General features: G+C 38.3%; 2 protein-coding genes across 2 annotated transcripts in view; one reads left to right on the forward strand and one right to left on the reverse strand.

Annotated features, from left to right (window-relative positions):
• Positions 1-26490: 26490 nt before the first annotated feature.
• On the reverse strand, positions 26491-47901 carry kcnk12 (potassium channel, subfamily K, member 12). Its single transcript, XM_053679525.1, has 2 exons — positions 47417-47901; positions 26491-28135 (listed from the first exon to the last, which is right to left on the reverse strand). Exons 1-2 carry the CDS (start codon positions 47763-47765, stop codon positions 27243-27245), a joined length of 1242 nt encoding a protein of 413 aa, XP_053535500.1. The 5' UTR covers positions 47766-47901; the 3' UTR covers positions 26491-27242.
• Positions 47902-66276: 18375 nt separating this feature from the next.
• The window catches only part of msh6 (mutS homolog 6 (E. coli)), a 12966-nt gene continuing 9816 nt past the window's right edge, over positions 66277-69426 (forward strand). Inside the window, exons 1-4 of the mRNA XM_017464253.3 lie at positions 66277-66660; positions 67308-67510; positions 67601-67773; positions 68329-69426. The exon at positions 68329-69426 is cut by the window's right edge and continues 1453 nt beyond it. Of these exons, the coding sequence (XP_017319742.2) occupies positions 66278-66660; positions 67308-67510; positions 67601-67773; positions 68329-69426 (1857 nt within the window). The 5' untranslated portion in view covers position 66277. The remainder of the gene's footprint in view (positions 66661-67307; positions 67511-67600; positions 67774-68328) is intronic.

The following is a 69426-nucleotide window of genomic DNA, read 5'->3' on the forward strand; positions in this document are numbered from 1 at the left end:
CAATGAACCTTTCTCAAAGAAATTCCTAAATCCTCTGATCAAGTATATGGCTGTACCATCTGTCTATTAAATAAATGCCAGTCCTTCATGCTGAAAAAGAAGGATCCAAATATAATACCAGTAGTTTGGCACTGTGACTCAAAAAGTTGTTTTATATCTGACATCTGAAAGCTAACTACTGTCCCCAAGTGCTGTACAATACTGATAATGCTCTCACAGTTAAGAGGGCTGAACGGCAGACCTTGTTAAATAATATTTTATGTTTCTTCCCCATAATGTTTTATATTTTATAAATATATTCTTATACATCTTATATTACTTTTTGTCTTTTCTTATACGTTGAAATGGGATAAGAGGGGATCAATGCTGGTGTGAAGGTGATCCTGCACAAGGACATGTCTTTGTAACTGTAAGGGACGAGTCAACTTAATCCTTCACATGGTATTCATAAGGTGCCATAAGTTTCTGCTTCTCTATGGGTCATGCTGAAGTTTGAACAAAATGGTTTGACTTAATATCCGCAGCAGTAGTGCACAAGTCATTTCTTCCTAATTTTTTATTAACTTTTATTGTATGCCTAAATGCAATAAAAGTTATTTGTCAGATTCAGATGCTCCTAAACAAATTATTATAAAGTATGAGTTGGTAACTGATCAACAAAGACTGCACTATCATTTCTAATATAATGCATTAAATATGGACCACTATTTTCACTGAAATATTTCAGAGATTTTTTTTTTTACACTAGTTTACACTAAATGTCTATTAGAACCTTTTAAAATAACTCGACTGCTTCTATAACTTTGGCTTGTAGTGTATATGACTGCTCCCGGTCATAAACCCCTACAAGGAAATAAACGTTAATCATTTTGACTGCAGATCAGGAGTGGGTAAAGACAGACTGGTGATCTGATCTATATTATATATACGTGTACCTTAGATAATGCCTCTCTGAACGCCATGGTGGGACGTTCCCGAGTTGAAGTACTGTACAAGTCCTAAGCATTAGATCACCCCAATTACTCTTGTATGCTCTTTCCATACCATCGCGATCTTTGCCTGACGAAGCTATACACAAAACATATTTGACATTTGGGGCCTAATTCTAAAATCACCAGATACCAAATGCACAACCGTTTTGTCTTGCTGCCATCACAAAATAAAAATGTTTAAACCTTAAGTAACGTAGTCACGGAGGGTGTATATATTTTTCCACACTACATGAAGTTTTGGGATCCTTATAGACTGTGGAACAGAAATGTACTCAGTGTGTCTCCGCTGTTTTATTTCATATTGGAGTACAAACACTTTTCTTTTTTACCATTAAGGATGAAACACTTGTTTCTTTTAAAACACCGTCTTTAAATGTTTTTCTACCTCCTAACTAAACCCTCGGACTTAAGACACGATCTTTGGAGTTGTTGACGCCCTGCTCAGGGTTAAACAACAACGTCTTTACATTACCTTCATTAATCAATGGCAAACTAACCTCTTGGTTTTTTTTTTTTAATTTTGGAGCAAAAGTCAGGTCCTCTCTCATTTCAACAGGTCCTCTTGTTGGTGAATACACAGCAATCTTCTAAGGGTATTAGGATTTCTCAGAGCAGACACTGTAAGAGATAGTTGCAGAGTTTCTTCTGTGTTTTAACTACAACGTCTTAACCATTATTTTAACACTGAGACACACGACTCCCTTTAATTCGTTAACAAACACATTTGTAAGAATTCTGGTCAGCAAAACCCCCAAAAGAACACCTGTGTCTCTCTCTCTCTCTCTCTCACACCCACCCCCACACACCCACATGGTCATCAGAGGTCCTAAATGTACTGCTGGGACATGGGATGTCAAAGCATAGACAAAAGCTTATGTATTTAGCGATAGTTCTGTGTAAGTATCCTCGTTGGCGAACCATTTTCTGAAATCTTGTTTATAGTTTAAACAAAATGCACGACTCTTTTAAAACACCGTCTTTAAAAAAGGTTTTTTCACCCTTAAATTAACCTGGTTAGAAGGTAGGATATGTAATACATATTTTCATTTTCTTCAGACATATTGTCACTTCAGTCTCCACAACGAATAACACCGATGGTTTTGACCTTTCTTTCAGTAAAAGAGAACAACGACATCATACAGCGTTGAAGGACTGTAGAAATGTTTTACACATCACAGTGTTTTTCTCAACAACGTAGCCAATAAATAGTTCAATTATTTCACAAACCTCAGTCTGTTCATTTCTTGACAGAAGGATTACACATAGATCATACACATAGGGAGCTACACATGTCCAAAATTCTAATACATCTACCACATTCAGTCACCAGGTCTAGTATTTTCTGATAGATTAGTTACACAAACTGATAATTACCACAGAAGTAATTTCAGAAACAAAGATTCACTTAAACCACAAATGTACACATTGGTAGGGATCGTTAAACCCTGAAACACACGACTCGTCCCTTAATTCATTAACATAAACATACTGTAAGCATTCTGGTCAGCAAACCCCCAGGAAACACATGACACTCTCTCTCTCTCTCTCTCTCTCTCTCTCTCTCTCTCTCTCTCTCTCTCTCTCTCTCTCTCTCTAACACACACACACACACGCACGCACACCCCCACACCCACATACACACACACTTCAGATGTGTAGGACACTGTGTATAGGCCTACAAGACATTGCCCGGAAAATGTGTCTTCTAGTTTAAACAAAACTCTCGATTCTTTTAAGCAGCACTTTAAACATTTTACATCCTAAAGGGTTAGGTTTAGAAGGCATGTAATACGCGCGTTTCTTATAAAACACCGTCTTTAAAACGGTTACCTCCTAAAGGGACCTATTTAGACGGTATGTAAAAACTTTTTTTTCTTTTTTTTTTTTTTTTTTTTACATTTCTTCGGGTATATCAATGATTTAGAGTATTTATTTCTGTAAATTTTTATTCAAAGTCATGCCATTTTCACAAAAAGTGCAATCAATAAAGTTTCATTTATTTCACAAGCTTACATTCTGCTCATTTATGTTCACATTCAACCATCATGTATTTTCTAACAGCGGAGCTATACAAAACAAACCCCCACAATCTAAATTTAATGTGGGGTTGCAAGATAAAAATTCTTATTTATTGAATTAATTAAATATTTAAAGTCGTACACATTATTTTGATGAGTTGTGTTGACATAATAATCTTGATAATTACATCAACTTAACATTGTGTGTAATTTCTGAATTAATTGATTTAAAACTAAATTTTACGTTGTAGTACATTTACATTTATTCATTTAACAGAGTGTTAGAGGACCTGTAGACTGAATAAATACTAAGGACATTACAATGTGAATATCATTTCACTTACAATTAAATTCTACTAAAGCAATGAATTTGGGGCATGTTCTCAATAGTGATATGACCAATAGTGGACTCGTGTATAGGCTACACCTTCTAATACATTTCATGGACTATTTTGCAATACTACACGTAGCTGATGCTAGTCATACTTAGCTGTGTAATTTGAATATCTACCCTTTAGTTTACCGTAGCAGTGGATAAGAAGGAAAAAGTTTCATTTGACAAATCTGCTCATCTAGAGAGGGCTTTTCATTTGTGCTATAGGAAAGATAAGCATGATTACATTTCTACTTATTCATGTAAACCTCAACTACATTGTGTAATCTAATTTCATGTATTGATACATTTTTTATTTTATTTTTTAAAAATTTTTGTCATTCGCACACGTAGCCTTCTAGCTCCACAGCCTTTGGACTGTGGATAGTTCTATGAGAGAGATAAAAGTAGTAGACACAGAGTGTTTATTTTTTGTCTATATTGCTCATTTCATTCAGTGCTTTAACGTCTATAAATCCTGCAGAGATGTTACGTATGAGATTTGTAATGTAAATCACACTGGATTTTACTTACTATTGTTATAAAACTTAAAGGCAGTCATTTTTCCTGTTTTAAAAGACTGCATTCTACTGCAGACAATCTAAATGGAAAAATGTAATTTTAAAAATGATTGTCAACTTAACAACTTGTGTTCATAATTATGTTAATTTAGTACATAACACTTAAATTCCTTTTAAATAATGTGAAAATAAAGTGTGTTTGTGTGTGTCATATTTTTGTTTGGATGTGTAATACACATGGCCGTACCATGTATAGTAACATTTGTGTCAGGAATGGATCGGAACCCGATTTAACATAACTAGTAACGTTTGTGTCAGGAATAGATGGGAACCCGATTTAACATAACTATATATATTTTTATGACCTACCTCAGAGTGTTAGAAAGAACATGTGCAACGTGTGTGGGGTGGAAAACATATGGCCGTAACAGGTATGGTAACGTTTGTGTCAGGAATAGATGGGAACCCGATTTAACATAACTATATACATTTTTATGACCTACCACAGAGTGTTACAAAGACCATGTTTGCAACTTGTGTGGGTGGAAAACACATGGCCGTACCATGTATGGTCACGAATGGATGTGATCCAGATTTAACATAACTATATATATTTTTATGATCATGACCTTTGATCTACATATAGAGAGTTAGAATGTGTATCTTTTTGACCTTTGACCTATACCTGTCAAAACTAAGGTTACAATATATACAAAGTATCTCTCTCTGCTGGTTTCTGCCTGCTCAGCTGGATTGTTGCTGTATGTACTTTTTCATTACTCTAGATGTCACTGTGATATATCTGTGCAATCCTGGGCAACAAACGGTTTCCTCTGGCTGCAAATTAAGTCAGTAGCATCACTCAGAACAGTTTTACTGCATTCAGGAGTTTAGTAGACATGAATGTACATGTTTGTATCAAAAGCATTTACACAGCCCCATGTAAAATTAGGTGTAAGAAATATATATATATATATATTATATATATATATATATATATATTATATTACACACCACACACACACACACACACACACACACACACACACATATATATATATATATATATATATATATATATATATATATATATATATATATATATAAATCATAGTCTCACTTAGATGAAGGCTGCTGGGGCAGGGGAGGCTCACGCTGATGTATCTGATGCTGACATAGTTCAAATCCTTCAGCAGACTCACCATTGATTGTTGGTCTTGTGGGCATCACATGTCTGTCAGGTTGCAAGGCATTATCTATCCATCATTCACGCCGTTTTTTTTTTTTGCTCTTTTTTTCCAGTCACTCTCAGAGGTTACTATGGTCAATTCCTTCACTGTGAAAGTCTATATGCTAATATATCTATTTCTTTTATTATCAATATCGTGCAATTTCTACAGTGTAACTGAAACAGCGAATCAAGCATATACAGTCAATTCCAGAATTATTAGAACCACTCTTTCAAAAATAAACAATCATATGTCTTGTGTGTGTGTGTGTGTGTGTGTGTGTGTGTGTGTGTGTGTGTGTGTGTGTGTGTTTTGTTTAGAAAACAGTGTGTTGTATTCTTTAGGGTTGTCAGTTTTGCCATGTTTTTTGAGAGAAAATACTATATTTCTTTTTTTGCCCCATTTTGTGACCCCATTTGGTCACCTGCCAAATTCCACCTACCAGCAATTTCTCCACATCATACAACAGCTAACAACCAGGGAGGGTGAAGGCGCATGATCCAAAACACATGAAGCTAGCCAGCTGCATAATTTTTTTCAAACTGCTGCTCATTCAGCATAACACATTCAGAAGAATCACATACATACATGAGCATACAGAAGCCAGACAGGGGAGATAGTAACACCATCCCTCCCACCCAGAGAGCATGGCCATTTCTGCACTCTTGACTCCCAGCCACAGATGGCTGTAACATCAGCAGGATTTGAACTTGTGATCTCTCGGCAATGGGGCAAAACACCACTTGGGAGCCCAAAATACTGTTCTTCTACTGTACGTGTGACAGTAATTTTATTGATCGAGAAAAGGTACATTGTTTCTCCATTTTTCTATGTGAAAATTTGTACCACTGTGTGTAATGTTGACATCATTTCTCCCAAAGGGTGTCAATAACTGACTTTATGTAAATATCATCCTCTGTTAAAAATGACAGCAACCTTCCTGAAAAAGAATTTCACATTAAGCATGGGGGGTCTACAATGGCCTCTAAATGGCCTTCTTTTTCCTCCAAAATATCCTTACACACCCACACAGCATTCTCAGTCTTCGTATGAGGCAGCCTTATGGAGGAAATTAGCATATTTTCCTCATTGAAACCCCAATGTGTAAAACAGATCGTGGATGTGATCAATTGGAAGCAGCAAGAATGCAAAACAATGAATCATTTCTGTTTATAAAACTAGGAAGAAAAATTACTACACAAATCTCTCCTTGTCCATGGTATTCATACTGGCACCTTACTTAAGCAAACTTGTCTGTCATGTTTGCCTTAAAGGCTTTTCATCTAGATTTGAACTGGACTATGCTTAGAATTACTGTTAAAAGTAATTTTTGTGATAAACAACAACCATATGCAAATATCATTCCAATGCTGGAAACAGCGTTACTTCCCAGATCATGTAAAACAGAGGGCCAACAATTTCTGCCACCAAGGACCACCAAATGCAGAGTTTCCTCCCTTTGTCAGCCCTTTACTGCAGCCTTCAGTTGCTGCTTGGTTGTGGGTCTTTCTCCCTACAGTTTTGACTTCAGAAAATGAAAAGCATGCTCAGTTGATGTCACATCATCAATAAACACCAGTGACCCAGTTCCATTGGCAGCCACACAGCCACACAGCCCCTGCCACAACACTTCCACCACATATTTGACAGACGGTGTGGCAAGCTTTGGATCATGAGCCCTTCCTTTCATTTCCCATACTCTTCTCTTCCCATCATGCTGGTACAAGTTAATCTTACATCAGAACTGATCAGCCTTTTTTTTTTTTTTTTTTTTTTTTTTTAAATATCTATATAGCAAAGTCTAATCTGGCCTTTCATACTTGAATGTTACCAGTGGTTTGCATCTTGAGGTAAACCGTACCAAATTGTTGATTTGGCCACTCGTAAAGTTTCTGCAATCTCTCTGGTAGGACTGTTTAATTTTTTTCAGTCTAATAATGCCTTCATTCTCTTGCATTGACACCTCTTTTGACCGCATATTATTCCCATTAAGAGCTACCAAATGCAAATTCAACACATGAAATTATCTCCAGACCTTTTATCTCCTTAATTTGTCATGAAATAATAAGGAAACAGGACAATACCTGACCCCTTAAATTAAGGCTGAAGGTTTACACTTCAATTAAATCTTGATTTCTTCATTTCAAATCCATTGTGGTGGTGTACAGAGGCAAAATTACAAAAATGTTGTTGCTGTCCAAATACTTATGGACCAGACTGTGCATGATTATAAATAATTTTTGTTTTATACACAAAATAAAAGTGTGTTTACTCTGGCACCTTATTTACTAGAAAGAAATAAGTGATATTTCCCAGACATATAGACAGTTTAATACACAACATTTTAGGCACAGTATGTCTTGCATTTTAAGGAAATCGTCAAGATTGGAATTAAAAACTATTTTGTCAGATGTTGTTTACCTCTGTAGGCATCTAAAAGCAATTGTTTTCAATATAACTTTTAATACAGAGTAGATCAATCTTGTTTGGCTTTAAAGTATTAACAAGAATACTATCATTCTTAAATTGTATACCTCCCATGTTTGTAGTGTCTCTGATCAGGCTGCCTTGGCCAGTTCTGAGGATCAAATCCATGCAGTACATCATCATTATTCGCATCGTATCCTGTTATGTCTCCGGTCACCATTGACCCAGAACAGGAATGCTCTCAGTTCATTCAATCAGATTTGGCCAATTGTCCTGCTAATTAGGACCAGATACCAAATGGCTTTGTCAGATACGATTTAAAAAAATATTCAAAAGCTTTCAAAGATACATTGGCAATTCTACATGGCCATGTGAGTCTTCCATCCTCTTCTGTTGAATTTGTTCAATATTCACTTTATTTACTCTAGTATTCGAGAGTGAGCACAGAAAAACTATTGATGTGTCTAAACAAAAAGCATCCAATGCTGAAGTGAGGAAAACACAAATGATACCAGCAGCCTACCAGAAAGCCTTAATACCAATTAACTATAAACAAACATAATATTTTGTGAACATAAAAATCAGGGGAAGAAAAAAAGAAGAGCCATCTGTTTTCATTGTCATTGTTGCCTTGACCCTATTCCAGTTTCCCTAGTTAAAAGTCACTGTGACATTTAAAGCCACCACAATTTTTTCAGAAAAAGTTTTTATGATTACATGCCTTCAGCAGAATTAATCTGAGTGTGCAAACTGGTCAAAGTGCAAAAGCTGCCACTGTAGCTGTTCCAGACCAAAGTAACATTTGAACAGTTCATGACCACTGTAACATCTGAAGATTTTATTCACGTCAGTATCATGGAGTACTTTGCAAATGTCTTAGGCGCATGCAAAGAAATATTGTAAACCAAAGATGCATTCCAAAATAATGAAAATTACATTTCTACAAAAAAAAAAAGAAACTATAAAGAGCAGTAAACCATAATAAACTAGAGTTTGATTAATTTGATGTGATAACCTTTTGCTTTTTTTTTAGCAAAGGGTTAAAACCCAACAGCCTTCATTACTTTTTTGTTTGTTTGTTTGTTTTAAAAGTGGTTTATTATGCAATATGTTACTTTCCTTACTGACAAACATTTTATGTAAGATTTAATTTTTTGTTGAAAAGGTTGAGAGAAGTCATAAATTAAACATCTATTATTAGTATCTAAGACTTTTGCACAGTACTGTATGTTTAGAGACCGACACAGGGAGCAGAGGGGTCTAGTTTATACTTGATGCATGACTATGCATGCATATGCAGAAGCAGCTGCAACGTGTGTGGCATTGTTCACATACTCATCTGCTTATCGTCTGGATATAGATGATTAAATGTGATATTCAATAGATGGCATCTCAAAGCGCAAAAACATCCCTGTCCACCAGGGTTCCAAGTCAAACTTGAAAATGTTTAGTGATTTTATGAACAGCTATGTTTACCACACTCATAAGCACTCTCTCTCTAAAGCATTCCAATGTGGTCGTGACCGATGACATGAGCTGCATCTCAAATCAACAACCGAGTCCTTACATTCAGAAGTATTTACTAATCTAGAAAATCTAGAAGACTGTTATGCAAAACAGACTTGTTGGTAGGTTTGAAGTCATGAAGAGCCAGGGGGATGTAAACGTTTGAACAGGATGATCTGTGTAAATTGTTGTTATTTTGTTAAGATCTTTTTTTTTTCATTTAGTACTACCCCACAGACACTAAATAAGAGAGTTACATGTCTCCCAAAAGGCAAAATAATAACAATTTACAACGATCACCCTGTTCAAAAGTTTACACCCCCCTGACTCTTAGTGTATTGTGTTACCTTCTTGAGTATCAGTGAATGTTTGCACCTTTTGTAATAGTTGTGTACGAGTCCCTCAGTTACCCTCAGTGTGAAAAGATGGATCTCAACATCATATAGTAGCTATTGGAAAGGGGTCAAATATGCAGAATATGCTGGAAAAGCAAAGACTCTGCAGGACCTGGACGATTTTTCTGAAGAACAGTGGGCAGTTTAACTGCTCAGGACAATCAAAGGAATGATGAACAACTATCACAAAACATAAAAACAGCCATGGATCATCCAGGTAACAACACACAGTATTAAGAATCAAGGGCATGTAAACTTTTGAACAGGGTAATTTTTATAAATTCAGCTATTATCTTGACTTGTGGACTGTATGTACACATCTGTTATGTGAAAAAGCTTATTCGGGACAGTACTAAATAAAAAACATGGGGTTTTAATGATCCCTTTTATTTTGTTAAAAGCATTAAGATTGAGCCGATTCTGCAAGGGGTATGCAAACTTTTGGGCACAACTGTAGATGAGCAGGGAAATTTTTATTGTTGAATTCTTACACTAGTGTTGCATAGCAGGACATTGAAAAAACTAAAAAGCACATTAATTTAAATGTGGTTTGTTTGAATGTGACTCCCAGTAGCATTTCAAAATAGCAGCACATAAAATCCATTTAAATAGATAGAGTGATATTTCTAATATTAATCTGTAAAATAAATGCATAAAACAAAAGAGAGTTCAATACAACTTTAAAAAATTACCATTTGAAAACCAGAGGTCAATACAAGCTACATGACATATCCTAAATATGTTAATACTGAGCTGTGCAATGCATTCATTTGACAAACAAGAAAGCTAAGAAATTTGCTAGCTAACTCACCCAGCCTCTCACAATTTCCTCTTCCTTCTTAGCAGTTTTTTTAAAAAATATGATTGCTCTGACTTGACAATACACAATGCAGATCCCAGCTGTGCTATAAGAATACACATTTCCCACTTTTCCAGTAAGAAAGTAATTCAAACTACAATAAACTGTCATCAGCTCTCTGGTGTAAACACACTGCATATCAACAAAGTAATGATACAGATGGGTGAGTTCATTTCAGGTAAGTTATACATTCCCAAAAAACCTGTTTACTCACATTCTTGTTCAAAAGTAACAATAAGCATTATTTATTGTACATTTTTTACATACAGTGTCGTTCACTAATATTGGCACCCTCGGTAAAATATGAGCAAAGAATGCTGTGAGAAATTGTGTTTTTTCCACACACACACATATATATATATATATATATATATATATATATATATATATATATATATATATATATATATATATATATATATATAAAATATAGTGGTTAGCACATTCATCTCGCACCTCCAGGGTCCGGGGTTCGAGTCCCGCCGGGGCCATGTGTGTGCGGAGTTTGCATGTTCTCCCCGTGCTGCGGGGGTTTCCTCTGGGTACTCCGATTTCCTCCCCCAGTCCAAAGACGTGCATGGTATGCTGATTGGCATGTCTAAAATATCCATAGTGTATGAATGGGTGTGTGAGTGTGTATGTGATTGTGTGCCCTGCGACGGACTGGCACCCTGTCCAGGGTGTACCCCGCCATGTACCCGATGCTCCCTGGGATAGGCTCCAGATTCCCCGTGACCCTGAAAAGGAGTAAGAGGTAGAAGATGGATGGATGGGTGGAAGGATATGATATTTTGTTCAAACAATTCACAAAAATGCTCTCATGGATATCAAACAATTGCAAGCACAGCATAGGTTTATTTAAAAAAAAAAAACTTTGTTAAATATAGGTGTGCAACAATTATCGGCACCCCTATGAATTCATATGAGAAAAATATATTTGAAGTATATTCCCATTGATATTTTACATTCTTTTAGTACACCTGGGTGACTAGGAACAGGAAATTGTTCAACCATGACTTCCTGTTTCACAAGGGAATAAATATGAGGTAACACATAGGCCAAATTCCCTTAGTGATTCATAACAATGGGTAAGACCAAGGAATATAGCTGTGATGTGTGGCAAAAGGTTGTTGAGCTTCACAAAATAGGAAGTGGCTATAAGAAAATAGCACAAGCATTGAAAATGCCCTATTCCACCATCAGGGCAATAATTAAGAAGTTCCAGTCAACCGGAAATGTTATGAATCAACCTGGAATTCGACGTGTGTCTATATTGTTTCAACGCACTGTGAAGAGGATGGTTCGAGTGGCTAAAAATTCTCCAAGGATCACAGCTGGAAAATTGCAGAAGTTTGTTGCATCTTGGGGTCAGAAAGTCTCCAAAACTACAATCCGAAGTCACCTACATCACCACAACCTTCTACTCTCATCCAAAAACAAACTCAAGCGTCTTCAGTTTGCCAGACACTACTAGAACTTCAAATGGGATAGGGTTCTATGGTCAGATAAAACCAAAATAGAGCTTTTTGGCAATAAACACCAGATGTGGTTTTGGTGCACACAGAGAGGTAGCCATATGGAAAAGTACCTCATGGGCAGTGTATCTTATTTGTTCACATTTTGGGAAACTCAAGAATTATGAGATTCCTTAATTTTGTTTTCATTTGAATTCACTTTGTTTTCACAGCTTTTTGCCTCTGCCTAATCACACCATCTATCAAACCTTATCAATCACACCACTTAGCCTTCCACCTTTGCTTCACATCCCAACACTGACTTTCCAATTAGGCATTCTGCCAACTAGCATCAAGTCTGACTCTGCTGTTGACTCATATGAATTTGTGCAGTTGTGGGAATTGCCTGCTGAGCACTGTACTCCTGGGGCCACATGCCAAATGTCCTCAGTGTGGACAGAGAGCAGTTGACATTATGAGTAACCTGTGGAGAAATGGAATATCTAATGAGAATCTCTTGAAAGGTCTTGCCTAGAGAATAGCTGCATCAAAAAAATTGCTGCATAATTGGTTTAGGCAAGGTTCTCAGAGTGCAATGAAGTGAATTTGAAATTTTAGACTTTAGCAATTTGGAATATAAATAGCAACACACAATATTAAAAAAGAAAAGTGTATCCTTAATTAATTAATTAATTAATTAATATAGTACATGTAGGTACATACAGTATAGGGTACATGTATGAAGCAGCATCTGTTCTTGTTCTATGTAGTTTTAGCATGTCAACCTCATCCCTTTCAATGTTGGTACACTGAAGCTAAATTTTGAGTACATAAACATACACATATAGTTACATACAGAGTCTTGCTAGCTAGCCATTACCAAGATAATAATCAGATGTTACAATAAACTGACAGGTAACTGTCTTGCTAAGAGTACAAAAGAGTACAGTCTTCTTTTTTCATTTGACAAAAAAAGACAAAGGTGCCTAATTAATTAAAGTGTTTCAACTAGGCCTTTTGCTAGTTAGTCACAAACATTCCTCAGTCCACTTAGACATATTTCTTGATTAGATTTTCTGATGCTAGAGAATGTAACTTGAGTTTAGCCTAAAATATTAATACACTCACTCACTTACAATGACTGCTTTATCCTGATCAGGGTTGCACACACATTCACAACTAGGGGTAATATTTCTTAGCCAATCCACTGATTGGCATATTCTTGGGAAACAGGAGGAAAACTTGCACAGAGACTCCACACAGACAGTCAACCGAGCTCAGGATCAAACCTGGGACCCTGGAGCTGTGAGTTGGCAGTGCTACCCACTGTGCCACCACACTAACCTAAAATGTTAATACAATCAAATTTGATATTTAAATCAAACAGGTTGTTGGAAATCCCCGTTTACAGGTATTTTATGGAACTGAGTACAGTATTTAGTACAAGTTAAGGTTGGTGCTGCTATATTGCATAGATAAGTGTATATCATTGCTGCTGAGGCTTTGGAGACAAAAAAAAAAAAAACATTAAACTGTAAACATTTAAGCAGTTTGTAGCTACTGAACTGCTTGGCACTTCCATGTGAAGAGAACTGACATTTTAACTGTGCTTTAATGTCAATCATCAAAAAGTTATTGGCGTATTAGTGGGGTGGCATGTTGCCTCCTTTTATTGCTGTTTTGCTTTGATGTCTCGTCTCAATCAGGACTGATCAATACCACTCCACAAACCATTTTTTGCCCATCAGTATCATAAGAATATGTCATTCATCACATGAATGAAGCAGCATGTAGGATTATGACACTAATTCATCCCTAATCACTAATTCAGTTGTTGTTACTGCTGGCAAGCTGATGTTCTGTTTGAAGCAGCAACCTAAACCTAGTGGTTTAAACCTAATAAACCGTGGTTGTGATGACCATAAATCACCAGCTGCTCCTTCCCCTGCAGCTACAACTAGAGTCTCACTGTTTAATATGTCTAATCCTAATGATAGGGATTACAGCTAATCTAATTAATTAATACTTTCACTGCAGTTCTGTTATTGTTACCACCAAAACAAACCTGAGATAACATCATCATGTACCAGCTGAATGTGGATGTTTGTGGAACAGTTTAGAATGAATGGCTCTGCACCTCAGTTAACAAGGAACGGTTTCTAAAAATAACTGCCATGTTTGTGGAGGTTTAATATCTGTCAACAACATATTTATAGCGTGGAACTGTGAAACAATATACCGGTGATGTTGTACTAAATGTAGGCCAGCTGTACTCAGCCAGCCATTTGATAATGTTTTAGGCTTCTATTATGGCAGTGGTGGCTCACTCTGGGCTACAGATTACAAGGTTGTGAGTTCAGACCCTGGGCACTGCCAAATCTACCACTTAACCCCATTGCTGACCCTGCACTCTGACCCTCATTTTCTAACAAGCTAGGATATGTGAAGAAAGAATGTCCTTGTAGTTTATTTGTGCATGTGACAAGAAAAGTTGCCATCATCTTGTTCTACTTGCCTTTTTCTGTGCAGGGATCACAACCGCATTCGTTGGGGGACAAACCTTGTTCCTTCACTATGAAGAAGCTTCAATAGTAGGGGATCAACAGACACACTGACACCCAGCAAATCAAAAATGGGTGCGCCCGCACGCACACACAGACACACACACACACACACACACACACACACACACACACACACACACACACACACATACACACACACACACACACACACACACACACACACACAATCAAGACATCTAAATACTAAATGGCTCATTACATTATCACAAGCCATGTTTCCATCCACCTATTTTTATGCGCATTTTGGATTATTGCATTAAAAAAACACTGGATGAAAATGCCAAGATGCGCATAAATTCTACAAATGCGCATAAAAAACTTATGCGCTCAGTTGAGTTGGCTAAATTCTTTATCCGATAAGAAGACGTGCGCATAAATTACGTTGGAAACACATTTACCAAATAAATTTCTCGATGCGCATCATCAATGAGTGCCTGTAGTATGATTGAGGGCCAACCCTTTCTGTTCAAGTAATCTCTGTAACCCTCAGCAGGAGCCAAAATAGGGATATGGGTTTCATCCAGAGCTCCATATACTTGTGGTACATGGTGGATGGTGTTGTTGCATTCAGCTATCAGCAGCTAGCTAACTAGCATTCAGGTGAGGTAATTTTATGTAGTTGCTCATCACGTGTGCACAAATGGCCTGACATACAGAATACACACAACAGTGAACTGTGGTTTTGCTGATGACAAATGTCTCCCCCACAACTCTGAAGTTGGCACATGTGGCCAACTTATACAGCACAATGGCAATGCATTATTCTGTCAGAACTGGGGCACTATGGGACGGCATAAATGGACTAACCAGCGGACCGATCTTGTTGTACAATATTTGAAATGTTGTTTTGGTCATTCTAAAATGCCATAGACAAAGTCTGTCGTCAAAGTGGTTCGGTATAATTACCTCCCTGAACTGTCTTGTACGATTGCATTCCCAAAGAGCAGGCTCCCGCCTTCGAACCTAAGATAACATGAACGCGTTTAATGTGTTTACTTTCATCATTTATTATATATACGAAAAAAGGCCCACAGTGGTTTCTCCTACTGCACCAAATTAATTTTTCTTTTTGATATTTGGCACCAGATTATCAGGAAGTAATGCATTTGTTCTCTTCGACTCACTGGATGGGAACGGTGCTTTATTCGCAAATGTTTTATGCGATATTCCAGTTTTGCGTATACGATAAATTTGCAACTTTGGATGGAAACATAGCTACTGATAATATAACAGTCATTTTCAGAGAATAGAGATTGCTAAGATGATTAAATTATTTCAAATTCAGACCGAAAACATAGCTGTATACAGGGACATGTGTCTCGTATTTTATAATCAAATTGCGATGAGAAGTTTGAAAGTAGAACAACCTCAACAAAACCAACAATGTTTCCCAACATATACAATCAGCTTTCTTCATTACCTACAGCATAAAAGAACTAAAGATGAAAAAGAAAGCGTGACTCTTTAGAATACGTTTTATTGTATATGGGTACCTCATTATTTACATAAATAGAAAAGTACAATAATTGTTTATAAATTTGCAAATGGCACCCACAACAAGACTGCATACAGTAAATCAATAGCAAAGCACAATACAGGCAACATGGAACATAAAAAGTTGTGGAACAAACATGAATGAGAAAACAGAGGATCGAATCCAGCTGTTTGCCACGTCATATCATTTCATTTATTGGAAGTAACTATACATAGTAAACTTTAGGATATTATTTGTGCTATATCTGAATTTGGTTTCCAATTCATCATAATCATATAGAGGGATAGAGAAGATGGAAGGACAGATAGGGCTAAACTGAATGTTTGCCTATTTTTACTCCAAGCCATATAATTGAAATATAATCAAATTAAAAACTGATAACATCAAATAAACAAAATCCAAGACAAAGACATAATAATTACTACCCAATGTGAACGGAATCGGGTTTTACTTGTTGGATTTGTTGCTTTCCCAGAAGAACCCTGTAACAGCATTGACATTAGCAGGTCTCATATGCTGTAAATGTCATACTGTCTCTTCCCTCAGGTCATCATTGTTAAATGTCACATTGTCTAACCTCGCAGTGTCAGTCACATGAACAGTGTTTAATTCCACTCTTTACATAACCACAAAAAGCCTAATACCTAAATCCTGGTTTCTGCAAGTGACACCATAAATAGAATACACTTTTAATATATGGGTAAAAGCAGACAACATTTGAACCTTTTTGCTTTTAATATTGCTGTAGAAAAATAAAAAAATAAACAAGACCATCTAAGACTATTCAAATCTCTGAATCTGTTGATGGATGTATGGAGCTGCCATGGTTACTCATTTCAGAAAAAAATGGATAAATGATTTTCCTTTTCTGTAAAAGGCAGATGAAAGACTCTGGGGTGTTTAAATCCATTGCAATCAATGGAGATACATTTTGCAAAATGCAAAAGATTTACAGGTGGGAAAAAATTGACGAAATATCTGATCACATTACAGAGAGAAAAAAATAAGGCAGTTAATATCAAGCCATGCATGCAGCATTAATTCTGTACTACATACAATACAAATGTATTATTTTTCCCCTAACTAAATGAATTTTCTATGTACATTCCAAATGCTTTATGCATCCTCAGGCTTCAGCAAGCACAGTAAATGCTACAAAACATAATACAAACCACCTTTTATGCACACTGACCACACCTGACTTTCCAGTCCTCAGTCTCTCCACTCTGTGCACTTTATACATCAGAGTGCATACACTCCTTACACTTTTTAAATACATTAGAAAAATATATCTATAGGAGCTTATACAACTGTATCTCATATGGCTTTAGCATAATAACATGCATGATACTAATATATATCAAGCCTGAAATTTAAACTACCTGAGGTTTTTTTTTTAAATTCTCTCTCTATTTTTTCCTGTCTTGTAAGATGCAGCAGACACAAATCAAGTACCTTTTTCTACTCAGGTACAAGAAAAAAGGCTTAGTTTCTACCATGCCATGCTGCACATTTTCAGGACACCCCAAAGCTATTTACAGCATTGCAGGGGTGAATGATTGATATGGTATAGTGAAATAGCTACAACTGCTACTGAGCTCACAGCTGAAGGGACTGTGTTACATTTGCTCTAAATATAGCTGAAGCCATGGAAGGGGGTAATGCAGAATAACAGCTAAAACACTGGACAAAGAATGTGGTAAATTATTAGATAATTTAAAAGGCAAATGGGGAACCTAATACCTGTTCTTAATGCCACTTTGATGCATGTCCTGTTCATCACCTACCACATACTGGGATTTCCACTGTACTGGCCTATATAAACTAACTTGCTGCATACATGTAACTCTAAATTTCTGGACAAATGTTCTTGGACATGTTCTTTCGATTTCTGACATTTTGTCACATATACTATATTTTCCAATATCACATGCACAGCTGATGCACTCTCTCTGATAATATTCTCATACATAAGTACATTTAAAAGAATTTCCTTCAGGTTTGAGCTTTTTGTCACTAATCCACTAGAGCCATCTCCTATAGATGGAACTGTAACATTTTAAATGATATAAAATTGTTAGTGCCTGCCTCAATTCAAAAGGAAGAAATTATATTTATATGCAAATTAAATTATATTTATATGAATTCATATAATTAAATTATATTTATATGCAATTTATATTTCTAAATTTAAATAAACCATAATACTTTACCATACAATAAACAGATTTTTAGAGCAATAAATTCAGATTTTGATGAGGAGATGCATATCCCAACAAATGTGTGACACTAGGACTACATGACTCCAATTAAAAATATCTGTTTTCCACATATTAATACCCATATTGCTTGTCTCATGGCCACACCATAAACAGGAAGTAAATGTGAAAGTTGGAAGTGAACAGTCACTGTACAAAAAAAAAAGGCAATTCACCTTCCAACAACATTCCTGTTTTTAATATTCAGGTCTAATTGTTATATTCTAGCCAATAGAACAATTCCATAGGGAGTGTGCTTGTGTGCTCTTGTGATAAACTTTTAAGCAGGCATTAAGATCTTCACTGTTTTACATGCTGGTTTGCAGAGATGTTGACAGACCAACACTTTGAACTCTAATAATGATAATCTCCTGATCACTTCTCTTATGGGACCTTCAATCCTTTATTAGGTTATTCTACAATATTTTAAAGTTTTGAAGCTTATTGGTGTATTTCACACAGTGCAGTGGTGTAAAATTTCCCAAACACTGATTTTGAACTGAAAACACCTTTGTTTTTTTGTTTTTCTGCACTATCATAAAAAGCAGCAAATACATATATAAGATCCCTGTTGATAGAGGGTAGAGGTAAATGTATTCCTGTAAAAAATAATACATTTTCTCTTCTTCTGAGAACTGTACACACATTAGCATAGACGAGTAATCCCAATTAAAGATGGCCTTGGGCTTATCCCAAATCTCTCCTGTTGGGAAACATCTGCTTTGGTATTGAACCAGTTACATCACCGAGAAACACTCTACAACAGGCATATGTCTCTTTTATAAATGAAGACATGACTCTGCGTAATAATCTATCTGAGCACGTCACAGACACAAGCCTGTCCATAATTCAGTTCTCAAGACATAATGTTTAATGCTGAGGATGGTGTTTCAGTTGCACCTACTTTACATAAAATTTTCATACTGATAGACAATCACTGCTTCTCAGTTTAGTTAGTTTATTTACTTTTTTAAAAAAAATTCACAGCTTGTTATTGAAAGCACAGAGTATGTTTTTGGCTATTTGAAACCTGATTTGGATTTATGAATGAATACTGTTTAAAATATTAACTGATCTGCATTCTAGTCTTTACTTAAATTAAGATTAAGATTGTCTTTTTTAACTTAAATCACATTTTATAGTGTTATTTTATTAGACTAATTATTTTAATAGTCAAGGTCAGTGATGGAAAACATTTGTGAAACCACAACGTTTGTGGGCCAAGCCCTGTAAATGGTGTTTAGAGTCAGTATCCCAATCAACTGAGGACTATTTTAGTTAGTTACACTTTCAGAAGCCATAAGATGGAAAGGTTACAAACGTCCACTAGTCCACACTCAGGAATATATTTCAACACCATTGCTATTTTCCATAGAACTGGAATAATACAACTAAAGTTTACATAGACATAGGCTAAAGATATTCAATCAGTTTTTCACAACGCCACATATTTCATATTTCTTTTGGCAAGATAGTTCGGTCACATACAGACAGGGCCATAAGTATTCTGAGATTGACAATTTTTGTAATTTTGCCTCTGTACACCAACACAATGGAATTGAAATTAAGCAATCAAGACGTGATTGAAGTGCAAACTTTCAGCTTTAATTCAAGGGGTTTAACAAAAATAAGAGCATTAGCTGTTTAGGAATCCCTCCATGTTCACAGGCTCAATAATAAATGGACAATTGACTGATAAGCAGTTCCATGGCCAAGTGTGGCCTGTTTCCATTTTATTTCATGAAAAATAAAGGAGATAAAAGGTTTGAAGTTGAATCCAAGCATTGAATTTGCATTTGGTAGCTGTTCATGGGAACTCACAATAGGTGGTCCAAAGAAGTGTTGATGCAAGTGAAAGAGGGCATTGTTAGGCTGAAAAAACAAAACAGATCTACCAGACAGACAGCAAAAACTTTGGGAGTGGCCAAATCAACAATTTTGTACATTATTAAAAGAAAGAATTCACTGGCAAGCTCGACAACACCAAAAGGCCTGGAAGACCATGGAAGGCAAATAAAAGTGGATGAATGCAGAATTCTTTCCTTGTTGAAGAAAACCTTCACAACATCTAGCCAAGTCAAGAACACTCTGGAAGAGGTAGGTGTATCATTGTCAAATTCTACAATCAAGAGATGCCTTCATGAAGGTAAATACAGATGGTTTACTGCAAGATGCAAACATTGGTAACACTCAAGAACAGAAAAACCAGATTAGACTTTGCTTAAAAAAGAGCTTTGATCTAATATTAACTTGTACCAGAATGATGCAAAGAGAAGAGTATGAAGAAGGAAAGGACAAGCTCATGTTCCAAAGCATACCACATTATCTGTTAAACATGTGGAGGAAATGTTATGGCATGGGTATGTGTGGCTGCCAATGGAAATAGGTCACTGGTATTTACTGATGATGTGACTGCTTATAGAAGTAGCAGGATGTTTTATGAAGCATATAGAGCTATACGTTCTGACATCAACCCAATTGAGCATGCTTGTCACTTAATTATTTTCAATAATCCTAATATTTATTATTATGTTACTTTGTCCAATTACTTTTGAGTCTGTGAAAATAAAAAAATGGCTGCAATGACATCTTCATTTCAAATCCATTGTGGTGGCGTACAGAGGCAAAACTATGAAAATTGTGCCACTGTTCAAATACTTATGGCCCTGACTATATTTTTTTGACATCAGAGGTAATTATCAAACAATCAATTAGAAACATATTTATTTAAACTTTAATGGACTATCAGAATTCTAATGGGTCAAAGGTTTACATACAGTACACCAAGTTTACATACAGTACACCAAGTGGTGCTTGAAAGTTTGTGAACCCTTTAATTCAATTTTATTTTATTTGTATAGCACTTTTAACAATGCACATTGTCCCAAAGCAGCTTTACAGAAATATATAAATTCAGGATATAGATTTTAAATGTAAGAATTTGTCCATAATGAGCAAGCCAGAGGCGACGATATGAGGAAGAAACCTTCAGAGGAACCAGACTCAAAAGGGAACCCATCCTCATCTGGGGTGCTTTAGAATCTTCTGTATTTCTGCATAAATATGACCGAAAGCGTCATCAGATTTTCACGCAAGTCCTAAAAGTAGACAATGAGAACACTGGCTTTGTAGACCATTTTAGCCCATTCCTCAGTACAGAACAGCTTCAACTCTGTGATGTTGGTGGGTTTCCTTAATGAACTGCTTGCTCAAGGTCCTTCTACAACATTTCTATTGGATTAAGGTCAGAACTTTGACTTGGCCTTTCCAAAACATTAACTTTATTCTTCTTTATCCATTCTTTGATAGAATGACTTGTGACTTTCTCCTTGCAACCCTGCCATGCACACCATCGTTGTTCAGTGTTCTCAAGATGGTGGACTCATGAATATTAACCGATGTAAGAGAGGCCTTTAGTTGCTTAGAAATTACCCTGGGTTTCTTTGTGACCTTATGGCCTATTAAACATCTTGCTCTTGGAGTGATCTTTGTTGGTCTACCACTCCTGGGAAGGGTAATAATGGTCTTGAATTTCCTCCATTTGAACACAATCTGTCTGACTGTGGATTGGTGGAGTCCAAACAATTTAGAGACGGTTTTGTAACCTTTTCCAGCCTGATGAGCATCAACAACTCATTTTCTGAGGTCCTCAGAAATCTCCTTTGTTTATGCCGTGATACACTTCCACAAACGTTTTATGAAGCTCAGACTTTGACAGATCCCTGTTCTTTAAATAAAACAGAGCATTCACTCACACCTGATTATCATCCCATTGATTGAAAACACCTGACTCTAATTTCACATTCAAATTAACTGCTAATCCTAGAGGTTCACACACTTTTGCCACTCACAGATATGTAATATTGGATTATTTTCCTCAATAAATAAATAACCAAGTATAACATTTTTGTCATGGTTTTCTTTGACTTACGTGAAAATCTTATGTTGTTTTAAGTCATATTTATGCAGAAATATAGAAAATTATAAAGCGTTCACAAACTTTCAAGCAACTGTCTCTTTATGTCTGGAAGATACCTGAAATTGATGTATTGACTTTTAGAAGCTTCTGATTGGCCAATTGTTATCAATTATGACTTAATGGGAGTGCACACGTAACTGTAAAAGGTCCTACCTTTAGAGACAGTGCCTTTTTGCTCTTGATACAATTGGAAAATCTAAGCAACTCAGTCAAGACCTCAGAAAGCAAATTGTAGTCCTCCACAAGACCGGTTTCTCCGTAGGAGCACTTTCCAAACAACTGAAGGTACCATGAGTATCTGTACAAAAAATTGTATACAAATATAAAAAAAAAAAAAATCTTGAGACCATACAGACACTATCATTCAGGAAGGAGGCACAGACTAACCTTTGTCTGAAAAGTTCAACTGAACCCCCAAGACAACAAGAAAGAAACTGCTCAAGAAGTTGGAGGCATATATGTCAATTCACCATTATGAGAGACCTATATTACCATGACCCTTTACTACAAAACAGGCATAAAAAAAAAAGTCAGACTGAGGTTTGCAGGTGATCATGAGGATGAAAACCTAGCCTTTTGGAGGGCAAAATTGTAACTGTTTGGCCATAATGATTTGAGCACTGTATGGAGAGAAAAAAGGGTGAGTATTTAATCTAAAAAACAGTATCCCAACTGTGATGCATGTAGGTAGCAGCATCATATTGTGAGGGGTTTTTGTTTTGTTTTGTTTTTTGCTGGAAAAGGGACTGGTGCACTTTTAAAAAATAGATCACGAGGAAGGAAGAGTATTTAGAAATACTGAAGCAACACCTCAAGACATCAGCCAGAAAATTCGCAGCTGGGTCCTAACTGATCCTAAATGCACCTCCAAAGTAACAACAGGGCAGCAAAGTGAAAATATTCAGCCCTGATCTGAATCCCACAGAACATTTTTGAAATGAACTGAAAAAGCGTGTCTGAGCAAGGAGGCCACAAACCTGACTGAGTTAGACCAGTTCTGACAGGAGGAATAAGCAAAAGTTCTGTCTTGTGATAAGCTTGTGGAAGACTACCCCAAACATTTGTTAAAGTCCAAGCTATAAAAAGGCAATCCCACCAAATAAGGGCAAGGTGATATATATATCTATCTATATATATATCTATATACATCTATATATATATATATATATATATATATATATATATATATATATATATATATATATATATATATATATATGTGTGTGTGTGATTTATATATATATATATATATATATATATATATATATAAATCATATATATATAAATTATGCATATAAACACAACTATATATATTTTTTTCAAATTTATGAAGAATTCTCAATTGCCATTTTAGTTCTTAGATATTGTAATTGAAATTTAAAAAAAAAAAAAAAAAAAAAAACATTGTTTGCACTATTTGCAATAGGTGGTGATGTTACTATTTTTGCACAACTTAGTGAAACCTTCTTTCTCAACAGAGTAAATGGTCACCATGTCTTTCGCAATATGACATGTCACCATATCAATAATGTCTTTCCCCAAGAGCGCTCTTCTTGTAATATGGAACAGCACTAGAAAATGCTTAAGCTAACATTCTTAAACATTGTTAATGTTGTTAAATGTTTAAGATAACATTCAACTTGAGGTCACAACTTATAATTCCAACCTTCAACCAATCTAAGCATAGAGTAGAATGTTTTTTAGTACCGCAAGCTGTAAGAGGTGTTTATCAAGTTGAGAAGGTTAAGTTTTTCCTTTGTATTGGTTTAACACTTATGGGTTTAAAATAAAAAGTAAAAATATATGTATATGGAAACATATAAAATCTTGACTGGAACATTTTAAAAATCGTGTTAAGACAGTAATTCTAATTAACTGGATTAATTATGAAAATCACCCAGCACTACACCAAATACTAATAAGATATATATATATATATATATATATATATATATATATATATATATATATATATATATATATATACAGTGAGGGAAAAAAGTATTTGATCCCCTGCTGATTTTGTACGTTTGCCCACTGACAAAGAAATGATCAGTCTATAATTTTAATGGTAGTTGTATTTGAACAGTGAGAGACAGAATAACAACAAAAAAATCCAGAAAAACGCATGTCAAAAATTTTATAAATTAATTTGCATTTTAATGATGGAAAAAAGTATTTGACCCCCTCTCAATCAGAAAGATTTCTGGCTCCCAGGTGTCTTTTATACAGGTAACGAGCTGAGATTAGGAGCACACTCTTAAAGGGAGTGCTCCTAATATCAGTTTGTTACCTGTATAAAAAACACCTGTCCACAGAAACAATCAATCAATCAGATTCCAAACTCTCCACCATGGCCAAGACCAAAGAGCTCTCCAAGGATGTCAGGACAAGATTGTAGACCTACACAAGTCTGGAATGGGCTACAAGACCATTGCCAAGCAGCTTGGTGAGAAGGTGACAACAGTTGGTGCGATTATTCGCAAATGGAAGAAGCACAAAAGAACTGTCAATCTCCCTCGGCCTGGGGCTCCATGCAAGATCTCACCTCGTGGAGTTGCATTGATCATGAGAACAGTGAGGAATCAGCCCAGAACTACACGGGAGGATCTTGTCAATGATCTCAAGGCAGCTGGGACCATAGTCACCAAGAAAACAATTGGTAACACACTACGCCGTGAAGGACTGAAATCCTGCAGCGCGCACAAGGTCCGCTGCTCAAGAAAGCACATATACATGCCCGTCTGAAGTTTGCCAATGAACATCTGAATGATTCAGAGGACAACTGGGTGAAAGTGTTGAGGTCAGATGAGACCAAAATGGAGCTCTTTGGCATCAACTCAACTCGCCGTGTTTGGAGGAGGAGGAATGCTGCCTATGACCCCTGGAACACCATCCCCACCGTCAAACATGGAGGTGGAAACATTATGCTTTGGGGGTGTTTCTCTGCTAAGGGGACAGGACAACTTCACCGCATCAAAGGGACGATGGACGGGGCCATGTACCGTCAAATCTTGGGTGAAAACCTCCTTCCCTCAGACAGGGCATTGAAAATGGGTCGTGGATGGGTATTCCAGCATGACAATGACCCAAAACACACGGCCAAGGCAACAAAGGAGTGGCTCAAGAAGAAGCACATTAAGGTCCTGGAGTGACCTAGGCAGTCTCCAGACCTAAATCCCATAGAAAATCTGTGGAGAGAGCTGAAGGTTCGAGTTGCCAAACGTCAGCCTCGAAACCTTAATGATTTGGAGAAGATCTACAAAGAGGAGTGGGACAAAATCCCTCCTGAAATGTGTGCAAACCTGGTGGCCAACTACAAGAAATGTCTGACCTCTGTGATTGCCAACAAGGGTTTTTAAACCAAGTACTAAGTCATGTTTTGCAGAGGGGTCAAATACTTATTTCCCTCATTAAAATGCAAATTAATTTATAAAATTTTTGACATACGTTTTTCTGGATTTTTTTGTTGTTATTCTGTCTCTCACTGTTCAAATACAACTACCATTAAAATTATAGACTGATCATTTCTTTGTCAGTGGGCAAACGTACAAAATCAGCAGGGGATCAAATACTTTTTTCCCTCACTGTATATATATAAACTTTTGACCCACTGAAAATCTGATGTAGTAAATAAAAGCTTAAATAAATTTGTCTTTTAACAATTATTTTCAAATGACCTCTTATGGATATAAAGTAGATATCCTAATTTACTTAATTGGAAATTACACAGGAAATGTATTGTAAATTTATGGAGTTGTGAAAAATTGAGTTTGAATGTTCTTAGCCAAGCATAAACTTTTGGCCTCAACTATATATTGCATCAATAAATCCAATCAAATCCCGACTTTTGATCACAGTGGTATGAGCTGGCTATTGAGGAAACGGTGACTTGCAAATTGAATCAGTTTAGAAAGGGATCCATCATCCGAAGTCAAAATAAGGTTAGATAATGCAGCATTAAAATTATATAAAGAGTAAACCAACTACCGAAATGATGTGTTGTAGAGTGCAGTACAGCCTTCACCTCAATCCAATTGAAATGCTGATATATAATCCCAAGAAAAGCAAATCTTGCAAGACATCCCAAAAATACACCTGAGTTGAAAGTTTCCTTTAAAAGAATGGACCAGAACACCATATAACTTCTACTCAACTCCAATCACCTGCAACAATAAGCTTTTTTCTTTGTGATTATTGGAAAAAAAAAAAAAAAAAGGTCACTAGTATGAATAGTTACGTGACGTCATGTAAGTACACATATTTCATATTTATATCAATAATCTTGTTTTTTTTTTTTTTACTGTTAAATAAGGACATAAAAGGGTTTTTTGTTAAATACAACTATTCTTTTTTATTATTATGACTTATAGATGAAAATAATTACGTTTTTATCATAAAAAGTCATCAAAATATTAATATGGATAATTCCAAAGGGGTCTTAGACTTTCTCTCACAACTGCATTAACATGATTCTGATATGTATGTTCTACATTTGAATTTTTTAAAATGAAGATTACTTGCAATGATTTCAAGCAATAATCTTATAAGAAAGAGATGCATAGCTGAAATATAGGCATGTGCAATATGTTTGATGGTTGAGAATGATGTAAATTTAAACTACAGTTCAGAGAGTTGATTCTGTATAACAGAGAAGATCTATATCAATCACAGGCAATGTTTGAAGTTTAGAATTCCAAATATTTTTTTTAGATTCCGGTATTGTTTCTATAGCTGTGCCATACTATGCAGTCCAAATATTTTAAATAGGTTAAAGCTAGAGAATCCCGTATGCACTTAACTACAAACTCTCCCACTATTAGATTAACTGTGTACCCCTAAAAAGGCTTACAAAGAAAATTATGCACTTTTTGCACTTTATTAAGTCACATTGGGTGTCTTATTCCACTGAATTCAATTCAATTACCTTTCGAGTTGTAGTCTAATTTCCCAATCATTGGGGTATCATATTAATCCTGGCTCAAATGAATAGATAAAATGCATCATGCAAATCATGCTGTTTCACTGCAACTTGTGCGCAAGGCAAAGTCAGGCTGTAGTCAAAGCAAAATCCATCGTAACATTAGGGCTCCTGTACTTAGAAAAGCTTTCCTGTAAACTACAGTATTACTCTTGATCCATAAGATACTTTTACCTAGAGTCACTTGTCTCTGCCAGTCTGTTGTTCATGATGCCCAAAGCTCCAACTCCACCCGAGAAGCCATTGTGTCGTGAGCTTCCACAAACTGTCCTGGGGTACCCATTTGCAGATTCTGAGAGCTGTTTCTGCATGATGGCCAGTGATATCTTGTTTGAGCAAGCCAAATCCCGCATGGAGATCATCTCACCAGAGAGCCTTCTTCCCTCCCGGTCATTATCGCAAGGTCCCTCGGAGTCATATGGCTGCCCAAAATGACCCTGTTTGAGGCGTGGGCCAGGGCGGATGGCATTGCGGCGCCCCAAGAAAGCACTAGCCTTGCTGCAGCGCTGGCAGCATAGGCAACTCATCTTGCTCAGCATCCAGTTGAGCACCTGCTTGATTACAATGGAAATCACATTGAAGAGTGAGTAGATGCAGCAGACGCCAGTCAGGATTAAAAGGAAGTTAGCCAACCGGTAAAGGCCCTGGTAGCTGTAGGCTTTGCTCTGGCTGCTCACCAGGTCTCCAAAACCAATAGTGCTGAAGGTGACAAAGCAGAAGTAGAGGGAGTCGAGGTAGGCCCAGCCTTCTATGGGTGTGTACATGGCTGAGGCACAGCAGGAGATTATGATAGCTGACAGGCCCAGGATCAGCATAACATGGTAGACAGAGGGCTTCCAACCTGGAAGAGTGCTGGCTGCAAAGTCCTGGCAGATTCCTGGTGGGAGAAGGCCACTAGTGCGCAAGCGACGTAGCCTAAAAGCTTTCATCACCACAGCTAAGACGGTGATAATACGTTCTAGGAAAAGGTTAAAGAACAGAATAGTGGCCGCGCACCCAAGGAGACCATAGAAGATCAGAAACACTTTGCCAGCTACCGTCACTGGGGTTGTCATCCCAAAGCCTAGGGGAAAGAGACAGCAAAACAGAGATTCAGCAAAAACTGTTATATATGCACACTTGCACCCTATTTTTTTTTTTTTACATTTTAAATCTGATACATTCATATGATTATTTTCATCCTTGTTTCATATGAAATAATTTTAAAACCAAATATGGGAGATTTTAGAGAAAGACTAAAGATTAAACATTTGGTTTATTTTGTGCATTGCAGAAATACCGTTGAATAATAGACTTCTTAGAAATTCATTATTTTACATTTCCAAAAAAACAACAACACACAAGGTCACTTATAATTTGCTTGTAATTTTCAAGAAACAAGCAGAAATTATGTAGTTTGTTGCACTTTTATATGTTATGATCAAGAATTTCACTTACTGGTTATGAAGAATCATAGAAAAACAATATGTATGACAAATTACAAATGCTTGGGCAATAAGAAATACTATAATTAAACAAAATATGCAGCTGGATTTTAACAGAATCCATAGTAAATATAAGCAGATGCTAACCATTAACAACTGGGGAAATATTGAAAATTAATAAGAATATTTTTTATCACATTTGTTGACGGAGAGCACAAGAGACCGAGAAAGAAAGAAAAAAGAGAAAAAGAGAACTGATGCACCAGCAGTAAAGGAAAGGTGTTTGCCAGGAAAACTTACATGCACAAGTGCACACAGACAGTCAGACAGACACACACACAAATGTATGTGGACACCTGACCATCACACCCATATGTGGGCCTTCCCCAAACCAAGGCTATTAATCATTAACAAAAATTATCATGAAAACTAAAATGATTAGTGAAAAAAAATTTTCTTTAACTGAAATAAAAATTAAAAAAGCATCTGGCAGGAATTTCTAAATTTGAGAAAATGTCCGGGATTCGGCTTTAGTTTGATTATGATGTGCTTATGGTCTAATAGTACATCATGTGTGCGCATATTTGTGTTGCTTTAACCCCTTTCTGTAATTCCCGCGTTCTTGCACACCAATTATAAAAGGCTTGCAGCAACTCTTGGCCAAATTACTGCCTCTCAACCATTAGCCTACTCTCAGTGAACACATGAAGGCAAAGCGCTGTTGTTTACGGCATCAAATAGTTGCTTGACAATATCAGCAAATGACAGCTGTCCTGAATTGAAACAATGCCCATGGCCATATAAGGTCATTTTTAATTTTATGTTATCACATTGCTTCCTATTACATGGTTATTCAAATGTGTAAATGATGCCAGAAGGTACAGTCATAGCATCTGATATTTAATTTTATTCCATGGACATTCAAAAGAATGTATGAAAAAATGTAAAGTCTGGCCTTCTTGTCTGACATTAGTGCCTGACCTCACTAATGCTCTTGTGGCTGAGTGGCTTAATGCCTGCATAAAGCTGTATTCGGGGTGTAACTCAATTCCAGTGTCTGTATCTGTTTAATTTTTCAATTTTCAATTCAATTCAATTTATTTGTATAGCGCTTTTTACAATAGACATTGTCTCAAAGCAGCTTTACAGAAATATCAACATGGTATACAGATATTAAAGGTGCGAATTCATCCCAACTGAGCAAGCCACTGAGTGGCGACGGTGGCAAGGAAAAACTCCCTAAGATGTTTTAAGAGGAAGAAACCTTGAGAGGAACCCGACTCAGAAGGGAACCCATCCTCGTCTGGGTAACAACAGTTAGTGTGAAAAAGTTCATTATGGATTTATATGAAGTCTGTATGGCGTTAGGAGCAACCGTAGTCCCAGCAGTCTGGAATTAAAGAAGATTTGAGCTCCATCCAGAGGCAGAAAGGATCTGGATCTCTAGTATCTCCATAAATTCGTGTGGAGCTCGGCAAAAGGAGAGAGGGAGAAAAAAGATAATTATGACTGCGAAGTAGTAGAACAGAATCTAGTCAGGGTAGGCTTGAGTAAACAAATACGTTTTAAGCTTAGACTTAAACACTGAGACTGTGTCTGAGTCCCGAACACTAATAGGAAGACTGTTCCATAACTGTGGGGCTCTATAAGAGAAAGCTCTTCCCCCTGCTGTAGCCTTCACTATTCGAGGTACCGTCAAATAGCCTGCATCTTTTGACCTAAGTAGGCGTGGCGGATCATATAAAACCAAAAGGTCGCTTAGATATTGTGGCGCGAGACCATTTAGTGCTTTATAGGTTAATAAAAGTATTTTATAATTAATGCGAGATTTTACTGGGAGCCAATGCAGTATTGATAATATCGGTGTGATATGGTCGTATCTTCTAGTTCTAGTTAGGACTCTAGCAGCTGCATTCTGGACTAACTGGAGCTTATTTATATTCCTACTAATAATAATATTACTACTAATAAAAATACTACGAATAATTTGACCTAGGGGTAGCATATATAAAGTAAAGAGCAGTGGGCCTAAAACAGAACCAGTGCTTCTTAGTGCTTCTTTTTTTTTTTTTTTTTAAATCGCTATTCATATTCAGAATTATCCCAGAAGTGGGTGTGAACCAGAAGGTGTCCAGAATTTTTTCTTTTTTCCCCCTTGTTTGTTTGTATTTTATGTGAATTGTATCACTATGCCCTGGAACTACTGTAAAACACTATAAAAACAAGGCTGGAGGAAAAAATGTTCATTTTTCCAAAAAAGAACATAACCTTATTCAATTCCTAAATCAGTTGTCCTGTGGACCTTTCTGGCAAGCTTTCTATCTAATGTGACTGAGTAAGCAAGCTAACTATGTTTCAAAATAGGCTTGTGTGATAAAATTATTTAATAATTTCTATACGATATTACACTGCCACAATATCCAGTGGTGCGCAACATCAAAGAACGCAGCGTTGCGTAGGCATTCTTCCATAATATCTCCTAAGTCGGGATCCCAAAAGAGATTCCACCAGGGCACGATGTTTATGTCATGGACACTACACGAGCTTTACAAATGATTAAGGACTAAACCAATTTTCACAGATGGTCTGGTAGGGTGGTTTAATCAGACACTAAAAAACATGATTTGTAAGTTTGTTCACGAGGATGTGTGAAATTAGGATAAGTGGCGCAACCCCTGTTATATGCAGCATTAAGTCCTGCAAGCCTCCACAGGATTTTCCCTATTTTAATTATTGTATGGGTGCAAGCCTCATGATGTATTTGAGATCATTAGAGAAAATTAGAAGAAGGTTCTAACAGTAAAAATAAAATGCAGTATGTTCTGGACTTGAGAGCAAGACTCCACACCTTAAGTCACCTAACACATAAGAATTTGCATGAAGCCCAAGAATGACAGTCCTGACTGTATGATGGGGTACCCGACTATGGGAATTTGCACAGAGATATGGTACTTGTTTTACTACCCATGTTGAGCTCTAAATTACTTGCAAAGTGCCAGGGACCCTTTGAAGTCACAGGGTGAGACAGAGAAGTCATCTATGAGGTCAGGCGAATGGATAGAGGCGATGCACTTCAATCTCCTGAACCCATGGACAGAGGCGGTTCTTGTGGCTCTGGTGATGGTGGTTCCCAAGACGGAAGTGCTGGGACAGGAGGCAAGTCTAAAAAGTGTAGCCCAATTTCCCCCCGTCCCCTGTAGAGACCACCTTTCACAGTCCCAGAGAGCACAGGTTGCAAGGGGAATTTTCCAATGTGTTTTCAAATCTACCCGGTCACATGTACCTCATAGTGCACCACATTGAGACTCCTCCAGGTGTGCTTGTACACAGCCAGCCATACCGGTTCCCTGAACACAAAAAAAGTGGTTCGGGATAAACTCAAGGTAATGGGAGACATGGTAGTCCCACAGTGATTGGAGCAGTCTGGTGGTCTTAGTGACCAAGACCGATAGGTCCATCCATTTTTTTGTGGACTTTAGGAAACTCAGTGCAGTGTCTAAATTTGACGCATGCGGATGTCGGTGGAGGGGGAGTCAGATGGAGACTGGATAGTTCCCCAGCCTGGGTCGGGCAGGGGGGTGGTGGAGATGTGGCAAAAATCATTACATGACAGGCAATGAAATTAAACTATTCAAAAAAGCACTTCCATATTAAGTCCTCCTCTTGGTAGGTTTAGGAAAGCATTTTCTCTGTAACTCCCTCCGCCATACAGCTGTCCTTCACTCATTTTACTCTAAACTTAAATTAAGGTATTTTCACCACATTTCCTTTATTGGCTTATCTTTTTCCCCGAACTGATTAACAAGTAATCAGTTAAAGATTCACACTGAGATACTGTGTTGGCAAATTTGGCAAAGTTACAAATAAATTACTGGCTTATGCTTTTCTTTAATCTGTGTCAATTGTCATTTAATTAATTTTGCACATTTATTACATTTAAACAGTAAAACTATTTCAGAATTTGTATTGAGCAGTACCAATCTTGATGCAATATGTGAAAAGGATATGATGCTTTGTGCTATATTGTGATGCATTGTAATACATACAGTATATGAGGTAAACAATACCCAGCCCTAATATATACATATATACACATTGCCATCATGAAAATAAGGGGAGTACTGGCACATCTTTTTTCCAAGTTTAAGCACTGACAGAGATTAAAAAGATGACAAATTGTATCATAAATGCTTTTTAAGACATTATTGATGTGTTGTCTTAATACGGTTAATGATACCTAGTTAGATCAAACAAACACACTGACTTAGATATTCTAGCATTCTTGCTATTCCATCTTCTTGATCTTGAGTCTCATTCTGTTCTCACCTAGTCAATTATTCTACTGCTGCATATGTTTTTGAAGGGCCGTGCAACCTGCATTCATAAGTGCGACAGCATCGGCATGGAAAAGCATCCAGGGGTGAGGCATTTGCAGGTCTGCCGTTGCTGTGTCCATGCAAAGGATGAACAGTAAGGGCCAAGGTCGGAGCCTTGGTGTCAGCGCACTGTGAAAAGTCAATGCGGTTTCTAAATTTGATGCATATCCAATGCCAAACATTGACAAAATGCTCGATCGATTAGGTGCATCTCGCTTTTATTTGACGCTGGATTCGACACTGGATATTGGCAGTTCTCCTTGACTACCCTATCTCATGAGAAAACAGCCTTTTTTACTCTTTTTGGTTTACACCAATTTGTCACCTTTCCTTTTGGGTGATTCAGGGGCCCAGCCATGTTCCAACGACCCATGGACAGAATCCTCTGCCCACATGCCGCTGCTTACCCAAACCCAAAGAAGTGTGCAATTGGTGGAAGCATGGTATCTGGGCTTCCACTTGGGCCATGGGCAGGTGTGTCCCTAATTGGCTTGCCGAGACCCAAGACCAAAAAAAATGAGGTGAGACTGAGGCTGGTTGGCTATTATCGTAGGTTTGTGCCTAATTATTCAGATGTCACTGGCCTGCTGACTGATTGCACTAAAAAGGAAGCACCAGATCTGCGCCAGTGGATGGAGCAGTGCCAGCAGGTCTTCACGCTGACAAAAGCTGCACTTTGTGGTGGACCACGCTTCCATTCTGCCAACTTTACTCTCCCCTTTGTTTTGCAGACAGACATGTCGGACAGGGGGCTGAGGGCCGTGTTCTCCCAGGTGGTGGGGAGGGAGGAGCACCCCTTGCTGTACATCAGCTGCAAGCTCTCAGTGTGTGAGAACAGTACGATCGAAAAGACGGTCTCTCCATCAAGTTTGCAGTCCTCACCCTCCAATACTATCTGTTGGGATGGGCCTGTCTGTATGTGCACACATGTGATTTTGGTATAGAAATAAAAAGCTTTAAAGCAAATTTCCATAACATTAAAATCCATTTTGAGTTGTGTTAGGCCTTTCTCCCATGTCCTTATTCTCCTGGTAACACACACACACACACACACACACACACACACACACACACACACACACACACACACACATATAAAGGAACTCCATTAGTGATTTTTTTTAGTGTTTCAAGCCTGTAATGCTCGACAGGGTTCATGCTGCAAATATGGTAAAGTTGTAACCCATTAATTCAAACTTAAAACCACTAAACGTATGTTTCTGTCATCTGTCCATTTATGTAATTTGTACTTTTATTACACAATCTGTGTATCAACTATGTATCTATCAACTTTTAGTTTTTCCACCAAACACATTTTAGGGGAAAAATTATCCACTTCATTCACATTCATTACACCCACAAGTGAGTCTTTAACATGACTGCTCATGATATAGTACAAGGGTGTCGCTAAAGCAGGCTAAAAGATATTATACCAAAAGGAGCTCAGATCTGACACCTGACATGATTGATACTGTTAGGCTGCATGAATCTTCAAATCTGGGGTTGTTACATCTAGCCCACAGCATCATTTCAAACCATTCAGTGTTTTTTCTTACCACTACTAGCAGTGCTGTTGCACTGTTTCAATAAAAATCTAAAATAATCCTCTTCAAAACATTTATTAATTACATTTTTTTCTATCTTTGAAAGGCAGGGGTGGGCTTAGCCCTGCTAACCCACTGTTATTAGCCACCCCTGTACAGGATCAAACTGACCTTGCAGTAGCTCATCATTAAAAAATGGCCCTTTACTTTTGAAGTCATGAAGTCTGCAAAGAGCTTCCAGGCTCTGTCCTTCTGTCCTAATGATGGTCTCAATTAGCACAGGCCACAAGCATCGAATTTCTATGAGCTAGGTGCATGACTCTCTGTGATTTTTAGAGGAATTAGGGACAAGAAAGTATGTAAGACAGTAGATAAGAGAAAGAACTTCACAGGTCAACATCTGTCAAAGGGAACTTGTATATGTGAAAAAAGTGATTAAGTCCCTAATTTAACATGAGATTTCTAACAACATAGAAAGTTGGAATGAACTTCCCATGCATTCCATACCTTAAAGAAGAACTCAAATGACAAGCTATAAGTTCAGGCCTGCATTAAGATTACACAGGGTCCCACTAACCTATCCTGGTACCCTATTTTACTTAAAATGCTAAATTTCAGGCACAGGTGGCTGTATTATTAATATATATATATATATATATATATATATATATATATATATATATATATATATATATATATATATATATATATATATATATATATATATATATATATGTATGTATGTGTGTATATATATATATATATATATATATATATATATATATATATATATATATATATATATTTATATATATATATATATATATATATATATATATATATAGGCTACAGGACACCAACCAAGTTTGGATGTTTGCTTGAATTTAGGGACATTACAGAGATTGTGAACTGTATTTACTGGCATTGTTCTCTGACCAGAATTTTTGAAACATTACTACTAACATTTCTGCATTTCTAACATGGGACTGTCAAAACAGGTCTATTAAACACCAATATAAATTCAGAGCAACACTGTTTATAATGTTTACATTTATAGCATCACAAGCATCGGTTATAAAAGTGCATTTAAAGCAGGGTCACATCAGCATTTTTGTATACCCTTGACAGGTGTAAACTAAAACTTAATTTTTAATGTAACATTCTCTCTAATACACTTAAAAACAGTAACCTAGGCTCTGAAACTACAGTATGCCTATTATATGACATTTACCGGAAAAAGGTATAACAAACTATTCAGCTGTATGTATAACATAGTTTTGCACCGCTTTAGAGCATCTTACCATTGGATGCTCTTCTTCCTGGCCTTATGACAGGTGAAATCTTTGATAACGATAATCTCTAACCATTCCACATATATGTATATATATATTTTTTAATTAAAGACAGTTTAGGAAAGAAGTGCTCTCCTGATGAATTGGTAATAGGCAATGTGAGGTGGGGCTACAACCACATTTGCAAAAATATTTTGCAGATTGCCTGAAATTATTCAAGACCGAAAGTCTTGTTATGTGCAAAAGGCAAATCAATGTCAGTATGTATTCACTACGTGGTTATTTGTTTGTATTTCAGCTTTTTCTGGCTATAATTAGGTGACTTCTTACTCGTCAATCATGCAGAAGCTGACATGAATGCATACAGACAGCAGACATGGTGGACAGCCTATAGGTAATATTTATATGGGCCTATAAGTTTACATAATCATGTTTTTGATAAAATCACCACTAATCAATCAGAGTCACTAATATGGGGTAGCACAGCATATAAACACACTACATGATTTCAGGAGCGCCTACTCTACATAAAACACCAATGTACCAATGGCACCCCTGGCAAGTTGCCTATGTTACCTATAGCAGAAACCACTACTGCTTTTTTTCTCTGCTATATGTGATTAATTAATATTAATATTAATTAGTTGATTCATAAGTGCTCTTGGGATGTTATGTGACTTTATGTTGTCCATGAATTGTTATATTATGTAGTATAGCTAACAACAAAAACAAAAGAAAAAATCAGTAGAAATCTATTTAATCTAACAATTAGGATACAGGGATTGCCACTTTCAGATTTCATTCAATTGAAAGGAAAAACAGTAATTTGCTATTGCTTCTATACACAGCATTTGATATTTTATAACATGACAAAAAACAAACCAACAAAATTAAAGTGCAAACCAAATAAAATGTTGTAGGGGAAAGAAAAAGAAAAAAATTAGAATAACCTGGTTGTACAAGCGTGCACACCACTTAACTCGTGTTGTTTATGCACTTTTTGCTTGTAATACAGCACTTAGTCTTTTGGCTACAACATATGCCAGCAAGAAGTGTCAAATCTAACACTGTGCAAATAATGTTGATGGTAATTTTAATTGGCCTGCTTTAGACAATGATATCAAGTAATACTTTGTAAGCTCTTTGCAGACCATAGCTTCAGCAGTCATGTAAAACCAAGATGATGTCAAGAAACTCTTATGGAAACAGATCTTTATTCTAATCAGAATCACTTTCCTGATGGCAGTTGTATGGCAATTACTTTTGAACATGAGTTTGAATGTGATTGGATGGATTGATTCTGAGCAAGGTCTTTGTTGTATATCAAGGAGCTAACTCTGGGCTTCATTTCCGAGCAGCCATTGCACAATATTACTGTCACATGACTACCAGCACTTGTATCATGTTTTTTGTTTAACGAGCACTCATATATATAGCCACTGTTTGCACCGCTTCTTTGTCTCACGTAATTGTCTTTCCAGGCTTTTGTCCATGCTTTGATGTTTGGTTTTGCCACAGTACTTTGCCTTGTGTTATTGTGTCTTTGTATGTATGTATGTATGTATGTATGTATGTATGTATGTATGTATGTACGTATGTATGTATGTATGTATGTATGTATGTATGTATGTATGTATGTATGTATGTTTGTTTGTTTATTAAATGTTTGAAATCTGTGATTCCTTCCGCATCCATCTTTGTAATGTGACAGTCTCATTTTCCATTATAAAAGGATGTGCACACTTGTGCAACCAGGTTAGTGTAAGTTTATTCTTTTTCTTTTTTTCCCCACACAATATTGGTTTGTTTTTTTACTTGAATTTTGTTGGTTGCTACATCACATTAAAGTTGGAAAAGATCTGACATGATTTATCTTGGTTTCATTTGTGTATATCATAAAAACCATGGGTGTGTGGACTTTTTCTATCCACTGTACTTATCCTTAAGCAATTTTTCTGTGACAGAAAAAGTAGTGAAAGTTTATCAAGCCACAGATAACACCCATGATACTGGGGAAAGTGAGCCATTTTAGATTCAGTTTTTGCTACTCCTATCCCAGTTTTTGCTACTTCAAACTTTGATAGCAACTGCACATGGCGAATGGAGCTTTGGTCCTGTTCCTGAAAAAGAAAAGGAAAAATAAATAGCAGGTTTGGGATGTGTTACACTGAATTATGCTGCTGTACTAACTTTTGGTAACATCTCTTGATTTCAGTGATATTGTTTGTGCAATAAAATGTTTCTTACTCTCTGTGGAGAAACCTTCAGCTTTTTAGTGTTTTGTTAGGCTTAAGTAATCCTAGCTATAAAGAACTAGCATACTGGATGTCACCGCACCACAGTCACACAAGTGGATGGGTTTATTTATATCTTTCAGGTGTATGTAACAAAATTAATATGCTCGCTAGAGTAACTTTATTAAATGTGCCCACTTCCCAATAAGGGAGTTATTAAAGTAAAACATGTGACAGCATATTTCAAAATACTTTGATAAAGTCTCTTGAATTTGTAAAGCATTCTGGCTTTATAAACACAGAGAGAAAATGAACCTATTCTGGAACATTTTAAAAATATTTCTCATATTGTTTTTATTGAATATTCAGCCTTTGTTGTCTAAAATTAGCCAAACTAAAATTATTTTAGTATTTTTATTTTATTTGCCAAAAGTTGAAAAGTCTGTAATTAAATCAAAATTAGCTGCCATAGTTAGATGTCTGCTTGGATGAGCTATTCTAGGCTTCTACAATTACAATATTGCATATATCTGCCCCATCTGTGCTTCACTAATAATTTTATACTATGGCAATTCTGTTTCATTTTGAAATACCATTGCTATTTTCTACTATATTCCCAAGCCTCCATTCTCTCCATCTTGTTTCACTCTTTTTGAGAAATCCTGAAAAGTTATTTGTTGAAGTCAGATGGCTTAGAAATGCCAGTTAAAAAGGGAAGGGAACGTCTCATGCCCAAGCGAGTGCTCAGTCAAATGAAAGGTGTGTGTTCCAAAACCAGGGTGTGGTCCATACACTAGAGATGAGCGATGCTGAGCAGAGGTGACTTAAATTCACACACATCTACACACACACGCATATCTGCACACACATCTGCACACACACACACACACATAATGTGCTGCAGTCACAGAAAGACGACTAGAATGGAGGAGAAAGCAAATTCATGAAAAGTCGATAGCTGACAAAGAATAACAGTATGAACATGGGGATTTATGACCTTATTTACTGCAGTTTAAACAACCCTGAATATGACATCAGGAGGGTGCTATGCACAAGAGGCCCAAGTGTGCAAGAGACTAAGGAGCACATCAGCACACGAGACTTCTAACTGACAGTAACAGAAATACTTAAAATAATTTAAATAGCAATTACACTGCATAATGTGCTTGGTGTCTACTATCAACTCGGTAAAATGTAGCAGTGTTGGGTAAGTCACTTAGAAACAGGATCCTTTCAAAATGCAAGATACTCATAGTTTGAAGTAGTTAAGCTACACCTTTAAAAAAGTAATTAGCTACACTACAAGTTACTAAGAAAATGTAGCTAACTATATTGAAGCTACTTAAATGGGAAACACTTTTAGTATGTCATGATTGTGAATCATCTTATGAATAACTGTGTATAATTCTGCATAAAGAAATGAAACAATTTAAAGATAATTCAGAACAATTATGAATTTATAGTCTTTTTATTTATAGAACATCCAAAGATACAATTAATACTCACTGTATATTAATAATATTACTACTACTTCTAATAATAATTTTAGTAATATTACAATATTAATAATATTAATACTACTAATAATAACAATAATAACAATAATGTAATTAAATCCAGAAATATAATAATAAACTTTATTTTATAGAGCACCTTTAAAAGCAGCTTCTCAAAGTGCTGTACACAAAATAAGCAGTACAGAGGGGGAAAAAAGCTCAAATATAGCCTAGTCATTTTAAATAATGTGCACATTATGCTATTTAAAATTAAAATTTAAAATGAGAATCGCACTCACCTCTGTGTCCTTAAATTTGTGCTTGAGCTCTTGGACATTGACAGTATTTTATCTTTGGTTTACAAAGATTACATATAAAGGTGTAAGATTTGTTGTTCAATTCCTTAAGGCACATTAGATGAATCACGCTACATTACTGGAAAAGCTACACTAATTTTAAAGTAGCTGCGCTACTGTCACGCTACTAAACATTGTAGTTAAGTTAGTAGTGTCGCTACTTTTAGTTAGCTACTCCCCAACACTGATATGTAAATATATTTTTTCTGTTTTCATGTCAAACCATTTTCTTTTCCCACCATTCAATTCACTCCTAATTCATCTTTTTTGTAATTTGTCTCCTGATTTTAGCCTTTTCAGTTGCTGTTGAATAATCCATCCATCCATCCATCCATCCATCCATCTTCTACCGCTTACTCCTTTTCAAGGTCACGGGGGAACCTGGAGCCTATCCCAGGGAGCATCAGGCACGAGGCAGGGTACACCCTAGACGGGGTGCCAATCCATCGCTGGGCACAATCACACACATTCACACACTCATTCATACGCCTTGGACACTTTGGACATGCCAATCGGCCCATCATGCATGTCTTTGGACTGGGGAAAGAAACCGGAGTCCCTGGAGGAAACCCCCACAGCATGGGGAGAACATGCAAACTCCGCACACACAGGGCAGCAGCGGGAATTAAACCCCCAACCCTGGCAGTGTGAGGCGAACGTGCTAACCACTAAGCCAACGTGCTCCCATTAATATTATTATTCAGCTGCTAAATAATATTTTTATTAGTGTAGATGTGAGTCAAAATCTCTTCTACTTCTACCTCTGATAAATTCCTTTTATTTCACTGTTTTTCCTTATTTTATACCTTCAGTTTTCTGTGAGCTTTACCTTTTATGGTACTTTTTATGGCACTAAATTTAAATGAGCTGTGACATGCATGTGCTTTGCACTTCAGTGGTGAATTAGAGTTCAACATACACAAGTGAAGACAAAGAAAATCAGTGTTAGCTATAAATGTGACAAATGTTTTGTTCCTTTTGGCTTATGAAAACATAAAAATACATTTTCACATAATGCTGAAATTGTGTAAGTAAAAAGAAACAATTTATCATACAAATCTATCAAAATAAAAATGAGAACAAACAGCCTGATCCAAAAAGGCTGTATTTCCAATGAAAACAGTAAGAGAGAGCTTGTAACATCCAGCCCAAACAATTCCATGCCAGACCACCAGAGGGCACACTCTCCTGAACTTTAAACATCTTCCTTGATCATCTTGCTCATTTCCTTTATAACTGATATTATAAGTACATGGACTTATAGTCAGGTTGCTAAGCCTTACAGTTTAGCCATCATCCTAGTTTGTGCTAAGCTCTTGATATTTGTATTGTTTACATGTGTATGACCCTTGTCTGTTTTTTGTCTTTGTCTGACCCTCTGGATTTGTCTATGCTTTTAATCAGGGCCGGCGCTACCTATAGGCAGTGTAGGTAATCGCGTAGTCCACCTTTCAAGATGGGCAGCAAAAAACAAGACTCTTTGTCCATTGGATATAGATGAATTGTCACTCACCTGTAGTGAAACCAATCTATGTCACCGTTTTAAAGTAGGTCCTACGCTCGGATTGTATGAAGAGATAAGGTACGTTGAAAAAAATGCAAAAATGTAGCTTTTCTGCAGCTGACTGACTTTGAGTCAGTGACTAATGATGGTGCAGAAATGAGCACATCCTTCGGGGGCTGCTGAGCGAAAGGCTAAACAGGCACGCAAAGAAAGCTTAGCTTGTGATGCAGGTATGCGAGTTGTCATCATCTATTTTGGAGTGATTGTATTGTATTCTAAAAATAATCTGGAGCCTTGTTCTGTCCATTAGCGTCACTTGCCGGGTTATTCTGAGTCCAAAAGATCATGTCAGGAGCTGACTAGCAAAATACTACAGTAAAAGTAAAGAAGTTTGTATAAAGTCAGCAAACACACTAGAGCATTTTTTACATTTTTTATTTTTTTTTAAAAAGCTGTTTGTATATCTTTTAAATTCCACCGATGTGTACATTATTGCTCTAACATAATGCTTCATTTTAGTTTTTAAATCATAAATACTGTTATATTTAATGGAAAAATAAGCATACAATTTTATGAAGAAATTAATTATTCTTTCTGCTCAGTAGTTTGTCTCTTTCACTTCCACTAGCAGTTGATTTCTGCATAGAGTGCATATTTAAGGTATTGTACTGCAATATATCATATGACTACATTTATAGTCTATACTCGTGCAATAGGAGGGGGGAAATCCTGTCCATACCCAGCTAGGAAAAAAAAGATAAATGCACTGATGATCATTTACTGAAGTGGTGTACAGGAAATGTTCATCTGTAATTATATTATGTAATGTTGTCTTTATTTTACTGTCCATTTTACTGTATAGAGTAGGCAAAACGGTTAATTGTCCTGAATAGTTGGTGGGTGTGTAACTGTAAGTAAATTACTGAAAAAACTACTGCAAAATAAAAAATCCCAGCTGCCTTGAAATTTTTAGTCAGTGTGGCTTTATGAGTACTGTCTAATTCAATTATAATACACTAACTTAAAAAAAAAGTTAACATTTTAAAGTAATGGTAAAAAACATGTCGTGGGAGGGGTGCGGGCAGGGGGGGGGTCCAACATAAATTTTGCCTAGGACTTCCAAATGTCTAGAACCAGCCCTGCTTTTAATATTTGGATCATTGACATGGCCTGTTTCTTTGACCATGTTTTTGGATTGTGTTGTGGACTGTATATGCTCTCTGATTTTTTGGTATCTGACTTGATACATTTTTGACCATACCCTTTGTCTGAATACACCTTGTATAACTTTGTATAACCTCTCTAAGAGCCCTGTGACACAGAAGGCTTCGCTGTGGATCTAGCAGAGATTTGCGATCTACACTCTGCCATCACCTCACAAAGCCAGCTGCCTAGAATCCCATGCCCAAATGCTTCAGCAGATGTCTGTGGTCACAGAGTTCATCCAGACCACTAAAAGGGAACCCAGAGCATAGAAATAGGCACATCTGGGAATGCTAATGAGTAATGTGGTAGCTTCTGCTAACCCAGAAGTCCGCAATACCCATACCCCTCGCTTTGCTTGATAAATATGATGGTTAATAAGGCACTCTGAGGATAAGCGGTATAGAAGATGGATGGATGGATGGATTGATGGATGGATGGATAAGGCACTCTGTGAACTCAAATCCCAACGGACTGTTTATTGTTGCTTGAGATTTCAACTATGTGAATCTCATGTCAGTGCTCCCTAAATTCCATCAGCATGTGGACTTTGCAGTGAGAGGGATGAATGCACCGGGTCTTGTTTACATAAACATCCCCAGTGCGTATCAGGCGGAGCCCCACCCCCACTTTGGCTACTCATACCACATCTCTATTATGCTAATCCCAGCATACAGACCACTTGTCAGATGCTCCAAATCTGTTCTGAAGGAACCATCTCCGTTCTTCAGGACTGTTTTGAGCACACTGACTATTACATGTTTAGGGAGGCTGCAACTGATAGCGACTCCACCAACTTGGAGGAATACACAGCATCAGTGACCAGCTATATCAGCGAGTGCATCGATGACGTCACTGTCTGCAAGACCATCACCACACGCTCCAGCCAGAAGCCGTGGATGAATGAAGGTACATGTGTTTATGAGGACCTGAAACTCTTACATCAGAGCAGATAACAAGGCAGCCTTAAGAACAGTGAGGGCCAAACTGTCCTGGGCCATCAGAGAAGCAAAGCATGCACATGCCAAGAAAATCCCCAGCCACTTCAAGTTGGTTGTTGGGGGGAATAGATTTACAATAACCTGCTTGCACAAGTGCAGACACCCTTTTATAATGGGGCATAGGCACAGAATTAATAAACAACATTCAAACTCATATTCAAAGCAATTATTTAACACCTGTCATCAATAAAGTGTTTCTGGTTAACCCCACATAAAGACCAGCTGTTTCTGTAGGATTTTCATGACATCATGACTGCTGAACTGTTTCATCTGACTGCTGAACCCATGACCTGCAAAGAGTGTACAAAGCATGAACAGGATCTCATTGGTGTAAGGTATCGAGGAGATGTAAGGTTGTAAGGTATTAGAAGAGGGATACAAAAGGATATCCAGAACATTATCTGTACCATGGAACACGGAAAGCCATCATGAACAAGGAGAAAATGTGGCACCACAGCAAGGCCCAATGATTTCATTAACGAGTTTGCATGCGCAAAGTCAAGAGAGATGTTCTCAAATGCTAAGGCTTATTTACCATCATTTCTGGACAAACATGTGACGCTGTTGTCGATTTGATATTTGTAGAACGGTTTTCTCTTTTAACTGGTTGCTCAGTTAGTCGCGCTTGTGAAGTTAGTGTAAGTTTTGCTGTTTGTGTTTTGCAGCTGTGTGTCTCTGTGGTGCTGAATTCACCTATTGATATGGTGCTTGCAACAGTCTTTCTTGGGCTTGCCTTATTTGGTATATCTCTACAATGATTTTTTTAGACATACTCTGTAATGGTTTTGCATGTAGTCCTAATACAGGCCATTTATGATAGAAATAATGATATTTAGCATTACATGTTGCATTGGCATGTGAAACATTCAGATTTGCGCATCAGTGTAAGGGCTAGAATGCATTTGTAGGCCCTTGTCTATCTATGGTATCAGGTTTTGTGGTTGGATGTTACTGTACATTTTTCTGTAGTATGTGAGGTGAACCTGTACTTTAGCTATAAGTTCATGTAAATCTATGGTCTTTATAACCAAAGTAAATTTCCCTTTTCTAACGTGTAAAGTTGGAGGACGGGGGACACTTCAAATGTGGTCACCACACTGTGTTAATCCGGGCCTGCACCACAGTGACATTACAAAAAACAGGACGTCCCTCCAAAAGATAAAACAAAACCTTACTATGGAGGATGCCAAGAGACCTACAGCAACATTAAAGTCATTACAGGAATATCTGGCACATACTCATCACTCCCTGCATCTCTTTTATTCTTCACATATCTGGGCTATGGGTTATGTGCTAGTCAATATAGAGGGAATTGTATATAGCTCTAAATATGAATCTATTTTTGCACAAAACCCGCAGTTAGACAGGCCTTCTTGCCTGAATGGGCAAATTCCCACAGCCATGCTCCAAAATCTAGTGGAAAGCCTTCCCATAAGATTGGAGGTTATTATGACAGCAAAGGGGGGACTAAAGCTGGAATGTGATGTTCAACAAAGTACATGAGTGTTATGGCCAGGTGTCCACAAACTTTTGGCCATATAGTGTATAACATTAAAAGGTGTGAAAAGATGAAATAAGATGTATGGTTTAATTTTATGAAGATCATTAAAACCTGCCATCTTAAAAGGGGTGTGTAGACTTTATAGACACTGTACAATGCGTTACTGTAACAAATCCAGGAGGGTGGATGCAGATACAGGCTTTCTTTATTTTTTTTTTAAACAAAGTGCAAACTGAACAAAAACGGCCAAGGCAAGGTTCAAATGGTAGACAAACAATAAAGGGTACAAACCAAGACTCAAACCAAGACTCAAACCAAGACTCAAACCAAGACTCAAACCAAGACTCAAACCAAGACTCTAACCAAGACTCTAACCAAGACTCTAACCAAGACTCTAACCAAGACTCTAACCAAGACTCTAACCAAGACTCTAACCAAGAGCCCACAATAACAGACAACTACTCACATCATCACAACAAACCACAATGAAATGCCAAACAAATACCAAGCCGATAAGATGCAAAAACACTGAACTTATAAATTGGGGCTAATCAAGGGAAACACAAGACAGGTGCGCACAGGAAATCGGTGGCATAACTACAGAAGAAATTCAAGATATGTGAAAGGTTGCCCTCTGGTGGTCTGGAGAGGAATTGTACATGGTGGACGTAACAAGCATAAAACTCAGATTTCACTCCACGAAAGACCTTCAGCTATTGTTTAGATATGTTTCATTTATGCATGAAGTTCTTTATGCATATACTTATCCCAACTACACTGTGATAGCTTACTACAGCTAGAGGTTTTAATGGCAGTAATGCATTGCATGTAAACCCATAACTCTAATTAGGTGAAGAAGAAAAACAAATCTGGTTTCGTTCTGCTTTCTACACCTAAAATGTATTCAGGGTAGATTATTCTTGAAATAGAAGCTAATCCTGCTGCTTTAATGTGCTTTGCATATAAAAAGTCTACACACCCCTGTTAAAACTTAATGTTTTGTTATGTAAAAAATTAAATCAAGATAAATCATATCAGATCTTTTTTCACATTTATTGTGAAAGAGTGGCCCACAAAATTCGGGGGGGGGGGGGGGGGGCGCATAAGTGTGCACACCCTTTTATAATGGGGCATGTCACTGTGCACAGAATTAACAAATCACATTCAAACTTATGTACAAAGTAAATACCATTCATCTGTCATCAATAAAGTGTTTCTGATTAACCCCAAATAAAAACCAGCGGACATCCTCTATGTTTCATCCAACTGCTAAAGCCATGGTCGGAAAAGAGCTTACAAAGCATTCACAGGATCTACACAGAATTTTCTAGTTTCTGTATACTTTTATTTCTTTTTCACTGCTTTTGTCCCTTGTCTGTTTGGCCTTTTTCTGCATTTGGATTTTGTAAACTTTTGTTTTGGACTTTCCTTCTAAACATGTTAATTACACACACATTCATCCTGCTTCTTATTCGTACACATTAGTGATTTGAGACAAGATGGGGATGCATAATATTATAAAACCAATATATTATCAGGATGAGTTCTCTACACCTACACAGTAAATTGCATGCGCACACAAAAGGACCAAAAGGCATCCTTGCTCCTTAGTGACCTATCAAACATGCACATGTTTTTTCACACTTGTTTTCTGGCAGCAGCATTGCAGCAGACTGTGAGCCTCAGGCTGTGTCCTGAACTTTAACAGCAGGGATATTTCCTAATACCCTGTCATTGGCATGCCTGAAAATGTGCACACTTCACTTGGTTTGTACTATGCCGTTGCAGTACCAAGGTGAAATGCATGTAAAACAGACTGTCCTCTTCTGAGATTCTGAGGGACAATGATAATGAATATGTAGGGTCAGAAGAGCAGCCAATTTGCCTGTAGCTTCAGCACTGATATAAACTACTAGGCTACATGTGTATTATTGTTGCAGTTCTAGAGAATGCATATTACATACTCCCATATACACATGATACACGTCTGATACCCATGGGTACTTGGTGTCAGAATGTTGCTTAATAAAATGAGGTATTGAAAAACTCAGATAGTATGCTATTCAGAGTTGGTTATTATACAATATTGTTCTTCTAAATCAACACTGAATAATCAAAAGTAAAAAAAAAACTTTAAAAACATATTTATTATTACTTCATTTCATTAGCGCTGTTCTTGTACTCTGCATAATGACAATAAAGTTGAATCTAATCTAATCTAATCTAACATATATATATATATATATATATATATATATATATATATATATATATATATATATATATATATATATATATATGATCAATCGATTTATACTGTAGGCGAACAAAACGAAGTAATGTGGAGCACAATGATCAGTTGAGCTGAATTTCATTGTCTCAAGAACTCATGCAACAGCATTTAACAACTTACCAATAGTTGACACAACCGTTGCCACAAAGTAAAATGCCCCCGTAAAATCCCATCGCGGTCGGAGGGCATCGGCACGGATTCCGGCGGCCGACGCGATTTCGTACTCGCGCAGGAAGGAGCTGAGGTCGTGCACGCTGATGTTGAAAGCGTCGCTGAAGTTGTGCAGTGTCCGATTCCAGCGCGCTCGAGCTAGCACCTCCGACGGCCGCTCGATGGCTGAGAAGACCGCGGCGCCGCACAGAAGGTATGCGAGGATGAGCAGCGCCAGCAGCACGAAGCGTCCGTTATCCTCGTTGATGTGCAGCGAGCGGCAGCCCGGGAGTCTTTGCCGTGCGGACATCGCGCACATTTCAGCACCACGAGCACGCGGGACAGCAAGCAGCTCCACCCCGGGGCGCACAACCACACCGGCCAGCACCAATGCCCCTGCTTTCCATCCTTCTAAAAGTCCTGACCACAACGCGAAACGTTACTGGGATTTTTTTTATTTAATTTTTTTTTTAGCGCAAAATCAAAAACAAAAATGAAATTCAGGGATTCTAAATTCTAAATTCTAAATTTTCTCCTCATGAACGATCAATAATAACACTCGTTTTCCCCCTCAGGGTGTCCTAAGTCGTTACTGCCATGGTATTTGCTATCAAGCTAATGTCTATGCTCAAATATTTGGTGACTATATTATTGAACACATTTCAGCACCAGCAGCCCGCGGGACAGCGACCAGCCATAGCGATCGCGTGCTTCCAGAAATCCCTCCCTAACAATGTTCATTTTTATACTGACATGACAAAATAAACGAAGTAATCACGTGTGGATTTATGAAATCATTAAAGTCATCCTCTGGGTGGGAAAAGTCATGTCGATGCGTCCTGGGGAGCTCAAAATGTGCAACGAATTCATTCATTAGTGAACAGAAATGTTGCATCAATGTCCAGCGAGGGGAAACTGCTTTCTTTCTTCCCAAGCCTGCAGTAGTGTTCACTGCTGCGACCTTCTTGTTGCCGATTTATGCGGATTGCATGAGTCGTATATATGAAGCACCGTTTGGGTCGCTGCACCAAACTGGCCGTCCCAAGGAAACGTATAAATCTTTGCGATAGATTTTACATGCTCCGTGAAGTAAAGAAAGAAAGAGACGCGAATGTCGACTTTTGCATCAGTTTCATCTTTGAACAAAAGATTTAAAGACCAGATTGGATCCCAGCACGCGGTAGAGCATCGGATCAGATTTGCGCATGCTTTCAGGATGCCACTGGCACAAGGAGGACAGAAACGTTCATATTTCCCGACATGGAGTTAGATATTATTTTAAATGTGGGCTAAATTGTGCTTCGTTATTCAGCGTTATGTCCTTGCCGATTAATTCTTCTCAGCCGCTTGAACAGTACAATGCAGGACGCCTTGCAGTGCGGTTCACTGGTGGTTGATGCATAATCTCTGCATAATTTAATCCAACGGCGCACGAAAGTGGACAAATCAGTAGTTATTTTTACTAAGCCATTAAATGTGTTTAACTTAGCTGGGGGAAATGAAACTGTCATCAAGGTGAAAGTGTCTTCATTGGTGTTGTCCTGTCATCGAGGTAGCTCAAGTCCCCAAGCGCGCGAGTGAAGAATGGAAGTAGTTGAAGGGCGGGGCTTCGCCGAAAAGCTCCAAAAAACAAAACCAAAAAAAAAACCAAAAATGTGTGTGTGTGGGGGGGCATGCACGATGTTGACATTAAGCACTACACTCTGCGGAAACTCAATGAGTGCATCCCAAAATTGCAGGTACTTCTAATTTCATAAAATACGCCTCCTCGTTTCCTTTCCCTACTTCATGTCCTTGCTCACTGAAGCGATTTAGGTGAATTCACTTATTTACTGATGTATTAAAGGGATCTACACACTGACGTGACGTACTGTAGATGAAGACTGGAAAAAGACCAGGTGGTTTTTGTGTCCAGTTTGGGTGAGTCAATGCCCATCATAGCCTCAGATTCCTGAGGAGTGGAACCCAACCTGGTCTGCTGCTGTTGTAGCTCATCCACGTAAAGGTTCGATGCTTTGTGTATGCTGAGATGCTCTTCTGCTCACCAGGTTTTAAAGAATTATTAGGCTACATGAGTTGTATGACTTACTATATTCTTTCTGGCAACTCGAACCAATTGCGCCATTTTCCTCTGATGTCTCTTATCAATAAGAGATATTTCCACCCACAGAACTGTTGCTCACTCAATGTTTTTTGTTTGTTTGTTTTTCAATGTTTTTCAGTGTTTTTCTGTGTAAACTCTAGAGCAGGGGTTCCCAAACTTTTCCAGGGCAAGGCCCCACAAATGTCATTAACATTTGACCGAGGCCCCCCTTTTGCAAGATGACTTTAAAACACATTAAAAATACAGACTTCTGAATATATCCCCCTTCTTTTTATTAATAATTACATCTTACATCTTTACATTACATTACATTAGGAATTGATTGTGTGTGTGTGTGTGTGTGTGTGTGTGTGTGTGTGTGTGTGTGTGTGTGTGTGTGTGTGTGTGGTTGAGAGTGAGAAAGAGAAAACATACTAGTGGGATGGATGGGCTTAGTGGCTCCGACCAAATTGTTGAGGCCCTCCGGGGGCCCCCTGGCGGCCCCCACTTTGAAAACCACAGCTCTAGAGCAGTGTTTCTCAACCGGGAGTCCGCGGACGCTTAGTGGTCCGTGGTGTAATTGCAGTAATTGCAGTTTTAAAAACGTAAGTTTTTAAAATGTTTAAATAATATATTTTTCGTTAAATGTATCTAGAGATTGTTGTGTGTGAAAATTCTAGAAGATAAGTAGTTTCCGTACTCAAATCAGCCCGTCTAGCACAACCACAGTTAAAGTCACAGAGATCAAACTTTTTCCCCATTCTGATGTTTGATGTGAAGACTAACTCAAGCTCTTGACCTTTCTGCATGATTTATTTTGTGTTGTGCTGCTGCCACATGATTGGCTGATTGGATAATTGCATAAATTAGCAAGTGTACAGGTGTTTCTATTAAAGTGGATGGTGAGTGTGGTTTTGCCCTAAAAAGATTTCTTACACTACAGTATACAGGACAGGGATTAAGCCTACACACTAAATTAACCTTAATTAAAACATTACTGTAAGACTTGCACTTGACATCTCATATGGCTCATAAAACAAGTCTTTATCAAGGGCTGGTGTGGGGTTGATTTTCAGCCCAGGAATGTCATCTGAGCAGCCCATGCATGTGGCCCATATGCAGCTAACACGCTCAGGATGTTCACAAAGCAAATCCACTGTTTAAACTCTTTTGACTATTTATTTTCAAAGATATTGCACAGTAGGTACCAGCTAAAGCACACATGTAAAAATAGATGCAATTTTTTTTTTTTTACAGGCCTAAAATGAAAAAAACTTTTAAATTGTGAACTGTGATTGAACTATAGGCCATGTTAATGAATGTCATGTTAAAATACAGAAATGCAGAAACATACATAAAACTAAAGTGCAGGATTTCTGAACTTAGGCCCTTTTAAGATCTTTGGGATTAGGCTATCCTACAACAGTTTGGAAACTATCAAATCAGGCGTTCATAAATATCCTGGAAATGCTTTGGAAATTCGTTGACCTGAAAATTAATAAACGCTAAACTGAAAGTAACTTGAATATGATGGAAATTAGAAATGACTTTTTTTTCTGTAGGTAATTTGCATTTATGCATTTATGAAAAGCCATTGCTAGAGTAACGTGTATTATGCCATGCCACACATGTGTGCTCCATAGATGCCTATCTTGTCATGGTTATCCTGGATGCTACTCTGGACTACAATACCCAGCAGCCACTGCACTACATCATGGTCACATGACCACCTGCACCTGAATCACATCCTTGTTAGAGCACTATGATGTATGTAGGCCTATGTATGTATATGTATATATATATATATGTATATATATATATATATATATATATATATATATATATATATATATATATATATATATATATACATGCACTGACTTTTGTTTTGCTTTAATTATCTCACTTTGCCCTTGTTTCTGTTCTGATGCTTGTGTCATTTTTATTCCTTGCCTTAGTGTTTTTGCCACGTGTTTATAGATTCTTTTGTGTTGATTATTATTAAACCTTTATATGCACTTGCGTCCAACTCCACCTCTCATGACATGACATATCTCAACAGCTGCATTGCTATCATCTGGGCATCTTCCTCTAATGCTTTTCTCTTTATTTAATCGGGCTTTTCTTTTTTCTCTGTCCAAATTGATTAAAAGCTAGACTCGTAAAACAGATGTGTTAAAAATAGCACATCATGTTTTAATTTTTTAAACACATTTTTGTTACGCCACGGCCAGCAGAGGGCACTGCGGTACGGCCGCTGACTGGTCACGTGACTCTTTTGTTTTCGTTCACTTCCCGCTTGGACACTGACTTAAGTCTCTGATTTGCCCCAGGTGTTAATGTCTTAGTTTAATTAGGTTTGTTATTTAAACCCCCCGTGTGACTGCGCACATCGCGCAGTATTAAAGTTGGTTGAGTTCGTCAAGTATACGGGTATGTGCTAATGTGTAGCATGCTAGCGGTCGTAGCTAGGGGACCAGCGTGAGTATAGTCCGTAGAGACCGCGCTCCCTGTGTTTGCTTGTCTGTCTGTCTGTCTGTTTGTTTGTTTGTTTGTTTCTGGTTTAAATAATAAAGACTGTGACCTGCACCTGCATCCGCCTCCAGTCTCGTTCCGTGACAATTTTGTGTTGCTTTCAACACAATTGGTGTGTTAGTACATTTTACACAAAGATGTGTTTAAAAAAAAAAACACAAAACACAGATTTGTTGTTAATATATTCCTCACTATGATTATCCTAAAATGCAATTTGTTTGTATGCTAAAATTCTAAAATGCTCACAAAATAAACAATTTCATGAAATTCAGGTGACGTTTATTAAAATCATAAACATTTGACAGATATAAGAATTGGAGTTGGTGCTGCATCTTACAAATCTCCCTGCCATGTGGGAAGACAAGAGTCCCATTGCTTTCCATTTGAAAAGCTGGAAAAGAGTGTTGGTTTGTTAGCTACAAAATATGGACAGCTTCCGTTGGGCTTTAACTGAGAAATTGTGTTACAGAATCCCAGATTTTGTAATTTTGGAAACGTGAACTCCACTCTCTTAATGAACAAAATGGATCTGTAGACTCACCAGGAAAATCTAGCTAACCTGTGAATAATTATTTTCCAGCCTTCAGCACCTCACCACCAATTTTTTTGCCCAAACTAATTAAGTCAACCTGCATTACAGAAATAGTGGAAAGCCTTACAAAGTAAACCCCATCCTCTGTTTTTGTAACATTAACCTTGTGTAGAACGTTTGGCCTTGAGATTATGGAGATAGCTAAGTTCCGTTAGCCTCTGACTGTCTGCACGTTACCCAGCATTAACATTTGCCGAATACATGAAGAAACACGGCCCTAACCTATCCCCCTGATGCTAATTACTACATCTTGCCTTGCCAAAAACACCAACTAAATGTAGTTAACATTAACCCACTCTCTGTTTTACATCATGGTGAATAGCTGTAATGCTACTTATAAAGAAAGGTAATGGGAATATCTAACATTACCATGAGCTGTATGCTAAAGTAATGTTATCAGCTCAGGTGAGAGTCTAGGTTAGCATAACTTATTCCTACTGTGAATGGTGATAGCATTCAGCTAGCTAACCCTAACTCTGAGCCTCAAATAAGATGCAGAGGCAGAGAATTATAGAATAGCCTCAGTCCATATTTCACAGTCAACATAAACACATGACACTAGTAGTGTATTGCCATCACTGAGGACGCAGTACATGATATTCACTTTTGATACTGGTGCGATAGGTAAATTTAATTATCACTTGCTGAGTTACTGTTTGCCAATGAATACATTTTTGAGAGCTCCCTGCCTAAATACCCCAAACTCGGCCTGGCATTTTCAGCAGCATTAATGCTAAAAAGTGATGAATGCTAACTTTGCTGTGGTTTCCTCGCCTCAGGACGACGACTCTGCGGTCACAATCAAAAGCTCAAAGCAACGAACATTCATGAATGATGACATAAGCAGCACAGTCCGCAACATGGTTGGACAATAATTTAACACATGTTGTGTTGGTCACTGATGTGAATTGTTTTCATTATCTTTTTTAACACATTTATTGGAAAATTTAACAGGACATGTGTTGAAATAGTAATAACACAAAAAGTGTGTAGGATATTAACACATCCTTTCTAAGAGTGTAAGAGGGTTTCTGGTCCAACTGTAGACCTGTATATTTCTTATGGGACCAGCCTGGACCATTTACATTTACATTTACATTTATTCATTTAGCAGAAACTTTTATCCAAAACGACTTACAAATGAGAAAATACAAGCAAAGCGATATATCATGCAGAGAACAATACAAGTAGTGCTACCATACAAGATCCATTAATTGAGTTCCAGAAGATGCAAAGTGTGCAGAATAGAGATGTAGGTGCATTTTTTTTTTTTTTTTTTTTTTTTTTTTATGGTTAGGTGTTCATGGAAGAGGTGGGTCTTTAGCTGTTTTTTGAAGATAGTGAGAGATTCTGCGGTCCGGATCGAGTTTGGAAGTTCATTCCACCACTGAGGAACAGTTAGTTTGAATGTTCTTGAAAGGGACCTTGAGTCACGCTGAGTACGTACTACTGGGCATCGGTCGCTAATCGATCGCAGATTGCATGAGGGAGTGTAAGCCTTCAAGAGAGAGTTGAGGTAGGAGGGTGCTGTTCCAGACAAGGTCTTGAAGGTGAGCATCAAGGCCTTGAATTTGATGCAGGCAGCTTCAGGAAGACAGTGGAGGGAGATGAAGAGGGGTGTGACATGGGTTCTCGGGCTGGTTGAAGACGAGGCGTGCTGCTGCATTCTGAATCATTTGAAGGGGTTTGATGGAGCTGGCCGGGAGGCCCGAGAGTAGTGAGTTGCAGTAATCCAGTTTTGAGATAACAAGAGCCTGGACTAGTATCTGTGTAGCCTGTTTGGTGAGGTAGGGTCTGATTTTCTTGATGTTGTACAGGATGAACCTACAGGGCTGTGCAGTTGTTGAGATGTGGTCTGTAAAGGTCAAGCTGTCATCAAGAATCACCCCAAGGTTCCTGGCCATCCTGGTTGGCTGAGAGTTGACAGGATGGATCTGATGGAGAGAGTTGACAGGAGGATCTGATGGTTCACAGTGTCGAAAGCAGCAGAGAGGTCGAGTAGGATGAGGACAGATGATCTAGAGGTTGCTCTTGCTAGTCGTAAGGCTTCAGTGACGGAAAGCAGAGCAGTCTCCGTAGAGTGATTGCTCTTGAAGCCAGACTGCTTGGTGTCCAGGAGGTTGTTCTGTGTGAGAAAATTGGAGAGTTGATTAAAAATGGCTCTTTCAAGAGTTTTGGAAAGAAAAGGGAGGAGGGAAACAGGTCTGTAGTTGTCAACCACAGTAGGATTAAGTGATGGTGTTTTAAGCAGTGGGGTAACCCGGGCCTGCTTAAATGAATTAGGGTATGTGCCAGTAGAGAGGGATGTGTTAACGATGTGTGTGAGTGCAGGTAATATTGTGGGAGAGATGAACTGAAGAAGGTGAGATGGGATAGGGTCAAGAGGACAGGTTGTGGGATGGCTAGAGAGGAGGAGTTTAGAGTCATCAGTCTCTGAGAGGGGATAGCAGGAAGTCAGTTGGGAGTTACATGGAGGAGGAATCGGTCTATGCATGTCTGGGGTTGAGAACTGGTTCCTTGTTGATGTAACCTTGTTGGAAAAGAAAGTGGCAAAGTCATCTGCAGTGAGAGAGGTAGGGGAAGGGATCTCAGAGGGCCGCCCGTCTCATTGTCTCCTGGACGTGATCAATAAGCTACCCATGTGTGTGTGTGTGTGTGTGTGTGTGTGTGTGTGTGTGTGTGTGTGTGTGTGTGCTGTAACAAGTACTTCTAAGTTATAAGGCTAACATAAAATTGAATGCATTGCCAACCCGGGAATTCACCCAGTTCTCCTGATTGGCCACTCCGGCATTAACTGCAGGGCTCAGCTTGGAGTCGCTGTCACATAGCGAGGTCGTCACAGAGCTGGCAGGGAGTCACTCTCTGACACAGTGACACGGTGTCATTTTAATAATCTGGCGTTCGACTTAAGACCGACTAGTGTGTTCCAGTGAATGGAAGCATCTGAGGGGGACACACAACTGCAATTTGTTCCTTCATATGTGAACGTATTACAAAGCCGCTAAAGTATACAGCACCACGACGTGAAATTAAACGAGTTTAATCAGTGTTCCAAATAATTGCATACCGTTAGACTAATTATAAAATGAAAATGACTTCTGCGACAACACAAGGATATTTATAATTTTGTTAACATCAGTTCTAACTGAACAATGGTTTATTCCCTTTAGGATGACCAGACCCGATTGATTAATAGAGGAGAGGGGGTGGGGATCCAAAGTAACTAGTAACTTGCTACTTGAGTAGTCTTCTCATTGGATACTTTATTACTCTTACTCAAGTAATTATTATCATTATTACGTTTACTCTTGAGTAAAATTTTTGGCTAATCTACCCACCTCTGGTGAGGATGTGCATATATTTAAGCAACACTTCTGGCAATGTGTATGCAAGAACCCCTAGTGGTAGAAACTATATCGTCTCTCATATCAGCATAACTGTGGGAATAGTTACTGGTGCTCACAAGATGCAGTTGACACAGATGGAATGTAAAGTAAAATCACATAAAAGGAACACTTAACGACCAATTAGGATTATGACTTGTTTGAAGATTTGGCTCATGCAAACTCTGGGCAGCTGTGGCTCAGGTGGTGTGTGGACAGTTTAGTGGGTTGGCGGTTCGATTCCCAGTCAACATTGCTCCACATGCCGAAGTGTCCTTGGGCAAGACACTGTATGACAGCTCTTCTCACCATTGGTGTGTGTCTGTGTGTGTGAGAACCGCTAAGATTAAAAATGTGCTATATAAGTGCAGACCATTACTTAGTGTAGTTTTAGTTGATCTCTGTTCTAGGGCATTTAGCTACAAGGACAAATTGGAGATGGTATTGGCATTTCCCAACCATCTATGAGTCGAATAATGGCACATCTTACCTTCATTCATAACATTACATTTCCATAACCAGCATCAGATATGACAAATTGTCATTCCATTGTAGAGTTTATAAATGTAATTTAGGGAAATAGCACTCATACACTAACCATCCACTTTAATAGGAACACCTGTACACCTGCTCATTTATGCGGTTATCCAATCAGCCAACCATTTGGCAGCAGCACACTGCATAAAATCATGCAGATACAGGTTGAATGCTTCAGTTTATGTTCACATCAAACAGTGAAGTAGGATGATGGCACTGAGCAGGATGAGTGCACAAGCTATTGTTAACCAATGTTACCCTAAATAAATAAATAAAAACATTGTTAATAATAGCTGAACATGGCATCTCATTTATTTGATGGGCAGTTAAATGTGTGATTGTAATGATGACTTCTTAGACCTTTTATGAATCATCACAGCACAGCTACTGTACAAAATGATGTTATACATTCAGCTGAATAGTTTCAGTTTTACCTTTTTCTTGTAAACATCATATTATAGGCCTACTTACTTCAGAGCCTAGGTTATTGGTATTAATTCATAGAAAATATAACAATACGTTAAAAAATTCATAGCTTTAGTTTATGCCTTTCAAGGACTTCCAAAAATGCTGATAGGGATTAAATGCACTTTTATAAGCAATGCTTGTGATGCTGTAAATGTAAACATTGTAAATAGTGTTGCTCTTAATATAAAAATGTGTTTAATAGACCTGTTTTCACAGTTTTGTGTTACAATGGCGGAAGAGTTAGTAGTGTTTCAAAACATCTGGTGAGATGAACAATGCCAGCAAACATAGTTCGCAATCACTGCAGTATCCTAAAATTCAATCAAACATCCAAACTTGCTTTGTGTTCTCTGTATTTTAATAGTGCATATGCATGTGTGCCTGAAATTTAGGCATAGAATGAGGTAACTACACAGAGGCATCATATTAAAATAACAGAAAACTATCATTATGGCTGCAAAAGAAAAGGTTGAGTACATACACAAGAAATAAAACCAGCAACCTTCTCAAAAATATTATGGTTATTAGGTTATTATTCAGTAACTTGCAAAAGCAATAAGTCTCTAGGCTATGCACGTGCGCGCGCACACACACACACACACACACACACACACACACACACACACACTCCTTATACTCTGAATGCAAGCATTACTTTAAATTCACTAATATGGTGGAAGGCCAAAAAAATGTATTAAAAGCATTAACATTTGAATAATTATTAGTGACATTAGGTTACATTTTGCTGACAGGACACGGGCTGAATGGCGATGAATGGTGGCCCATTAGTTTATAACATTGCAATGCATTAGCATTGTTAACAAATAACTGGCTATTGCAAACATTACATGGAGCGTAATGTTAGCTGGTTTCACAGCAACAATGTGGCCTGCCTCAAACAAACATAATATAGGACCGCCTTTCAGGTGCTTTGCTAAATTCCAGGTGTTTCCTCGCTTTGTTTGAAATGAACGATAGCATCGGTTGCACACCGATGCTACCTTTCCTCTCTTTTCCTCTCAATGAGCTTTCCTGTTTTTTCCTCTCAACGAGTCGGGGTGGAGCTAATCACGGTCTTCTTTAGTTTTTCCCGTGTGCTCGTAGGCGTTCTTCTTCTTTACCACTTGTAGACCGACTAAAACACTTACGCGTATATGCTGCCCCCATGAGTTCCGGAAGAACTGCAACACGGTACCTTCGTTACCAACGTTACCTACACTACTGCAGAAAAACAAGTAGTATCGAAGTATCGGTTCTCGTGACATCCCTACTCCTTATATTGCAGTGACATCTGTGAGCAAGTGCTCTTGAAGAGTTTATTACTGTATTAATTTGGTCAAGAATAACACAAAATGTAAATTAAAAATATGAAATGTTTGCTTTCTGTTATTCATATTATGAATGAAAATGCATCAGAATTTCAGAAATGCCAAAGTAGAATTCAGAAAGATGATTGAGATAGCAGGTACAGTTTGTAGAAGGAATCCAAAACTCAGCAACAAGGACAGATTGGGATGATGCAAACCTCCCTGAAGCATGGTAGCATTTTAGACAACATGCAGAGCTGATGTTTTCCAGCCCCCTGCGTGAAAAGAATAAACAAGAAAAGTGCCGTTATTTTCTTTTGTGGGTTGGGGAGATGTATATAATACCTGGACACTCACAGAGGATGTACCTACGAAGCTAAAGATGTACTACAATAAATGCACAGATGATCTCACCCCAAGGCTAAGCTCATATACAGTACACTTGGTACAAATTCCATGAGAAAATGCAGGAAGACAGCGAATCGTTTGAGCATTTTATGACAGAACTTCAACTGTTAGTGAAAGACTGTGGATACCCAAATACTGATGAGATGGTCCGCACCTACAAATTCACAGCATGTGTGAGAAAAGCTACTTAGCCAAAGTGCAGAGCTAATGATATAAAAGCTATAGACAATGTGAGCTCCCATGAGCTAGCACAGGAGCAGCTGAAAACAATGGTCAGTAGCAGAGACTACAATAACCATGACGTGCATGCAGTGCATAGAAAGTCCAATAAACAAGAGACAGGACATCAAAATGGCACTAGAGGTATAAAACAAGGGAGTTAACAAAGCAATCTGGACACTGTGGAGGCAAACATAGCAGCAGAGAGGCCTGTCCAGCTGAAGGAAAGCAATTTAAGAAATGCAAGGAATTGAATCACTTTACTCGTGGAAGAAAATGAAAATTCCAAGTACAGACAAAACCTCATTGAAGAGCAGTACACACTGTTGATGAAGACACTCTAATGGAAAAGACAGAGCTCTACATAAGGAAAACAAATATGAAACAGGAACACAACTAGAAAATCAGAGCAATGCTCAATCATACAAAAGACAGAGAGGAGTAAGGTTAAACAGAGACAAATACAACATATGTGTGACAGAGGTAATCTACTGGACACAGACTCTCATGTGAAGGCACCAAACCAGACCCTGAGAAAGTCAAAGCAGTCAAAGTGATGTAACCACCACTATGAATTGAAGGCATGGAGGCCCAAGTACACCCTGTCATTAGCAGTATCCCAGTAAGTGACAACAGACTGTCACAAATAATACAGACAACAGCTCAAGATGCCTAGCTCATAGTAGTAAAAAGAGTTACGAAAGCTGGTTGGCCTGACACCAGGAAAGAATCCCAGATATCACACAAGCATATTGGAACCACAGGGATGAAATATCAGAAATCAATGGCATTCTATTCAAAGGTGAGAAACTTATCAATCCTCAAAGGCAGAGATGAAACTCATATACACAGGACACATGGGTTTAGAGAAAAGCAAGCACTGAACAAGAGATGCTCTATTCTGCCCTGGCATGGGAAAGCAGATTGAGGCATCTATGGAGAAATGCAGCCTATGCCAGGAGCGACACTGTGCAAACTCCAAGGAGCCCATGATTTCATGCATCATACCTGAAAGGCCATGGCAAGTAGTAGGCACAGACTTCTTCACCTGGGGCACACAAGACATAGTCATAGTAGACTACAACAGCAGATTCTTTGAAATGATGAGACTACACAGCTGTACCTCAACAGTCAAGTAACAAGTCAGCGTTCGCTCAACATGGCATTGCAGAAACTGTCATCAACGCCACTGGCGCCAGCAGACTTGTTACAGCTCAGGCAAGTCCAGCATTTTGCAGAGGCCTGGGATTTCAACCATACGCTACAAACCCCACACTACCCAGAAAGTAGTTGACTTGCTGAAAAGACAGTCCAGACAGCCAAACACATTCTAAACAAAGCCAAAGCTGGAAACCATACCTTCGTTTACTAGAATACAGAAACATGCCCACAGACAACCTAAAATCACCTGCCCAACTTCTGATGAGTCGGAGACTATGGTCAATCCTTTCAATGACAATTCTTCACATGTCAAAAAGCAGTACACAAGAGGAGATGAAATCCTTTGTTGTGTTGGTAGTGTGTTTTGGGTCATTATCTTGCTGCATGATGAAGTTACACCCAATTAGATTGGATACATTTCTCTGTAAACTGGAAGACAGATTGTTTCTGTATACTTCTGAATTCATTCTGCTGCTACCATCATGAGTTACATCATCAATAAAGATGGGTGAGCCCATTCCAGAAGCAGCCATGCAAGCCCAAGCCATGACACTACCTCCACCATGCTTGACTGATGAGCTTGTATGTTTTGGCTCATGTGTAGATCCTTTCTTTCTCCACACTTTGGCCTTTCCATCACTTTGGTAGAGGTTAATCTTGTTTCCAGAACATGTGCAGCTCATCTCTGTATTTCTTTGCAAATTCTAATCTGGCCTTCTGATTCCTACAGCTGATGTCTGGTTTGCATTTTGTTTTATTGCCTCTATATTTCTGCACTTGAAGTCTTCTTTGTAAGGTGGATTGTGATACCTTAATCCCTGCCCTGTGGAGGATGTTGGTGATGTCACTAACTGTTGTTTTTGGGTTTTTCTTCACAGCTCTCACAATGTTTCTGTCATCAACTGCTGTTGTTTTCCTTGGCCAACCTGTTCCGTGTCTGGTTATTAGTACAGGTAAGTATAAGTATTTATTTTCTTTTTCAGGACATTCCAAATTGTTGTATTGGCTATGCCCAATGCTTCTGCAACAGCTCTGATAGATTTTCCCTCTTTTCTCAGCAACAAAATGGCTTGCTTTTCTCCCATAGAGAGCTCTCTGGTGTTCAGATGTCTTGTGAGCCTGTGAAAATGGAGGGACTCTGTAAAAAAATGGCTATAATTCCTATACAGTTAATACAATATTTTTCTTAAACCCTTTGAATTAAATCTGAAAGTCTGCACTTCAATCACATCTTGATTTCTTAAGTTCAAATCCACTGGGATGGTGTATAGAGGCAAAATTATGAAAATTGTGTCACTGTTCAAATACTTATGGACTTGACTGTAATTCCAACACGGTAATACTTTAGGATTAGTCTCAGAGCTTAAAACATTGCAACTATGTTTGTCACCACCTTGTTTGACCTCATTAGTTTTAATAGTAGTTTTATTTTTTTTAGTAGCAAACACATATGCCTGTGACATTCAAGCCAGAGTATGCACAGTAGAGACCGTGGAGCCAGAACAGGCACAGAAGATGGCCAGGTGGACAATGGGTCCACCTCTCACCTGCCCATGTTAGCGATGGATACATTCGTGAGCATGCATGCTACTACCTGAAGAACAACTTAAATTAGTGTGCATTGGCTAACTCCAAGTGGCAAATACTGTTCTATTGATTAATAAGTAAAATGCTAAATTGTAGTCATAATTTTCACAGGTATATTGATTTTACCATTTTTAGGAAAGATTTAAAGCAGTGAGTCATGAATGACTGAGTTACCGTTTGCTAGCTAGCTGACATTATCCATCATTTTTATCGCAGTAATGTAATAAGTAGCTAATGTTAGGTACCAACTGAAAATATACTGGTTAACAAGTGACTATTTACACTCAACCCAACCGATTTTTGAGAAAATTGCTCTGACACTTGCAGTAAGTTACCCATATGAATGGAGAAGTGGTCTTTTATGGCCCACTCATTCTGTCAACGCAGTTCATTTAAAAAGGAGTGACTGACTTACCTTATCCCTTACTTGTGATTGTTAAGGTAATACAGTGAATTGTTAATTATTTTGAAATTTAGCCAGATTTTAAGCCTTTTTTGGGGTGAAATGAGAGTCAGCATCTAGTGAAAATTGGAGCCAGAATCTGCACAGCAGAGACTGGCAGACAGGCAGTGGGTCTGCCTCTCACTCCTCTAATATGGACACTTGAACATGCACGTTATTACCTGAACTGCAAATTAAGATAGCGAATTGGTTAACTCAAAGTGGCAAATGCACCATTATTAATCAATTTGTAAAATGCTCAATTGTAGCTATATTGGAGTTATAATGATTTGATATGATAGCTATATTTAATTTTTTTGTAGATACTGTTGTCAGGAAAATATTTTAGAGCTGTCACGTCGCGAGATGTAAGGGAGTAGGATACAGAAGCAATTGCAGTTAAGAGCTTTTATTAAAGGAGTCAGGCAGACAAATCCAAAATGTGAAACAGATGCGTAGTCAAAAACAGGTAGTGGGTTGGGCAATCGGCAAACAGGCATAAACGGGGCAAAGAAGGAATCGAAGTTTCGGTTACAGAAAACAGGGTCAAGACACAAAACAAGAAACATGAACTATGACTATGAACTGGGAGCAGAAAACACCAGCGTGGTCTAGGTAAACTAATCTAATGTTAAACTAACTAAATCAATCTAACTACATTAACTATAATACTCCGCGAGGTGTAATACCCGAACATAATCAGCGTTAAGTGCTGGCAGCTGAAAAGAATAAAGGCACACCCCCGAACAACAACCAGTAACAGAACAGGGAGGAGACAGAACAGAAACAAAACAAACACACATGTCCATAGTAAACAATGTCATGGTTGTCAACATTCGAAGAGTGGGCGCTTGTGCACCTTGCTTGCGCGCCCTCTGGCTCTCCAAGCGCCTGCCTAATGGGGAAACCATGACAAGAGCTTCGAGTCATGACTGACTGAGCTACCATTGGCAAGCTACAGTATCTCACAAAAGTGAGTACACCCCTCACATTTTTGTAAATATTTGATTATATCTTTTCATGTGACAACACTGAAGAAATGACACTTTGCTACAATGTAAAGTAGTAAGTGTACAGCTTGTGTAACAGTGTAAATTTGCTGTCCCCTCAAAATAACTCAACACACAGCCATTAATGACTAAACCGCTGGCAACAAAAGTGAGTACACCCCTAAATGAAAATGTCCAAATTGGGCCCAAAGTGTCAATATTTTGTGTGGCCACCATTATTTTCCAGCACTGCCTTAACCCTCTTGGGCATGGAGTTCACCAGAGCTTCACAGGTTGCCACTGGAGTCCTCTTCCACTGCTCCATGATGACATCACGGAGCTGGTGGATGTTAGAGACCTTGTGCTCCTCCACCTTCCATTTGAGGATGCCCCACAGATGCTCAATAGGGTTTAGGTCTGGAGACACTGTTGGCCAATCCATCACCTTCACCCTCAGCTTCTTTAGCAAGGCAGTGGTCGTTATCATGCTGGAATACTGCCCTGCGGCCCAGTCTCTGAAGGGAGGGGATCATGCTCTGCTTCAGTATGTCACAGTACATGTTGGCGTTCATGGTTCCCTCAATGAACTGTAGCTCCCCAGTGCCGGCAGCACTCATGCAGCCCCAGTCCATGACACTCCCACCACCATGCTTGACTGTAGGCAAGACACACTTGTCTTTGTACTCCTCACCTGGTTGCCGCCACACACCCTTGACACCATCTGAACCAAATAAGTTTATCTCGGTCTCATCAGACCACAGGACATGGTTCTAGTAATCCATGTCCTTAGTCTGCTTGTCTTCAGCAAACTGTTTGCAGGCTTTCTTGTGTATCATCTTTAGAAGAGGCTTCCTTCTGCGACGACAGCCATGCAGACCAATTTGATGCAGTGTGCAGCATATGGTCTGAGCACTGACAGGCTGACCCCCTACCCCTTCAACCTCTGCAGCAATGCTGACAGCACTCATACGTCTATTTCCCAAAGACAACCACTGGATATGATGCTGAGCACGTGCACTCAACTTCTTTGGTCAATCAAGGTGAGGCCTGTTCTGAGTGGAACCTGTCCTGTTAAACCGCTGTATGGTCTTGGCCACCATGCTGCAGCTCAGTGTCAGGGTCTTGGCAATCTTCTTATAGCCTAGGCCATCTTTATGTAGCGCAACAATTATTTTTTTCAGATCCTCAGAGAGTTCTTTGCCATGAGGTGCCATATTGAACATCCAGTGACCAGTATGAGGGAGTGTGAGCGTGATGATACCAAATTTAACACACTTGCTCCCCATTCACACCTGAGACCTTGTAACACTAACAAGTCACATGACACCAGGGAGGGAAAATAGCTAATTGGGCCCAATTTGGACATTTTCACTTAGGCATGTACTCACTTTTGTTGCCAGCGGCTTAGACATTAATGGCTGTGTGTTGAGTTATTTTGAGGGGACAGCAAATTTACACTGTTATACAAACTGTACACTTACTACTTTACATTGTAGCAAAGTGTCATTTCTTCAGTGTTGTCACATGAAAAGATATAATCAAATATTTACAAAAATATGAGGGGTGTACTCACTTTTGTGAGATACTGTATGTACAGTTACAATTCAGAACCTGCCTTCTCAGAAAACTGGTTGCAGCCGTTGATAGTTTCCTTTTTCTGCCCCGTACAGGTGGTTCATGAATTTTCTGCCCCAAGCCGGTTCAGGTATTTCATGTGTTCCAGCTCAAGTACACCTGGTGCAATAAATGAAGCCCTTGATTAGTTGCATCAAGTGTGCTTGAGACAACACCTGTTTTGCATATTTGTTCTGTTGTGAGTGATTCAGGGGGTTGAATAATTGTGAAGCTGGAGAAATTATTATCAGTTGCATTTTGACCTGACCTGCAGACACAGTGTCAGCTCACACTATCCGACGCCATCTGAATGAAAAGGGACACTATGGTAGGAGATCGAGGAGGACCCTGCTGCTGACACAGAAACATAAAAAAGCCAGATTGGAGTTTGCCAAAACTTACCTGAGGACACCGAAATACTTCTGGGAGAATGCCCTGTGGACAGATGAGACTAAAATAGAGCTTTTTGGTAAAGCACATCATTCTACTGTTTTCAGAAAATGAAATGAGGCCTTCAAAGACAATAACACGGTCCCTACAGTCAAACATAGTGGAGCTTCACTGATGTTTTGGGGCTGCTTTGCTGCTTCAGGCACTGGATGTCTTGCCTGTGTGCATGATATTTTGAAATATGAAGACTACCAAAGAATTCTGGGGTGTAATGTAGGGCCCATTGTCAGAAAGCTGGGTCTCCGTCAGAGGTCATGGGTCTTACAGCAGAACAGTGACCCAAAGCATACTTCAAAAAGTACCCAAAAATGGTTTAAAGCTGGGTTCACACTGCACAGTTTTGGCCACGATTTGCTTGTCTGATACAAATTTTGAGAATCCTAAAAAATTCCTATAATCCTAGGCCAAAATCTGTAGTCTTTGACCGCTAGTTTGACATGTTTCCTGACAGCAGATTAATGGCCGTTGCTATCAAAATGCACAGTCCTGTAGTGTGGCTTCTCTTACTCAGTATGTGTCTTCTTGCATGCGTCTATTTTTCATGTCTTGACTATTGTACAGTGTGACATTAAAGACAACTGAGATCCTACAGTGTGACATTAATAACAACTGAGATCCTACAGTGTGACATTAATGACAGCTGAGATCCTACAGTGTGACATTAATGACACCTGAGATCCTACAGTGTGACATGTCTTACAGTGGGGATCATGTTCGTACAATCTGACAAGCAACAGTCGCAAAGGACTATTAAAAATCGCACAGTGTGCACCCGGCTTAAGACAAAGCGCTGGACATTTCTGAAGAGGCCAGCAATGAGTCCAGATCTAAACCCATTAGCACACCTGTAACGTGTAAAACAGCATTTGGGAGAAGGAAGCCTTCAAATATGAAAGACCTGGAGCAGTGTGTGGGGGGACCAACAAGACATTTTGTCCAGGGGCCTCTGAATTTTTAATCCGGGCCTGCTTTGACGCTAGAAATGTTTAAAAACCCACAAATGCGTGCAGCAACCCACAAATGTGCAGGATCCTTCAGGTCCGTGTTGGAAAGTACATGTACGTTCATGAGACTCGGCTGCCGCCCCGCCCACTTCCTCTTTGCACTTTCCCGCGAACAGTTATCTGCACGGCCTGTGTGGAAGAGAAGCAGCTTCGCGTTTCATACATCAATTTTGTGCAGCTAGTCATGGCGAAGCAAAGTTCCATTTTTAATTTCTTTACAAAGTCGCCGCCAGCAGTCGCGAAAACAAAACCTAATCCGTCTCCAACTGAAGCAGACGTGCCTTCTTTAGTGTCTAAATCCAACAGTTCCCCCAAGGAGGAAGCTAAACAAGCAGCCCAAAACAGTAAGAAGGCTGCGGCCAAACCCCTCAAGACTCTGGCTAAAGTCGGTCATGCCAAACCTTTTGGACAGAGAGCTACGGATACAAATGAGAGGTTTGTGAAAAATAAATTTAAGACTAAAGTTAATTTATGTTTGTAGCGAATGCATGAAGCAGGTTAGCCGAGTAAAATTGACGCTAACAGCTTATGGTTTTAGCTAGCTTGGCTAACTGAAATAACTAGAATTTGGGTACATTGAGCTAGTTAGTGTTTTGATATTATTGGAGTGTTACTTTTAAAAAGCTTTAGAAAAGATTGACCCCATAGGAAGCGCAACGGTTTGGCCTCACTCTCTCACGCACGCACGCACGCACACCTCGACATTTCAAGTTTTCCTGGCGGGAGATAGAAAGCTGGGCAGAGGCTTTGGAGCATTTTACACTCTTGTGTGCCATTCATAACTAAATGAGGTTTTCCTTAGAATCTGGATGAGAGATTAACGATCAGTGATAACCAAACTGACATGTGAAGCAATGTTTCTAAGCACTGGAGCAACCTACAATTCAAGAGTAAAAATTATGCTAGACATTTCCCCAATCTCCAGTTTTCTCCCTTTTTGTGCTTTATTCTAATAGTAAAAAAAAATCATTAGCGAAGAGCAATGTAAATGGTGTGAAACAAAAAAAAACTATTCAAAATGAATTTTTTTTTAAAAAACAAAAACAAAACAAAACAAAAAGCTTATTTTGAAAAATTTTCAGCTCTTCATTCCCCTTCCATGCGGGTGATCTGGTATGGGCAAAACTAGAAGGACACCCATGGTGGCCTTGCATGATGGTGCCCCAGCCGGTGAGTGGGCAGCAGATGAAGGGCAGAGGCCAAGATCAGAGAGTGCATGTCCATTTTTTTGATGAACCAGCAACGCGGGGTTGGGTCAGAAAGAAGTACGTTCGACAGTATAAAGGTGAGCTGAGGTTGCATGACGTGTATCTGGAGCTGTACCAGAACTAATTAAACAGTCTAACATTAAATGCATTTTGGTTATGCCTAACAGGTTCAGATAGCACTGATGCCAAAACAGGTGGCTTGTTCTTCAGTGGCAAGCCTGTGATTCGCAGGGCAATGGAGTTGGCAGACCGTGTGCTGCAGGACAGTCCCGAACAAAGACTAAAGATGCCTGTTTGTATGGATGCCTCTGATGAGGAAGCAGAGGACGAAGAAATGGAGGTAAGAAGCAATGTTAAGCATGTATTTCTAGCATCTATTTTTTTTGAGTGAATTAATTCATAAGTGAAATTTTTCTTATTCTCCTTATAATTGTTTTATTAATTAATTATGGTAATTGTTGTAGCGTAATTATAGGTGTTATAGTAATTGCATTTGAGTTTGTAATAGTAATGCCATCAGATCTGCCAAAATTAAAACTGAAAGGAAAAAAATAAATAAATGACTGATTATGCTTGTAACTAGTCAAAATGTAGAATTAGCATGTTTAAGTATATATTTAAGTATATACATTTTGTTAGAAATGCACATATTTTCTATGTTTGAGTGAAATTTTAAGTGTAGTGTGTAATGTTTTTCATATAATCATTTGTTCATTGTTTTGAAGGGTGACTAATACCTCAGTATGTCTGATCAAGGAAAAAAAAAAGGAATTCGTTTTTATGATGCCTAGTTTTATTTACTGTAAGGCAGGAAGTTCCTACCCACTTGACATTAAACATGTATGGGGAGGAAGAGTTCTGAATTTTCAATTATTTAAAATCATGTTCTCTGCAGGTTGAACAATCAACACCATCAGATGAAGAAATATCAGAAGAAGAGGTTCAGAAGGTGAAGCCTAGCAGGCGTTCATCACGTGCTGCAGCAGAGCATGCTCAGAAACCCAAACGTCGGCGTATTGTGGTGGCCTCTGACAGTGAGGGCTCTGGTGAGGAGTTCAAGCCAGATCAGGCAGATCAGGCAGAAACCAGCAGTGAGGAGGAAGATGGGGTCATAAGTGATGTGGAGGAGAGTATACCTGAATCTGAACCTGACAGTCCTGTGAAGCCAGTAAAACGGAAACGTGCATCAGAGAAAACTGCTAAAACAAAAAGTACAGCTATACCCTCAGAGATTCACAAGAGCAATTCTGTGAGTCTTGCAGCTGACACAAAGTCACGTCTGTCTGCTTTTTCAGCTCCAGACAGCTTTGAGAGTCAGGGCAGTGCTTCAGGAAAATTGGATGGGGCTGGTGTGTGGGACCATGAAAAATTGGATTGGTTGCAGAACGGCAAAAGAAAAGATGCTCGTAGGAGGCGTCAGTCAGATATGGACTATGACCCAACCACTCTATATGTGCCTGAAGACTTCCTGAACAAGGTTACACCTGGCATGCGTCGATGGTGGCAGCTCAAGTCAGAAATGTTTGATACTGTTCTTTTCTATAAAGTAGGCAAGTTTTATGAGCTCTACCACATGGACGCTGTGATTGGTGTCAGTGAGTTGGGGCTTACTTTCATGAAAGGCACCTGGGCACATTCTGGTTTCCCTGAGATAGGTTTTGGCCGTTTCTCTGATGTGCTCGTACAAAAAGGTTACAAGGTGGCACGTGTAGAACAGACCGAGACCCCTGAAATGATGGAAGCACGATGCAAGGCTATGGTGCGTCCCACAAAATTTGACCGTGTAGTTCGGCGAGAGGTATGCAGAGTAATCACCCGGGGCACCCAGACGTATAGTGTGCTCGATGGTGCGCCTTCTGTGGCCGAGAGCAAGTACCTGCTGAGTGTGAAAGAGAAAAATCAGGAGGAAAATGCAGGCCAATACCACATATATGGGGTCTGCTTCGTTGACAGCTCAATGGGTCGCTTTTATGTAGGTCAGTTCCAAGATGAC

Source organism: Ictalurus punctatus, chromosome 3, assembly GCF_001660625.3.
Source record: "Ictalurus punctatus breed USDA103 chromosome 3, Coco_2.0, whole genome shotgun sequence".
Taxonomy (NCBI): domain Eukaryota; kingdom Metazoa; phylum Chordata; class Actinopteri; order Siluriformes; family Ictaluridae; genus Ictalurus; species Ictalurus punctatus.

Bases quoted from the DNA above. Each gene is read 5' to 3' on its own strand.
- kcnk12 (XM_053679525.1), bottom strand. From the start codon at position 47,765: ATGTGCGCGATGTCCGCACGGCAAAGACTCCCGGGCTGCCGCTCGCTG. The intron at 28,136-47,416 runs GTAAGTTGTTAA...TCTTTCCCCTAG, and splicing joins AACGGTTGTGTCAACTATTG to GCTTTGGGATGACAACCCCA.